Source organism: Tasmannia lanceolata, unplaced genomic scaffold (assembly GCF_043159265.1).
Source record: "Tasmannia lanceolata isolate RefF3 unplaced genomic scaffold, GAP_Taslan_0.1 ptg000002l, whole genome shotgun sequence".
NCBI lineage: Eukaryota > Viridiplantae > Streptophyta > Magnoliopsida > Canellales > Winteraceae > Tasmannia > Tasmannia lanceolata.
In genome coordinates this window covers 17,500,465-17,572,553 of record NW_027518679.1, presented here as the reverse complement: position 1 = coordinate 17,572,553, position 72,089 = coordinate 17,500,465, and the positions used below count along the sequence as shown (strand labels likewise).

General features: G+C 38.7%; 2 protein-coding genes and 2 long non-coding RNA genes across 6 annotated transcripts in view; all 4 read left to right on the top strand.

The window, feature by feature from the left end:
- The window catches only part of LOC143881659 (uncharacterized), a 6,177-nt gene extending 1,981 nt beyond the window's left edge, over window positions 1–4,196 (top strand). The window contains exons 4-5 of one of the 2 annotated variants that reach the window (XR_013251984.1): window positions 1,117–1,262; window positions 3,949–4,196. This is a non-coding gene — a long non-coding RNA (uncharacterized LOC143881659). The remainder of the gene's footprint in view (window positions 1–1,116; window positions 1,263–3,948) is intronic. The other variant, XR_013251998.1, reaches the window with a different exon arrangement.
- Window positions 4,197–13,516: 9,320 nt separating this feature from the next.
- On the top strand, window positions 13,517–27,403 carry LOC143881588 (uncharacterized). Of its 2 annotated transcripts, XR_013251976.1 has the most exons (4): window positions 13,517–13,647; window positions 15,528–15,596; window positions 25,267–25,415; window positions 25,560–27,403. It is a non-coding gene; the product is annotated as an uncharacterized LOC143881588 (long non-coding RNA). The 2 variants fall into 2 exon arrangements; XR_013251974.1 differs by lacking the exon at window positions 15,528–15,596 and having other exon boundaries at window positions 13,523–13,647.
- Window positions 27,404–61,577: 34,174 nt separating this feature from the next.
- Window positions 61,578–64,012, top strand: LOC143888718 (uncharacterized). Its single transcript, XM_077393141.1, has 3 exons — window positions 61,578–63,332; window positions 63,462–63,862; window positions 63,946–64,012. Exons 1-3 carry the CDS (start codon window positions 61,578–61,580, stop codon window positions 64,010–64,012), a joined length of 2,223 nt encoding a protein of 740 aa, XP_077249256.1.
- A 43-nt stretch (window positions 64,013–64,055) lies between these two features.
- LOC143882618 (uncharacterized) lies at window positions 64,056–64,877 on the top strand. The gene is made up of 2 exons (XM_077386086.1): window positions 64,056–64,670; window positions 64,783–64,877. Exons 1-2 carry the CDS (start codon window positions 64,062–64,064, stop codon window positions 64,789–64,791), a joined length of 618 nt encoding a protein of 205 aa, XP_077242201.1. The 5' UTR covers window positions 64,056–64,061; the 3' UTR covers window positions 64,792–64,877.
- Window positions 64,878–72,089: the final 7,212 nt, after the last annotated feature.

Here is a 72,089-nt window from a genome sequence, read left to right as displayed (position 1 = left end):
TTTAAATCTGAGGTTATTCCACTTTCAGTCGCTGGAAAAATCCACACATTTTATTTTGTTCACTTGATCTGGCCACCTTAAATCATCTATATGATATATGGCTAATTGAACACATCTAAAAAAATCTTACGTATAAAAACCTTTGTGCAAATGGAAGTTTTGTATTCATTTCTTATCTGTTATCACATCAGCTATGAACCCACCATTAATCTGGATTAAAGCTCTACATGTTAATTCTAGATTTTTTTTAAGACGTCACCATTAAGTGCATATTTTCTTGCATTTTCTTTGATTGATTCGGATATTCACCATTTTTTGCCAAAAATCTTAGAAATTCTTCTCACTATATTCTTTTTGCTGAAGGTTCCTAACGGATTTCAGAAAAAGATTTTCAAAAGTTCCTGAGGTCGCCTCCTCGAATTTTCAAATAAGAAAATAAAGGCCGACAGTTAACTTTGGAAGGAAACTCTCAAGATTTGATATCTGAAAATTTTTATGTTGGGTGCAGCACTAACTCCATGAGAATGTCAGAGATTAGTGGATTTCAATTTTCCATAAATCTCATGACGTACAATTTCAGCACCTAGACCTTCAGTTCCACCTTCCAGGTGTAAATTTTGAAAAGTACCTTACTGACAATAACAGGATCCCATGAAATGTTAGGGCTAAAAATTCAGAGCATAGACAGGGAAACAAACCTGAAACTGAGGAAGTTTATGAGAAAAGCTCAGTTCAGAATACTGTAGATATAGTGAAAAAACTAGGTTCTTGTACTAAAACCATTTCCTTGATCTCAAAGTGTTCAAAGTCCCTTCTGGTTTTTATTTTTTCTAAAGAAATGTTTGCAATCCATATTCTTCAATTTTATAAAGTGGGTTTCTTCATGTCAAGCCATTTCATTTACTTCAAAGATATGGTGAGATTGTAAACGAAATCACTTCAACTTTACAGATTTTCTGACTTTTTTTTTTAACAATGTGGTTCTTGATTTACTTCTAAGGAAATTATATTATCTCATACCATCCCAATGGAAATGCTTTAATAAATTGCCATTCATTGTAATTTGTAAATATGTGACATTTACGTTCTTCATAGATGAATATGCTGACCTTACAGGAGAAGGGAATATTTGATGCTATCTTTCTAGGCGATATTGACTTTGAAACTGGACCTTGGTCAGCTATATCGTATAGTGCAAAGACTTGGTTGCTTATTAGTATCTCTATTTAAATGTTTGTGTTCACATCCATAATTGTATCCAGGTAACATAACATCTCATTGCCTTGTCTTTTGGGTATACTGTGTGTTTAGATAACATTGTATTTTCTAGGTTCTTATGCTTTTGTTAATTTTTTTTTAAAAAAGGTTCTTATGCTTTTGAAATTTGATAAAGAAAATATATCCTGAATCCCACTACAGACAAGGACCAACATTAAGGCAATCCCAAATGTGAACATGGAAAGCGTCAATACATCCATAACATCTTAGTCCTACAAGCATGATAATATGTTATAAGTAGAAGTCACGCCAAGCACATTGAAGTTGTTTTTGAGTGCACAATTTTATGACTTCATCCATCATATGTCCTCATTTAACTCGCATAAATTAGATATCGAGTTTCAGATTGGTAAATTTTATTATGAATTAAAGTACTAAACAAAAAATTTATTCATTGTAAGTTGGTTTTTGAACAATCAAAATGTGTACTTTATATGATCCCTTATATTTTAGAAGGGATTTGCTAGGGACCATCGCAGAAGGCATTTCACAGTCCGACTATCGTGTGAGAGAACAGCCACATAGGCTCACTTTTCAACAGATTTTGTCTTATTCATATAATTCTGCTGAGGTGGCTTCACTCTCATGCAACAGCTGGCCTGCAAAATGGCTTCTGTGATGGTCCCTAGCAAATCCCATTTTATAATATGTTTCTTTGAAAAGTTGGATGCAGTTGTTGAATGCACCAATTAACTTAAGATCCTAACAGAATTGGTTGAAGTGTCCATATCAAAACTTATGTCATGGGTCTCCTATAACGAGGTCTTACCTTCACAACTTCAATTTCAAGCTCACCTATGAGTAGAACAGTTGGAAATTCATATAGTAACTCTTTAAAAGTTCTTTTTTCTTTTTATGCAAGCCTTGTTTGCCCGAGAATGTCTTGGTAATTCTATAGTCCTACTCCATACTCTGTTATTGCACACTGTTTCAATTTCTTTATGAAGGTAACTAACCTTCTACTCCGGGCATTAAGCATTCATTTCTTTGTGAAGGCAACTAATCTTCTACTTGGGGCATTAAAAATTCAACAAAAAAGGGAGGTGATGCTTGTATAATTGGTACATTCTTGTGATGAACTATAATTTTCTTGGTGGGAAGATTATAGCCATGCGGCAGTCCATGTGAACTTCATGAGGTTGAAATGAAGGGTGGTGCATTTTAGACCAAAGTTGACGAGCACTTATACCAGCTGCTGCTTGTACCAGTTGATGAGTGCTCTTCGTATATTTCTCATTTTCTTCCATTCGAACCATTTAATTTCGGCTGAAATTCTGTAAAGGAATAAAATTAGGGAAAATTACATTTACACCCCCTCTAGTTTCTGACATATCCACTTCTACCCCTATAGTTTAAAACGTGACAACTACATCCCCTGTAGTTTCAATTTGTATAAGGTAGCCCCCCCTCAGTTGACGGTTCGTCCACAGATTGAAGGGTTAGGATGATCCGATGGAGCTGATTTTTTGGGCACACCCTATCTATGTCAGGGCCCATCAAATGAATGCTCTGGATCATCCAAACAATGTGGGCCCATTCCCGAATCCAAACACTACCAAAAACACTGTGGGCCCACATTGTTTGGATGATCCAAAGCATTCATTTGATGGGCCCTGACATAGATAGGGTGTGCCTAAAAAATCAGCTCCATCGGATCATCCTAACCCTTCAATATATGGACGAACCCTCAACTGAGGGGGTCTACCTTACACAAATTGTGACCACATGGGGTGTAGTTGTCACGTTTTAAACTATAGGGGTAGAAATGGATGTGTCACAAACTAGAGGGGGTGTTAATGTAATTTTCCCTAAAAATTAATATTTTATGAAATATTTCGCCGAAATACCAGAAATTGAAATTTCGACCGAAATTTGGTAAATTTCCGCAATTTCAGTTTCGGAATGTTTCAATTTCGGTCCTCACCGAAATTTCAGTCTGAAATTTAAAACCTTGGTTGTAACATAGACATGAATGATGTACTGAGATTTTTGGTTGCAGCTGTTTGACGTTACATGTGACTTAACTGGAATCATCACTTGTTCTACTTCCTTCACACCTTTCTCTTTATTGTTTACTTGAACTTGCTTCAATCCTGCTTATTATATTTTGCAACCTGCAAGTATACAATTGGGAGCAATTCTTGTTTTACCCACTTTTTATGAGATGCGATCTGATTTAAGAACTACCAAGGTATTAGAAAATGATCATTGTGATTTAGAAAGTGGAGTCAATACCAAGTCATAGCTATTGGACCTATGTGAGAACAGAGTACATATCACAAAAAGGTTTTTGAAGTCTTGGCTTCTCTATTTTAGTGAACTTGATTTTGAATATCATTCCAATGAAAACAACAATGATTTGTTATGTGATTTGAGGTATTGCTTGTTGATTATATTTATAGGTTTATTGCATGTTAGAGACTTGTATTACTAAGAATCATCAGCTATGTGCACTTTCATAAAACCTGCCTAATGCTTGTTAAGGAGTTTGAGAGCCCTTTTCACATTTATGATGGTTTCACCTTTAGAATTTAGATCTGAAAAGTCTGTTTGTTTCATCTTTTCATATATTGTTTTCTTGAAATTGCTTCAGTTCATTCATCTTCTCAGTTTTATGTTAATCAAGTCTTTGCATAAAAAACTGGCTAAAACATGTTTGTTCATATGCAGGTTTTGAGAGCTGTTTCATTTGAAGTTTGACAAACTATTTATTCACAGTTAATGAAGATGTGTCAGAGAGGGTAAATAATATTCTAAAGCTAGAGAGAGAGAGAGGAAGAGAGAGAGAGAGAGAGAGAGAGAGAGGAATGGTGTCTTTTTTTACTATTTAATAGAAGAATGTTGTCTACATGTTGTGTGTTTGAAACACCCTTAAGCTCATGGATTAAGGCCCTTTCTCTCTTCTTTTTTTATGGTCATTTTTCTATCGGTCTTTTTCCTCTTTTTGTTATCCGAACATTGTTCTATAAGCATTTCTTGGATGAAACCTCATTAAAAAATTCTGATAAAAAGATTAATATGCAAGTTGAATTAATTTACATAGGGATTTGCTTGGGGCCATTGCAGAAGGCATTTTGCAGGCTTGCTGTTGCATGAGAAGCAACCTTAGATGAATTAAATGAATACTACAAAATATTAGGCAATGTGGCTGCTCTCATGCAACAGCTGATCTACGAAATGCCTTCTGCGGTGGTCCCTAGCAAATATCCCATTTACATATGGTAGCTTTTGTTTGGTTCAATGATGTGTTGGATAGAACTGTACTGATCTCATGGGTGTATGGGATGAGCTATGTATAGCTTGCTGTCATGTAGTCACGTTGTAGTGTTTTTGTTCTTTTAAATTAATATAATATGAGTTATGGCTACATTCCATACTTTATTCCTCAAGGCTTTAAATTTCAGTTTCGGAATGCGTTTCGGTCCTCACCAAAACTGAAATTTGAAAATTTCGGATTTCAATTTCGAAATTTCGGACGAAATCAAATAAAGTAATATTATATCCCGTACAAAATTTCGGTCCGAAATTTTGGGGTAAACGAAGTTTCAATCGAAATTTTGGTCGAAATGTTACAACATTTCGAGAGTTGACCCAATTTCGGTCTCCACCGAAACCCAAAATTTCAGATTTTAGTCGATATTTAAAACCTTGATTCCTCTATGGTGAGCCATGACTTTGGGAACTGCAACCTATTTTGACAAAACAGCTTTGTATCACTATATTATGACAAGATGGGGCGGATTGGATTTGTGACTATGTTTTGCCTGTATGAAGCTCTCATAGCCTTTGCCTACAGTAAAATGGAAGACCGATATGCTTAATAGTGAGAACAAAACCTTTATTAGTAAAACAGAGAGAAAACATTAAAGGGGCTGAGCTAACCCTCACAAAGCAAAATAAATGTTGCAGGATCTGAGAAAAGACTGAGCACATTCTAAATGCCACATATGACTGCTGTGGACACAATCAGCCACCTGATCAAGAACTCAATTCCCTAAACAAGAAAACTAATTAATTGATGCCAAAACATTTAGGCCCTGTCTGTTTGGGATTTTGAGTATAGATTGTGATGGAATATCCAGTATTAGATTATTAGATGACAGAAAAGTTTAGTTTTTTCCCTTCCTTCATTAACTTCCAAGTATTCAATTGGTAAAAGATCATCCACGGTGTAATAGTTACTCTTACAATTATTCCAATTTAGCTACGTGAGTATACAAATTGAGAATATAGTAGTTGTCATTTTAATTCATTGATGTTCTCAAAACCAGTTTTTCGCAGCTATACTGAACTATGTTGTAAAGTATCTTAGTCGCACGTGCATTTGCATGTGCTTTTTTACTAGTATAAAAAAATGGATCATCTGATTGGATTTCTAGGCCATAGCCCATATAACTGTCATATTATATCCCATTCTAGTTCTAATGAAGTGTATAGGGGTAAGGATTCAAATGAAGTTACAAAGCTATATTTACATAAGTGTTTTTTTGCTTGCTAAAACATCCACATTCCATCATGCAGAAAAACATGGTAGCACTCACGTTAGGATGAAGCTTGGGAAGTTTCAGCACCGGAATGAACCCTGCAGATGTTACTCCACCTTGGTTCAAAGAAAAATTCGATAGCTCATCAAACTTCATGACCTGTGACATTTGTGCAGCTACTAAGTGCGCATAATATACTAGTGCAACTGCAGGAAATCACGTATAAGTTTTGCATGGGTTCATAAAAATAGTCATAGTAATGAAGGAAAGTTAAAAGGATGTGGGTCTAAAATTTCAAACCCCTTATTTCTCTCTGACAACCGAAGTTTCATTATGAAGTCCAGCATTTACAATACTAAAAACTGTTGGGTTTTTCACCGAAGAAAACCCACTTAAATTACGAAGCAAATAAATATGTGAATTTAAAGAACAAAAAAATCAAGAGAGCAATCACACAAGAGAACACAAAGATTACGTGGAAAACCCTCCAACGAAGAGGGAAAAACCAAGGGGTGAATCCGACGAAATATTTACTAATCAAATAAGTAATACAACGTCTCTTTCTCTCAAGTTTTCACCCGAAACTTGAGCCAATACAAGAAATAAGAGAGATAAAGGGTTACTTCGTTGAGAACAACAAAACTCACTCTCTCACCAAAAATTACCCACTTCGATCTTCAAGTCGAAGAAACCCAAATCCTCGCGAAGTCTCCGTACAACGAGATGATTTAACAGTGCGTTGAAAATCTCTAAGAAAAACGCTCCAAATTCTAGGTTTTGATTCCACACAAAACCCCCAAGAGAGCTACCAAGAAAAAAGCTTAGCTTTTCTTCTTCTTCTTCTCCTTCCTCTCTACTCTTTCTTTTTTTTTTTCTTTTTCTTTCTTTCCTTGGTTTTTTAAGCGGATTCACGCTTTTGCGTTTTCCCTTCACGCACACCACACACACCATCTCACGGCTTGCTTTTCCTAATCGGAAACAAGCCCACGTGCTTCCTTTTTTCAATAGGAGACTTATGTTTCCTATTTTAATAGGTTTTGTGGTGTGGGGCCACAACATGGGGCTGGACCCACCAACAATCTCCCCCTCCAGGCCCATGAAGAGGAGACATGAACCTTGACTCTCACTTGGAGTCCAAATGAGCTATATCTACGCATAGCTCAAACTTTCCTTTGGAAACAACCTTCATATCAGATAGATTCCTATCGCTATGAATCTTATTCAACTGCGCTAACTGTGTCTCGATCACATCACGGATCCATTGGTTCTTGAAAATCCATTCCACTACTGCCAGATATTCTTTGCTTTTATGAGATTGTGTCTCCTGAAACCTTTTTGGCTCCCCCTCACTAAAAGCAATACATAATCTGAGGTATAGGATATCTCGTTGATGGCCGATGCTCTCTAGTAGATCTTGTAACCTGAGATTTCACTATCTCTGTCTGTGGGGACTGCTCCCCCTACTCATGATCTATCACAGTATCATGACCACCTGCATCTGATCCATGATCACTACCATCTTCTTGCACTTCTCCCCCATGTGTAACATGCTCAAATGGAGAACAAATAGATGTAAGATCAATAATACCACCAACCACACTCATACATTTTTCAACTCTCTCAAAATCTGCAAAAGTCTGGTCTTCATTGTACACAACATCTTTGCTTCTAACTATCTTCTTCTTTTCAAGATCCCATAGTATGTAGCCAAATTCTTCATTTGCATAGCCAACAAATATGCACGGAGTAGCTTTATCATCAAGCTTCAACCTTTGCTCTTTGGGCACATAAGCAAAAGCTTTACACCCAAACACCCTCAAATGAGAGTAGGAAACATCTTTTCATGTCCATACACTTTCTAGAATATCAAAATCCAATGCAGCCGAGGGAGACATGTTAGTTAGGGAGCAAGCAATGCGAACTGCTTCACCCCAAAATGACTTTGGCAACTTAGCCATCTTCACCATGCATCTGACTGTCTCACTAATAGTGCGGTTCATTTTCTTTGCCACCCATTATGCTGTGGAGTAGCAGGAATTGTCTTTTCATGTCTTATAACATGTTTAGAACAATAACGTTCAAACTCTGTTGATCTATACTCTCCCCCGTTACCAGTACAGAGGCACTTTAAAGGTTTTCCTGTCTCTCTTTCTACCAGGACATGAAATCTCTGAAAATATTGGAACACCTGGTCTTTTGTTTTCAAAAAATAAACCCATACTTTCCTTGATGCGTAATCAATAAAAGTGACAAAAAACCGATTGCCACCAAGGGATTCCACCTCAAAGGGACCACACACATCATAATAAACCATGTATGAATTATCAAATTTTCTTTCTGATGACATAACAAAAGAGACCATATGTTTCTCAAATAAACAATCATCACAAGGGTCAAGATGCGTACCTTTGGCAAATGGAATAAGTGCCTTCTTTGCCAAAATCTACAACTCACTCTCACTCATGTGAGCAAGCCGCTTATGCCACAAGCTAAGAGAACTGTCTTCAGTAACATTTGCCATATCCCTGCACACATTTGCATAAGTCTTATATAGTGTGCAACAAATCTTCCCCTTTGCAACGAGGAGTAGCCCTTTGGTAAGTTTCCAAATTCCTTTACCAAAGTAGCTTTCATAACCTTGCCTATCCATGGCTATCCCAGAAATAAGATTTACGCTCAAATCAGGAACATGTCGCACGTCTCTCAAAGTCAAAGTGCACCCAACATTGGTTTCTATGCACACATCACCAATACCAACAATCTTTGAGAGACTAGTGTTGCCCATCTTCACCATACCAAAGTCCTCTGCTTTATATGAAGTGAAGAACTCCCTGTTGGGAGTAGCATGTTAAGAAGAACCTGTATCAACAACCCACTCTATACCCTGATCTGTAACATATAAACACTCTTCTTCTCCAAAAGAGAGTGTTATCACATCTTCATCAGACACGGTAGCCATAGTGTCTTTATCATCATCCTTTTTCTGATTTTTACATTCTCTTTGTTCTCTTTTGTAAACCCAACAACTCTTCCTTATATGGCCTTCTTTGCCACAGTGGAAGCATTTTTTTCTTCTCTCTTGAATTCGACATTTTTCTGGATTTGTTAAAAAAATTTGGCCCTCTGCTCTTACTTCTACCCCTGTTCTCTTTGACGAGCTTGTGCATGGTCTGTACCCGTTGATTTCCTTCTAGTCTCTTCATTAAGCAAGCTACTTGTAACTTTGCTCATACTAAGTGAAACCATCAAAATTTCCCAACAGTCAGGTAACGAGCTCAAAAGTAACAATGGCCGCAACTCATCATCTAGCACAATCTTCAATGAAGATAATTGGTTCACTATGCTTTGAACTTCATTCAAATTCTCTGCAATTGAACCACCTTCTTTGAACTTTAGGTTCACAAGCTTTATAATAAGAAAGCTTTGTTACCAACAACCTTCTTCTCATAAAGACTCTCTAACTTTTTCCAAAGAAAATGTGCAGATGTTTCATTAGACACATCGTGGAATACATTGTCATCCAACCATTGTCTAATGTGTCCGATAGCCTTTTGATTCAATTTTTGCCAATCTCTATCAGACATGCCAGTCGGCTTGGCCTTATCACCTTCAATGGGTTCATACAAATCCTTACAATAAAGAATATCCTCCATCTTTGATTTCCAAATCATCCAATTTGATTTTGTAAGCTTGATCATGGTTCCCATAGAACTCTCCATCTCAATCCATACAAACAACTATGCTTCCAAACAACCTCAGCTCTGATACCACTTGTTGGATTTTTTGCCAAAGAAAACCCACTTAAATTACGAAGCAAATAAATATGTGAATTTAAAGAACCAAAAAATAAATAGACCAATCACACATCAGAACACAAAGATTTACGTGGAAAACCCTCCAACGAAGAGGGAAAAACCACGGGGCGAATCCGACGAAATATTTACTAGTCAAATAAGTAATACAACGTCTCTTTCTCTCAAGTTTTCACCCCAAACTTGAGCCAATACAAGAAATAAGAGAGATAAAGGGTTACTTCGTTGCGAACAACAAAACCCACTTTCTCACCAAAAATTACCCACTTCGATCTTCAAGTCGAAGAAACCCAAATCCTCGCGAAATCTCCGTGCAACGAGAGGATTCAACAGCGCGGTGAAAATATCCAAGAAGAACGCTCCAAATTCTAGGTTTTGATTCCACACAAAACCCCCAAGAGATCTACCAAGAAAAAACCCTTGCTTTTCTTCTTCTTCTTCTCCTTCCTCTCTACTCTTTCTTTTTTTCTTTTTCTTTCTTTTCTCAAATTTTTAAGAGGATTCACGCTTTTACGTTTTCCCTTCACGCACACCACACACACCATCTCACGGCTTGCTTTTCCTAATCGGAAACAAGCCCACGTGCTCCCTTTTTTCAATAGGAGACTTATGTTTCCTATTTTAATAGGTTTTGTGGTGTGGGTGTGGGGACAACAACATGGGGCTGGACCCACCAACAAAAACAAGAGAAAACATGAAAGACAGACAAGATACTCTTAATGTTTAAAGTCCAGTAGCTCAACTTTTTTTTGCTGAAGGTGAATACATTTAAAAACCTGACTTTGAATCTTCGTTTTTAAAAAATAAAAAATAGTAATACTTGTTGATGACGCCCAAAATCTGACTCCACAAACTAGCCTAGTAGAACCTGTAATCCTGCGCTCACAGAAAAAGCATCAACAGGCCCAGAGTTGTGGCTCCGGACGGCCACTTCGACACTCAAGTCATAGATAGGCAATCACAGACAATGGACGATAGATAGGGGGAGGGCCAAGACAAGTTACCAGACCAAAGGAGGAGGAGGAGAATTGGTTTTCGAATTATCTCTGCTTGAGCGTGTAGACCCCTATTTATAGGGGTGGAGGTCCACGATCTTGAAGGTATTCGTTTATCCTTTGATTTAGCCTACATGGGGCATGATGGACGGGGGATAAGATCGCGGAGATCTTATCTGCTGTGATTCTGGGCGGAGATCTTGGGTGATAGCCTTGGCGGGGGGTTTGAATTTAAATAGGGCGATATATTTGCAATCCGGACGGAGATCTCGGGCGATGGCCTCGGCGGGACGTTTCGAATTTAAACAGAGTGCCTTTTGTATAACGGTGGTCCGGATTGATCGCCTAATGGCGAGATTCTCGCGATTGGGCCTGATTCCCTGGAGGCCCGATATTGAGTAAAAGAGAAATGCCACGGGGATCGGGGCAACGTTCGTTAGTGAGTGTTGCTTGCGGTGACTGGGCAAGTTGGTGTTTAATGATGTTGTGGGTGGGGGATAGAGATAGGAAAGGTGAGGTTTGATGTTCGGGAGTTCAAATCCGAACAAGTGTTGGTCAGATTTGGTTTAAGCAATGTGGTAGTAGACTCGGAAGACGAGGTTCGGGATGATGGAGGGAAATAAGAGGAAGAGGAAGATGAATCGTGCATTGGCGAGAGTCGATCTGGTGACTCCCCTTTTTGACCTTTTTTCCCATGCTTCCAACTTTCTTATTTGATTTTCCATTATAGCATTGTGACTTGTTCCCTGTCTTATTGCAGAGATGGCAGTGCAAGGTTCGGGCGCTAATATTTTTGTCTCGGCGATGGAGGAGGCCCGGAGGTTAAATGCAGAAGAAATAGCCCGTCAGAAGGAGGAGAAGGCCTTGAAGCGCAAAGCGGACAAAGTTGGGAGAGGGGGGGTTCCGACCGTCAAACCCAAAGAGGTTGTGCCTGTTTCCCAACCTTTGGAGAAAGCTGTGCATGGTAAGCGATTGACAGATTTGCCGGAGAAGAGTCCCAGCAAAAAGGGCAAGTCTTTGGAGGGCCAGGGTTCTAAGGGGAAGGACCCTATTGATGCCGCGAAGTTTATTCCCATAGAGGGTTGTGAGGGGACTCGGGCCCTTTTTCAGCTGGTAACCCTCAAAAGGGAGCAGGCATTTCAGTAAGGACCCTTTTTCAATCCTGACTGGAAAGTCGGCTCCGAAGATTCGGCCCTCCACAATCCGAGGGTAGCGGTGGAGATGGCGATGGCGAGCATCTTGCCGAAGGATCTAGCAGAAATGGAAAAATGCTCACACTATGCCCTAGGCCGGGACGTGGTCTCCATATCTAAGAAGGTATGTACTTCCTCTTTGGTTTTTTGAATGTCTTCCAGGGATTGCAAACTCTTATCTTTCAGACATTTGCTCCTATTCTTGGGGGCACATGGATAGATATCATTCTCTCTATACTCAGGCGTCTAAAGATGCGAAGAACCTTGTGGAGATGCAGGCGAAGGATAGGAAAGTTTTTGAAGATACTTTGGAGCATCTTAAAAATCTTCATTCTACCACCCAAACCGAACTTTAGAAGGCCAGGGATGAGCTTAGCCAGGAAAGGGAGATTCGTGCTAATCTTGAGAAGAAGCTGAACAAGGTCGTGCAGCGGGAAGAAGTGGTCCGGTCCAAGGCGGTTGCGGGTTTTCGGAAGTTCCAGGAGTACCAGATGGACATGGCCCTTCACGTCCTGGAATTTGAAGCAAAGGGATTCGCTGATTGTCGGGCTCAGGTCAAGGCCATTGACTCTGAATTTCCTATTGGAAAACTGGAGGGGCCACCTGGAACCGAACTTTCCGAGGGAGAGGATTCAGAAGCGACCTAACTAGATGATGTGGAACCCAAGGTCGCATCTCCCAAGGAGCATTCCTCCATGCCGCCTGCTGCCGAGCCTCCTGTGGAAGAGAATTTGGAGAAGAATACTTGAGGACCGTGCCCTTTTTGATTTCTTGTCTTGTTGTGGTTTCTTATGAACTCATTTTGTTATAAACCTTATTACAATGGTGTGGATGGGGTGGTTTGGGCTTTGGGGCGAACCCTATTTATAATAGCATGGAAGGAATGTGTAGACACCCCATTTTGACCGAACCCTTATGCACTTGATTTGATTAAAAACCTTCCAAATTAATGATTTAGTGTCCCGAATTTCTTCCTATAATAGGTTAGGGTCCCATGTAGGTCTCCACAAAATTTTGTCGAAATCCGTGGACGTTTGCCTAGTGAGACGAGTGTGGGTTGTAGTATAGTATATATATCGTGGAGGAATAAGGGGAGTGGTTTATCCAGTTTAGGGTAGTCCAGTTAGGGGATATTGCAGCAAAGGGTTATCCCAGAGTAATTTAAAGGGGCACGAATTTTTCATAGTTTTCCATTAGACATTTTCTTGTGGACCACTTCATTTAGCCGAGCTAAGTTGAATATTTGCACGAGGGGGTGTCTTGTTAACTTGTGGGGCCTAAAAACTAAGTCCAACTCCTATAAATAGGAGGTAGCTCGGAAGAGAAGCTAAAAAGAGCTCTCATTTTTCGATTCAAAATTTTAGAAAGGGTTTTTCATTTTGGGCAAGAAAGAGAGGAATCCCTAATTTCTCAAAACCATAGCTACATCATCTTCCTCAATCAATCTCTTCTCATCGAAACCCTAGATCGGGATCTATAAACCTAAGAGCCAGTGGTAAAAACCTTAGATCTGCAAAAGAGTGTATGGGATTTTGAGTTTTTGAGAGAGAAAGTGATATAGAGATCTAAGCAAAGAGTGCATTCGGTTCCTTTTTTTCGTCAATTTTGCCGGAGATATGACTATTTTCACATGTTCTTCGTCAAGCATCATCAAGATCAGAGTTCTTCATCATCTTTCAAGAAGAGGAAAGAACTGAAAATCAGGTTTTGAGAGAAGAAGACATAATCTAAGAGTTTGAATGGACAAAGGAAAGTGAAATTACTCTTTACACTAGTAAAGCTGGTAAATTTGCACCTTGAAACGGTTCAGGAAGAGGAGATCGAAGTATCCACACGTCTTTTGGAGTATTCTCTCGTCAATTTTCATTCTCAGCTAAGAAAAGAGGTATTTAATCTGATCTTTTCTTTAAAGTGTATTAGAGTATATGATCTACCAGTTTTTTTTTTTTTTTTTTTATATACATAAGATAAAAAAAATTCTACACGATTTGTATTATTTGATGTCTGTTGGATAAAGTATTGTGATTTTTTTGTGATAATCTGTACTAATTTCTGTAGATCGAGTTAGTTTTAAGCTGCTAATGAGCTATCATAACTTTAATTAAGATTTTAAGCATAATGATACAAATTTTAAAATGAGAAAGGATCCTTGGAATTCATCTCTACAGGTATGATTCTTATGAGAAATAAATATTCCATTGGTTGTTGATCTTAGAATCAGAAAATAAAATATGATGAGATTTGTTGCAACTGAGTTTTTCTGTTTCTTCTAAGTATATTCACTTAGCAGGGGCGTAAATGCAAAATTTGGGGCTTGAATTTTGTGTTTTTCCTTGTCTGTGATCTTGCGATAAGATCATCTTCATTTTTGGCTTTTAGTATTTATGGTCGTGAATATGAAATATATGATGGTAATACATGAGAATTGGGTTTTCTGGTTTGTGACGGCTCTTCGTCCATTCTGTATATGAATTCAGGTGTTTTAGTACATTCATTTGGTCTATGGAATTCTGAAAAACAACACCTGAAGCATGTTTAGTTGACTTTATCATTGTCATTAATATTGTGGATATTTGCTCATTGATTAAATTTCCTCACTGATTCTCATAGTAAATGCACTGGTTCAGCTCTTAACTGGTTTGACTTCTCACTGATTCTCATAGTATATGCACTGGTTCAGCTCTTAACTGGTTTGATTTCTCATTGATTTTCGTAGCATACGCACCTGTTTCAATGTTGTTTACATCACAAATAAAATAAAATAATAATAATATATATTTGACAAAAAATCTATATGCAGTATTTCTATTTTGAATATGGCTGCTTCAAAGAAAGTGTGTATATGAAATATACTACTTATGAAATGCTTTATTTAAGATTCAAAGTTATAGATGGGAGTTGATTTTACGTTTTCTAGCTGGAAGAGATAGAGAATAAGTTAGGTGTTTAGGTGCAATGCTTTTGGTGCCTCTAAACTGGGCAATATATTATTGAGATGTGTGTGTTCCTATGACAAAAAAAAAAGGGCAGCAATAGAATTTTATATGTGCATATTTCGGTGCCCTGAAGTAGGGTAGCAACGTAGTGTTCTCCTTGAGCCCAAACTGGGCAGTAACATAGTGTGTGTCTGTGAGTATGTATATCCATATATGTGTGTGTCTTTGTAAGTATGTGTGAGTATATGTGTGTATATGTGTGTTTGTGTGTATGTGAATGAATGTGTGTATGTATGAGTGTATATGTGTGTATGTGCTTATGTGAGTGAGTGTGTGAGTGTGTATTGTGTGTGAGTGTGTGAATGTATATCTATATATGTGTATGTGAGTGTGTGTATATATATCTATATATGTGTATGTGAGTAGGTGTGTATCTTTGTCTGTATGTGTATGCCATAGTGAGGTGGTGGTTGTTACTTGCATGTATCCAAACTAGTCAACCATCATTAGGTCCATAAGAGGAAGAAAATAACAAAGACATTTTAGCTACAGGTTTTAAAAGTTGCTCATTTCCCCATTTTATTTGACCCTATTTTCATTCAATGGTCCTCTTTATAGTCTCACAAATAACTTATGTTCTTCTTTGATTAAATGCTTTTATATGCTATTGTTGTGTGGCTCTTTATCTCAATGCATGTTTTTGTTGTTTAAGATGATTACCTTCATTTTATATGTGAAATTCTACATTCTTGAAATCACATTTTTTTTTAATTATTAATCAAATGTTTAGATGAGCTTCATATTAACACATTATGTCCTTTCACTTCAGGTTACATTTTAGGATCAGTTGTTTCGCACTGTTGCCTTAAAAGAGTGCAAATGAAATGGAGTTGATAAGGTTGGTTGGGATCACTTGGTCATCTTTGATTTTTTTTTAAACATAGTTGACTTTTTGTATGATAGCGAATGTCTAAGATAGAAAGTACTTTGGGAATTTAGCTGTGTGTGGCTATATGTGTCAAATATGAGGTTATATGATTAGTTTTCCCTTTTTGGAAAATCACTTACTCATTGTTTTGAAAAGCCTGAGAATTTCTAGCCATGTAACATAATTTTCTTGGAGATAGAACTTAAGTAATTGGGTCGTAACAGCCTTAATTCACAGGATGTATATGCACAGGAGTATGCTAAAGTTATAGAATAGAGCATTATATTTGTTTTCAGTACGTTGTAACATAGGCATTTGGGCTAAAACATGAAGGTTACTGATCTTATCACTTTGTAGCTATGATTTGTGTTGATTTAAAAATACATAGTTGCTGCCCTACACTTTTCTACACTTGGTAACTATGATTTGTGTTGATTTAAAAGTACATAGTTGCTGCCCTACACCTTTCTACACTTGGTAACCATGATTTGTGTTGATTTAAAAGTACATAGTTGCTGCCCTACAGTTTTCTACACTTTGTAGTTATGGCTTGTATTGGTTCAAGAGTACATTGCTGCTGTTCAACAGTTTTCCTTACTTTACAGATCTGACTAGTATTGATGTAAAAGCCTATAACTATTGTCCTATAGATTTCTATAATCTACATTTCAATTTGTACTTGATTCCTTAAACCTTTTTAATGCTCATTCATGCCAATCTAGGGGTTGTTGTTGATTAATTCCAAAGGGTTTAATTTGATATGCACAGGGTTTATGTCTCTATCAGATTTTATACATTCAAACCTCATAGCTGTTAGTTTTGGTTATTGTCTGCATAAAATGAGGCTGATAGTGTTCAGTAGCCGCCCCTCATTTTGTCACAACCAGGTTTGTTTAGCATATAACCTGAAATCAGTAGTGTATAATATGAACTAGTAACTTATAATCTGAACTGGTTAGCATATAACTTGATTTAGTAAAGATGTAGTTTTAAACTAGTTAGTACAAAACTTGATTCGGTTAGCAGGTAATCTGAAATCAGTTAGTGCACAAGCTGAAACAAAAAGCATAGAATCACTTTGTAAATATGCTATGATGACAGTAGAGGTCAATGGATAGGAGCCTTCACATATTTGGTATGCTAGGTAATGCCTTGTCTCTTCTTTTATTTGATATTTGATGTTTGCGTTACCATGTTCATTAGAATTGCATATAGTTGATTTACCCGCCTTGACTGATTCTTTAGGATAGTTTCCTTTTAAAGTTGTAATAGCTTTTGATTTTTAATTCTCATTTGCCCTTATCAAAATGATTGTTGTCGATGTTGGCATTAATACCATGGGTTAAATTAACATATTCACATTGTTTTCATTACCTTATAATAAACTCTTTGCTTTGAATTATAGCCATGACTCCTTTTTCTTCCTGAAATGGTAAAAAGGTTTTAGATTTTAGTTTCCTTGTGGTGTATCCCCTGTTTGATAAGAAATTAAAGGATTTCTTTTAAATTGGATTTTTGTAAGTTAATTTCTTTACTCTATGTCGTTTGTAAAAGGATCTTCCAATTTAGAAATTCGCATTATTCCCATTGTGGATCAAGCAGGACATGTATTGCATAGTAAGCTAAAGTTTATAGTGAGGTTTATCATCTTGTGTGGCTTTGAGTTAGTAGGACCCATTTCATCAAGTGGTTTATATTGTGCCTGCTTATTAAGTGATTTCCATTGTGGCTTTCTTCGTGTCAAGTGATTGCAAGTCCATCAAGTGACTTTTATTAGAAATTTTAAGATCTATTTATCAAAGAATTTTTGATATATCATTTGTCTAAGGTAAAAAAAAAAGACTCACGGTGTTTGGGCAGTGAAAGAGTCATTTAGAGCCTCCACTAAGAGACACACTCTATCTCATTAAGGCTATTCTACTTTGGAGACAAGCCTTGCCGTTTAGAGCCTATCCCTTAGGGAGTTTACTTTGGTGACATTAGAAAGCTACTCATAGGAGGCATGCCTGGCCTCATTTATAGAACCCTCTCTAAGTTGTACCCCAACTTATACCCCCTACTAGTTGGAGATTAACTTGGTCTGTTAGTGTGGACCCCGATCCGAGAGAGGCGGGGAACGAGCCCCCGAAAGTCTCTAGATCATCCACGTGAAAGAGAGCTCTACCAAGGAACTCTCAAAAGAGTACCTCTCACAGCATGAGTGGCGTTGTAAAATGAGACACCTCTCGATTCGGGGACTAGCCCGGATTCGAGATGTACCTTAAACAAAGAAGAGTCGCCATCCAAGGAAGTCCGCCCAGGATCCCATACTATGCTCTGTTGTAATGGATAACCAGAGATACAGAAGGTTCGTGCCTAGTTACGAATTTGGAAGGTCCGAAGAGCACCTCATCTGCCCAAGTGCAAGCACCTGGTCTCTTATGCCATTTATTTATTGATTTTGAAGAGTTTTGAGCGAAAATCATATAAAATAGGAACAAATATCCTCGAGTGGACGTCTACCTAAACATGCATGACCCGTGGATAAAATGATAAGCATGCACAAAATAAATGGAAGAAGTGTCACCTAACACAGCTTGGTTATGAGTGACATGCCTAACTGGTGTCTAAGTTCTGGTGGAAAAACACATGCATGCTACAGCTAAAGGTATAAGGTCTGTACAGGAAAGTAAGAAAACACAACAAAACATATTACACACCTCGACATCACATACGACTCGACACGACAAACCCTAGACTCTAATGTGATGCTTGACTCGGACCAAGATGGCCATCCATCCCGGTTGCTCTACGTATCCCGGCCTCAGGAAGAATCAAAGTCGACGTAGTTCGGTGACCTATTCTAAACTACGATGCCTAACCATCTAAGACCGCTATCATAGACTGGATCAACTAGACCCGACTAGTTTTTAAAGCTTTTTGCACGATGGCTTAAGTTCAAGTGAATTGTAACTTTTTAGGAGTCCCTACATGCCCTAACTAATGCAAATTTGTTAGCCTTAAGCTAATGCAGGAGGTTCCTACATCCTATGTGTAACTAGGCTGTATGTCCTAAGGAAAGCAATGAGCTAACTAAGTGAATCCTAATCTAGCCATCGGCTCGACTAAGTGTCTAACCGACCACGACTTGAGGCCTCCTGACTCTAGGGACACTCACACACAAAACATGCAAAGCATCAACATAACCAGGACCGACTCCTAACTCTAAGACACCCAAAATATCTAGGACAGACTCCTAACTCTAGGGGAAGATCTTTTTGAAAACTAGTGTAAAAACATTTGTTTGAAGAATTTTTATATTTTTGGAAGGTTTTGAAATGTTTATTTTTTAAGGTTAGAATGATTTATTTACAAAGTTTGGCTGCACCTGGGATAAAGATTCTAAGCTGCACTACGTACCTCGTGGAAGAGGATCAAGCCAATGTAGTTCAGAAACGTAACTTCCCTAACTACTACTCTAATGACTCAAGAATTTCAGATGCTTTGCAGTTTCAAATGTTTTTGATGTTTTGAAGTTTTGGATTTCTGTTGTTTTTAAATTTTCAAGGTTTCCAAGTATTTTTGAGTTTTGAATTTCTGAAATTTTTACAGGATTCTCCCTTCTAGCCAAAGAGGAAACAAGGAGACAATCAGAAGGAGAAGAACACTCCTATGATCCATAGCCTGAAGAAGTGTCAGATGAAAAGTTCCCTCTCGATGCTGGGCTGGGAAAGGATCTCGGTGTAGACATTTCCTGGTTCGACTATTCCGGATGACGCCATTTTAGAGAGTGCGTCGGCATGGGCATTCATGGTTCGGGGGATCTGTACTATTTGGAATTCTTCGAAGGCGGAGATCTCTTTTCGCACCTTTTCTAGGTACTTGAGCATTGTTTCTTCTTTAGCCTTAGTGAAACCATTGACTTGGCTTACAACCAGTTGCGAGTCACTATGGGCTCTGATTCGGTTGGCGCGTAATTCGGTGGCAAGTGCTATTCCGGCGATTAGGGCTTCATATTCTGCCTCGTTGTTAGAGGCTTTGAAATCTAACTTCAGGGCATATTCTGCGAGGAAATTATCTGGTCCTGCTATGACCAAGCCAGCACCACTCCCCCCAGCATTGGAGGAACCATCGACATACAACATCCAAAGTGGGTCGTGGGTTGGTAGGTCTAGAGCTGGTTCCTTGTTCGGATTGATTGGTCCTTCAGGCTCGTCCATCGATATCGTGCGTTTAGCTACGAAGTCTGGGAGCACTTGAGATTTAATTGCAGGTCGGGGCTTTATCTGAATGTCAAACTCGCCCAACTCAACTGCCCAGTTGATCAGTCGTCCTGAGGTATCGGGTTTCTGCAGAATTTTTCGGGGGGGTTGGTCGGTGAGGACCGTGATGGGGTGAGCCTGGAAATACGAGCGGAGTTTTCTCGCAGAAGTGACAACTGCGAAGGCGAACTTCTCAATTTCTTAATACCAAGTCTCGGCGTCATGGAGTACATGGCTGTCATAATAAACGGGTTGTTCTATCTTTCCTTCTCGCCATAGGAGTAGCGGCAGATCCAACAGCTAGGTACAGGTACAGATCTTCACCCAGTACCAGCTTGGAGAGTAACAGAGGGGTTTGAAGATACACCTTCAGTTGGTCGAAGGCCGTTTGACATTCATCTGTCCATTGAAAGTCTTTAACATTTCTCAGGGTCTTGAAGAAAGGTAAGCACCGCTCAATAGATTTTGACATAAATCGGTTGAGGGCCGCGATTCGTCCTGTAAGCCTCTAAACTTCCCGAACTTCCTTTGGCGGAGTCATTTCGAGGAGCGCTTTTATCTTCTCGGGGTTGGCTTCAATTCCTCGTTGGCTGACCGTGAAGCCTAGGAATTTACTGGACGTTACCCCAAAAGCGCACTTAGCAGGGTTTAACTTCATTCAGTTGCGACGGAGAATAGCGAAGGCTTCTTTAAGGTCGGCTATGTGGTTCCGAGCTTCAAGGCTCTTGACGAGCATGTCGTCGATCTATACTTCCATGTTTCTTCCGATTTGTTCGACGAAAATCTTGTTGACGAAACACTGGTATGTGGCGCCAGCGTTCTTGAGGCCAAAGGGCATGACCTCGTAACAGAACAATCCTTGATCGGTGACGAATGAGGTTTCTGGAATGTTGGGTCCATACATCTGGATCTAGTTGTAGCCAGAGAACATGTCTATACAGATCCGCCATTTTTCGTTAGACTTCTTGACCATCACCACATTCGCGAGCCACTCTGGGTAACAAATCTCCCTTATCAACTTGGCTTCAAGGAGCTTGTCCACTTCTTCCTTGATATGCTTTTGTCTCTCGGCGGTGAAGTTACGTTTTTTCTGCTTAACTGGTTTGGAGCTTGGGTCCACGTTCAGCTTGTGAACTGCTACATCACAGGGGATTCCCTGCATGTCGAAGGCGGAGCAAGCGAAGATATCCGAGTTAGTATTTAGGAAATCGATAACGTCGGTTTTGAACTTACCCGAAAAGAGAGAACCTATCTGGACAGTCTGTTCGTCAGTCCCGGGAAAAAGAGGGACTTTTCTGAGCTCCTCGACCGGCTCTCCCCACTTTACCTCAACTTGCGGGTCGGGACCTCCAATGGAAAATGCTTCCTTGGCGGCTTTCTTCTTTTTCAGCAGAGTAGCGTAGCATTCACGGGCTTTCTCTTGGTCGCCTTTGACTTCCTCAATGTCGTGTCTCGTGGAGAACTTTAACTTTAAGTGGGCAGTGGAAACCACTGCCCCCAGTTCGTTCAATGCTGGTCTTCCGATGATCCCATTAGAAGCAGAAGGAAAGCGAACTATCACGAAGGTTTCCATGATGGTTCGCTGGGCGGGGTGAGTTCTGAACGTCACGGGGAATTTGATTTTCCCTCGCACCTTGATCTCACTTCCAGAAAATCCAAAGATGGACCTATCAACCTGCTCCAGTCTATCTTTGTTGATGTGCATCTCGGTAAAGGCATCTTGGTGGAGAACGTTGACAGAACTTCCAGTATCCACTAGGATTCGGCTCACGTTGAAGTTGGCGATGGTGAGTTTGATGACTATGGCATCCCCATTCTGTCGATCTATCTTCTTGTAGTCTGCCTCGTAAAGACAATGGGCTCATTGTTGCTCGGGTCCGACCTTGGTTTCTTCGAGGGGGTTTCCACAGAGTTGATCTGTCCTGCATAAAGGGCGCACCCTTCTTCGGTTGGTCCTCCAGAGGTAGGACTGCCATATATCGTGTCAATGTTTCCAGCTATCCTGGGTGCTTCTTCCTGGTCTGATGCTCTTTGGTGGTTGCTTTTCGCTTGGTGGCCAGGCGAGCATCGGCGTTCATCTGTCGGCCGATGAATTTCCGACCTGGCTCGTTGCTGGTTTCTCGGAGGTTTCTGAAGATAACAATCAATCCGACCAGGTCCAGCAAGCCTTTCAATTTCGTTCTTGAGGCGGTAGCAATTGTCGGTGGTGTGCCCATGATCTTGGTGGAAATGACAGTATTTACCGGAACTTTTCTTTTTCCCCATATTACTCATCCTTTCGGGCCATTGTATGGGCTCTCTATCACGAATCTCGTATAGGATGTTGGACACGGTGGTGTTTAACGGAGTGTACTTGGCTCTTTCAAATTGGGGATTTGGGGCGCGACGACTCTGCCGGTCGTTGTGTCATGCCTGTTTGTGACTCGGTCCTGCTCTAGAGTCATCTTTCCATTTTTCGCTTCCTCGACGTTTTCCAGTTCTCTCTCCATGGCGAATGATTCTTCATTATTGATATATCGATCTGTGGTGGCCATGAGTTCTTGGAGGTCTCAAGGAGGGTTAACATTCAGGGCTACTTTCATGTCCCGATCCCGAATGGCGTGGCGAAGTGCTGCGCGGACCATATCGAAGTTTGGTTCGTTGATCTGGTGAAGTTCAGTGTGGAATCGGCAGATGAACTTCTGGAGCGTTTCGTCCTTTCCCCGTCGTAGAGTCAAGAGAGTGTCGGCTGGTTTCCTTCGAGGCCGACTGTTCACGAAGTAGGCGACAAACTCTTTTCCTAGTTCGTGGAACGACTCAATGGAGTTGGACCTCAATCTGTTGTACCAGTTGCTTGCGTCTTTCTTTAGGTAGGCGGAGAAGGCCTTACACATCGTGGCATCAGAAGCGTTCCTAATCATCATCGCATGGTGGTAAGCTTGGAGGAACTCTAGAGGGTCGGATGACCCGTCATAGAGGTCCAATCGGGGCATGTCAGAATTCGTAGCAACGACAGCATCAGCGATTCTTGGGACGAACGGGGAAGCAATTTCGCTATCCCATTCCGTCAGGAGGTCCGGGTCACAGGCGCCTTCATTTGTTGTTGGAGTTCTCTTATCTGGCGTTGGAGATTGGCCATGATAGTGGGGTTTTCTTGTGTTCGGTCGTTTCTCGGTGGAGGTATCTGATCGTCAATCTGATGAGTCAAATTTGCTAACGTTGGCTCCGCCATTGGGTCATTGCGTCTCCAATGGCGATTACCATGACGATGGTCGGGTGGTGGGCTGGCGATCGACGTGGACCCTTGTTGATGCTGGCGGGGTCTCCGACTCCGAGGGTTTCGTCCTCCTATGGACTCTTGTTCTTCAGAAATCTCGACGGGGGGGATTTCTTCAGCGGGCGGAATCACAGGTGGAGGTGGTGCTGCTGGTTGTGGAGGGAGTCTTTGGAGTACTTGTTGAAGGGCGCTTGACACATCCCCAAGTTGTTGCCTGAACTGGTTGAGGGCGTTCATAGTGACCGGAGCATCGCCAGAGATAACCATTTCTCCTATCTCCACGTGTTGTTCTTGGCCTCGTTGGCTCGCTTGGCTTCTCGTAACCATTCCACCGTTAAGTTGAGAGGGAGCTTTCGATTTTGGCATCGATGGGTCCCACGGATGGCGCCAATCTGATGACGCCCAAAATCTGACTACACGAGCTAGCATAGTAGAACCTGTAATCCTACGCTCACAGAAAAAGCTTTAGCGGGCTCGAAGTTGTGGCTCCAGACGACCACTTCAACACTCAAGTCAGAGATAGGCAATCACAGACAATGGATTGCCTATCTCTGCTTGAGTGTGTAGACCCCTATTTATAGGGGTGGAGGTCCACGATCTTGAAGATATTCGTTTATCCTTTTATTTAGCCTAGATTTAGCCTACGTGGGGCATGATGGACGGGGGATAAGATCGCGGAGATCTGATTTCCTGTGATTCCGGGCGGAGATCTTGGGTTTTGAATTTATATAGAGCGCTATATTTGCAATCCGGTAGGAGATCTCAGGTGATCCTCGGCGGGACGTTTCGAATTTAAATATAGTGCCTTTCGTATAACGGTGGTCCGGATTGATCACCTAATGGCGAGATTCTCGCGATTGGGCCTGATTCCGTGGAGGCCAAATATCAAGTAAAAGAGAAATGGCGCGGGGATCGTGGCAACATTCGTTAACGAGTGTTGCTTGCGGTGGTAGAATTGGTCTAGCTGAGTATTGGAAAATAGCTTTGAGGGTCGGTACCGTGTATACCGATTTTACCTCTAACACTTCTTAACATCAACAATTTAGAAATTTGCATTACCTAGTGAAACAGCAGTTGGTGCTCCTTTGATACTTGGACAATGCAAAGGGATTCCAAATTGTTATTTCAGTCCTCACTGTTGCTAGGCATGAGGTAAATCAATCATCTTAAAGGTAAATCAATTGTTGTAAACTACTTACACATAGGACAGAGAATGAACAAGCTGTTGTGTAAAATAAATGCCTTTACATAGCATATATTTATGTGGTATCATAGTATATATTCAATGAATCCAAGTCCAAAAAATAAAAACTTGGTGGACTTTCCAAACTTTACTCTGTACCCTACTGTTGTGAAGAAAAGTTAGCAAACTCAATACATGGAAGATATTATTTTTAACACAAACAAAATTTCTGCTCTAAGAGAACTTACAATCATTCCTGCCTGTACACACATGTAGAAATCATTGTTTCATGGATGGCAAACTTTGTTGTCGACCATCGCACCTGCACACGAGAAAATATAAAATAGACGCTAGTTATTTAAAAAATATTCAACCTGAAAGAGTTCACTTGCTCATTATTTTGAATTGAGATTGTTACGATTGTATTTGGAAAATCTAAGTGGGTTCCGTTTTTCATTGAGGAATTTATGAAGAGGCTGACTATTTGGAACATTATTTGGAGATCCATCCATAAAGAATCTTGTGTGTGTTGGAATAGCAATTCAAACGGTGAATAACTTGTGGGCCCCACCCGAGCTAGTGTTTATCTCTTAAGTCTTCTATTTGTGTTAAGATTGAATATTGGGCAAGTTTTAGAGTTAGAGTTGTGAAAGGAGTTGTTGACTTTATCCTTATCCTGTCTTTTTGTTATTTTATCTCATAGCAATTCCGTCCTATCAAGTAGGTACAAAGCTTACCTATTGAAGTCATGATTAGTAAGGAATCCGATGGTGAAGAAAACGTATGGTTTTTGGGGATGTTGAATGTGTGCAGTAGCAAAGTCTATTTAAAGGGCTGGTTGTTATTATTTTGTGCGTGGAATGAATGAAATAAAAACAGTGACGTTTTCTTTCTATAGAAAAAAAAAACCTCTTCTATTATTCTTGAGTATTATATTTTATTTTCTTGAATTCTACATAGTGGTATCAGAGCTGCAGGTCTTGGGATTTCACAATAAGTAGAGAGCAAAAAAGCCAGGGCGAATGATTTCTAAATCAAGTAGAGAGCAGAAAAGCCGAGCGAATTCAAATAAATACCGGCAATGGTTCGGTGAGTTCGCAATATGGCAGGTAATACCAATTCTTCAAAATTTTAGCAAAGTGTTCATTTATTTAAATGTGATAATTTTCAATTTTGGTCAATTAAGATGAAGACTTTATTTATGTCTTATGTATTATGGGAATTGATGGAGAATGGATATGAAAATTTTACAGAACATGAAAGATTGACGGTGGCACAGAAGAATGAATTGAAGGAAAGCAAAAAAGAAGAAGATGAAAGAGCACTTTTCCTCATCCAACAAGCCATCGATGAACCGATATTTTCAAGGATTATGGCTGCAACTACATCAAAGGAAGCATGGGATTTGCTTCAAGAAGAATATCAAGGTACTTCGAAGGTAATTTCTGTTAAGTTATGATGACGCCCAAAATCTGACTGCACGAACTAGCTTCGCAGAACTTGTAATCCTGCGCTTACAGAAAAAGCGTCAGCGGGCCCGGAGTAGTAGCTCCGGACGGCCACTTCGACACTCAAGTCAAAGATGGGCAATCACAGACAATGGACGGGGAATGGGAGAGGGTTCAGTCAAGTTACCAGACCAAAGGATGAGAGGGAGAATGGAATCCCTTTGCTTAAGTGTGTAGACCCCTTTTTATAGGGGAGGAGATTCATGATCTTGGAGATATCAATTAGGCCTTTAATTTAGCCCACGTGAGGTGCGACAGATGGAGAATGAAATCAGGGAGATATGATTTCCTGCGATTTCGGGCGGAGATCGTGGATGGTGATTTAGTCGGGATGTTTTGAATTCAAAAGCCGTGCCTTACGTATAACGGCCGTCCGAATTAGTCGTTTGGGGGCGAGATCCCCACGATTGTGTTTGATTTCTCTGGTAGCTCGGTACCAGTCAAGGGAGAAGTATCAAGGAGGTCGGAGGTCCAATCAATGTTCGTTACTGAGTGTTGATGCGGGAGTTGTATTGATCCAGTTGAGTGGTGGAGAAGGGGTTTGAGGGTCAGTACCGTGAATGCCGATTTTTACCCCCAACAAGTTACAAACCCTTCGTCGTGATTTTGAGAATTTGATTATGAAAAATTCTAAATCAATTCAAGTTTTTTTCTCAAGAGTTAGTTCTATTGTAAATCAAATAAGAACTTGTGGAAAAAATTAGATGATCAAAAAATTGTTGAAAAAGTGTTAAGGAGTCTTCTAAATAAATTTGATCATGTAGTTGCTGCCATAGATGAGTCTAAGGATTTATCTAAGTATTCTATGAATGAATTACTGGGTTCTTTGCAAGCACATGAGCAGAGATTGAATAGGGCTACAGAAAATCCACTAGAGCAAGCATTTCAATCAAAAGTGAATTTGAAGAAAATATCAGATGATTCAAATAAAGGTTTCGGAGGAGGAAGAGGCCGTGGACGTGGTGGATTCCGCGGTAGAGGAAGGGGTATAGGCCAATTCAGTGGTTATCAAAGAAATCAAAGTGGAGGTAACTATGAATCTACTTCATTATTTTGTTCCTTTTTCAAAAAATCATCTCATACTGGTAAGGATTGTTGGTGTAAGCCCAATGCTTTCCATGGGTTCAATCATTCAGCTTTTTCTTCTTGTTTTGATTCTAGCAAATCCAAATTGATTAGTCTTTATGGACTAATGTGTTGTCTCTGAGTGTTGTACCTTAGACATGAACTTGACATGTCATATCGCCATTACACAACTCAACACAACACATGGCTTGTGGATCAACATGCACAATGGACCAAAGAGCTTGTACACACATGGAAGAGATCATCTTTGGAAGATGTCTAAGCATAGAGCTCAAGTTGAGAATCCCACAAGCATGCCTAGCATATGTGGCCTTCTCATGCCTCAAAAGTGAAGATTCATTCAAGAAGAGAAGTCACATGTATCAAAGCATTTTCAAGTGTTCACTTACAAGCCAAAATCCTAAGGAAGACCTTTGAAGCCAATACGATCAATGTGCTAAGTAGTTTAACGTTATAGATTGTATTGGAGATCTTTTTCAAGTGGTTTTGCATCTTAAAGTATTTTTCAAAACCAACCTTAAAACCTATTTGTATTTCTTGTAAAATTATTTTTAAAGGTCCTAAATGTTATTAAACCAAAAGTCCATAGCCCAAGAACGAAAGTATAAGTGCTAACCAAAGTTTACAAATGAAAATGAATGACATTAGCACTTGAATGATGAAAACAACAGCTTAAACCTGATTTAATGGGTCCAAAACATTTTCAAATATTTATGAAAATATTTTTAACAAATAGCTCTCATTTTTCTCATATCCGTAGTGTATAAGAACTTTAAAATCCGACAAGAAACGAGTGAGATATGTCGCGGCCAGAAACTGTTCTTGTAGTCGCGGTCGACCAGCCCGGTAGACCGCCGCACCCCCGGTCGACCGGGGCAGTCAATTTTTGGTTTTTTAAAATTTCAGATGACCCTCGAGGTCGACCGCCCTACCTCGGTTGACGGCTGGTCGACCGCCGCACCCCCGGTCGACCGGGGCAGTCAATTTTCGGTTTTTTAAAATTTCAGATGACCCTCGAGGTCGACCGCCCTACCTCGGTTGACCGCCACGGCGCGAGAAACTAGCCGTTGGGGCATAACGGCTACTTGCTTTTTTTGACCCATTTTTTGTCTTTTCTTGTCCAAACCACCCCAAACGGTCATGAATCATTGTGGGCTATAAATATGTTGTTCTATAATGGATTAAAAGGACTATTGAAAACCTTACTTGAGCTTTAAACCTTCAAATCCATTAATTTCTTCAAAGAGCTTTGAACTTGCTTATTTTATTTTGAAGAAGATCTCCATAGGGCATTCATTTGTGTTATCTTTGGAGAGTTTTGAGAGCTATTATCTTTGTATCAAGCCTATCAAGAGGCTAAAAAGAGTTTTTCTTTATTTGTTGTTCTTTGTATTGAGGGTCTCCGATTCAGTCCAATAAGGAAGGTGAATCTAGGAGTTGTGAGAGGGGTTTCCGCTTCGGTCTTAAGGAGAAGCTTGATTATAAGAGGGTCTTTGATTCGGCCCAATTAAGAAAGGTGAATCCGGAACTAGAGGGTTTGTCCCCTTGGAGGTGAAGAAGGTGTGTGTAAAGCTTTCAACATTAGTGGATAAATCCCAAGGAAAGACCAAGTACTTGAGTAGTGGAGTAGGTCCGTTAGTGACTGAACCACTATAAATCTTTGTGTGGTCTCCTTCCTCTTCTCTTACCTCTTTGTGGTGATTGGTAAATTCTAACATTTCTTGTGTTTATGTTTTTATTGAACAAGGGTCAGAAAATATAAATGATAAGAAATATCTAAACCCTAATTGTATTATCTTGATTACTTGAACTAGGGTCTGATATAAATAGCTTAAAATTGGCAAATTGATTTTAACCTTCACACCTAATTAAGCCAAAATTTCTAATTGACCAATTCACCCCCCCTCTTGGGTTGCCACACTTGCATTTCAGTTGGTATAAGGATAGTGAAAATCAAAATAGAAATTTACCACAATATTTTTATTGCAAAAGGTATGGTCATATTGAAAAAAATTATCATCAAAAGGCTAGGGAATAAGCAAATTATCATGAAGAAAGAAATGATGACAAAAGTGAGAAAAAATATAACTTGTTTTTATTATGTCTTACTGCTAATGTTGAATTGAATGATGAAATATTGTATTTAGATAGTGGATGTAGTAACCACATGACCGGGAAAAAGGATTATTTTCTCTAAATAGATGAAACTGTCAAACAACGAGTAAGGATGGGTGATAACAATCATGTTGATGACCATAGAATTGGTCCCATCGTGGTTTCTACAATGGTTAGCAGGAAATAAATTCATAATGTTATGTATATTCCTGGGTTGGCTCAAAATTTGCTAAGTTTGGGCCAGTTGACAAAAAAGGGGTACCGTGCTATCTTTTATGAAGGATAATGTAAACTATATGATAAGAAGACTGTGAAATTAGTGTTTTTTATTAAGAAGACAGAAAATAAGATGTTTCCACTAGTGTTTTCAAAACCAGTATTCAATGTATGTTATGTCATAGAAGATATGGGCATTTGAATTTTGGTGGATTGTCTTTATTGTAAAAATTGATTCCTTCTTTCAAATATGATGGAAAAATGTACGTGAAGCTTGCGTTTTGGAAAAACATCACCATGAGTAATTTTCAAGTGGTAAGTCTTGGAGGGCATATAAACATTTATGCTTATACATGCCGATATATGTGGCCCTATGCAAACCTTATTCTTGAGCGGAAATAAATATTTCATCTTATTTGTTGATGATTACACAGGATGATATGGGTTTATTATCTGTAACAAAACGATGAGGCTTTCTATATCTTCAAACAGTTCAAGACACTTATTGAAAACCAAAGTGATCATTCTATTATTACTCTTTGTACTGGCCGCGGTGGTGAATTTATTTTCAGGATTTCAGCAAAGATAGCGGAGTCATTTGGACAACTGATGGTGGGCCCCAAGGCCAATAATCGTTTGGGGCTCACCATCGGTTGTCACAATCTGAAATGAACAGGGCCTTAGTCTAGATAGAATATTCTAAAATTTTCAAAAATGCTAATTGTCGATAATGTACCAACTCAAAACCCCATGGGTTGCATGTGCCGTGGGTACGGCCAGCCCAAAAAAAAAGAGGACCCACACGTGAGGGGTGTTGAGGTATAAATGACTAAATAACACATCTCTGATAGATTAAGCTTTTGGAGCAAATGGTTGTTTCACAGGACCTAAAATAACACTTCGAAATATAATTTGATTTGCTATGGATCGCACTGAAAGTAAGAACGAAAGAACAATTTGAACATAGGATCCGACTATAAAGGATTCAAGACAGATCATGACCGAAACATAAGTAGATCCTATCAGACTTGGACCTTGTGGCTTCATTAGCTTTTACTATTCCCTTATCTCATAACATTCCATCACCAAAACGATTAATTAACATCATCAAAGCAAGAGACAGATTTTATAAGATTCATGGGCATTTATTTCAACTTAAGAACTCTGCCCTTGAATTAATAATATTGGGGCCACCTATTTGGTAAGCGATGTATGTGCTTCCCATGGCTACCCCCATCTCGTGAATTTAGGACTCTTTCTACACTACAAAGGGGTGGCCCGGGAATAAAAGGGATAAATATATCTTAAACTTAGATGGCCATTTTGTTGTCCCCAATTCTAAATATGTTGTGCCCCAAAAATCATTTCTATGGCGAGGACAAATAATTGAACAATTAGATCATTTAAGTAAGTGAGATGACCTCAAGAGTAATAGAGATTAAGGGAGAAAGAGATGATTTTTTTCATTCATGCTCTAATAGAAGATTACAAGTTATTTTTAATCAAAGTGGTAACAACTAAAAAAACTACTAGATATCTTGGGTAGGATAAATCCTAAAAATACTACCAATATCTCCTACTCCTACTAAATATATAGAGAAATTATATGGTGGCCGACCGTGAAGTCCTGTCAAGGTGGCACGTCAGAGGTACCACCCTTGATATTTGATCCAACAACAGCCTCCTAAAATGTGGTCTGCTGTTGGATCAAATATCAAGGTTGGTACTGCTTTGACGGTACTTCACGGTCGGGCACCATATAAAAACTCGAATATATAATACTATATCTACCAAAAATACTACCAATATCTCCTACTAAATATACAAGGATCTGCTAGGGCCATCACAGAAGGAATTTCTGCTGACCAGCTATTGCATGAGAGAGCAGCCACATATGCTTACTTTACAACAGATTTTGCCTTGTTCATTTAATTTGGCTGCTCTCTCATGCAACAGCAGGTCCGTGAATGGTCCCTAGCAAATCCCAAATATAGAATATGATAACTAATATTTGAGCAGTGATAAATCGACCCCCATATATCTTAAATCTACCCCACATAAGGCAGTGCTTAAAGAGAGAGATAGAGAGAGAGAGATACGGGGAGAGAGAGAGAGAGTGATATAGAGAGGAGAGAGAGATATGAAGGGGTAGATTAATCACTGCCCTAAAATTACTACAAATGTCTCTTACTCAGTATAGAATAGACTAACTACTAAAAATACCACCAACTGCCTTGTTCCCTTCAAAAGACCCATTCTACCTTTCAATCCCACCCCGTGGAGCTTGAGGAATGAAAGGAGAGGGAGGAGCCCCTTGAAATAAAGGGAATGGGTGATATAGGAAAATTCTCCTTCCTTCTTACTAACTGCTATACTGATATCTGAGAAGAAGAAAGAGTTTTCCTACCACCCCATTCCCTTGACTTCAAAGAGATCTTTCACCCTCTCCATACACCTCATGTACTCTATTTCTTCTTCCCCTGTCCTTTCTTAGCTCTCTTTTTATAGGCAGTTTGTGGCTTTACAAGGAAAGTACAGTGACAAAATCATAGCGCGGCAGATGTGGTTGCAGCCAATGATACGTTGATACGTGGTTTCGTATCACACCAGAGAAAAGTGAGGTGGAATGCTATTCCCGCACGTGATTTGTTTTGATTTTCCATGGATTTTGTTTCCTAAATGGGGACTACAAAAGCTTTCGCTAATTGCAAGGACGTCTGTTACTTTTCATGGTTCAAGGGATGGACATGGGTGAGCTTGTTATCACATAGTGGGCTTATCTTTAATTGATCCAAACTGTCCATTTGGTGGGCCCTATTGTTAATGTTAGATCTCCAGTGGCCTACTCATCAAGACCATTGATCTTGCAATCCTAACCTAATAGGGATTTGCTAGGCAATTTCAGCCGAAATTGCCTAGCAAATCCTAACCCAATAATAGATTTTTTTCTCGTTAGTTCGGAAACCATTCTCATTCTTTCCCAGAGAATAGGATGGAAACGGATACATGAGAATCTAGGGAGGCGACTCCATGTCGCTCCCTAGAATGTCATTAATTAAGGGCTAAAAATAGGACAAGATAGAAACGGGTTTGGCGGGCCGAGTTTGTCGAACGAGATTTCTTCTTTTTTATTGCGCATCTCATTTTCCGAGCCTAAAAAACTAGGAAAAACCACTTTAATAATGGTGGCCGAACATGCCATAAATGTAAAATCGTTGCTTCATTTCATTTTGAATAAGGGTGTCAATTTTGGCTCGGGCTCGGAAGCTCGCTCGAGCTCGGCTCGTTAGGCCAGGCTCGGCTCGGCTCGGCTCGTCTCGTTAAGGCTCATTAAGAATTTAATATATTTAAATATATTTATTATATTAATATATACACTAAAAGAGTTGTCCAGAGAGTGAAAGGCGGAGGCAAAATATGTCACTTCTTTTTTGGAACCCCATTTATTACTTGGACCACCCCTCGTAGTGTAAAAAGAGTAGTCAAATTACACTAGATAGGGCTGTCCAGAGAAGATGACGGGTGTGAACTTAATATAACCCGAGCTCGATAAGGCTAGCGAGCCTGGCCGAGCCTGACAGAGCCGAGCCGAGCTCGAGCCTGGTTCGAGCCCAAGCCGAGCCTGAGCCGAGCTTTTGAGCTTGACGAGCCGAGCCGAGCCGAGCCTGGCCAAGCTCGGCTCGGCTCGTTTACACCCCTAATTTTGACCCTGTATTAAACAAAGGGAAGCGATATATTTGCCCCTTTTTAAAACTTGTTACTACCGCCTCTAGTGTATTTACGACAGCTCTCATACACTAGATGGGGCCGTCCCAAGTAAAAAAAGGGCTACCTAATATATCATTTCCCTAAACAACACCCAAAATAGATGCATGCTACCGTGTTATGATAATGGGACTAAATCACCTTGTACTTTATTATTTAACTTAGAGCTTGTTGGCGTTAAAATCTGATCGCATCACGTGGACAAGATTCGGTCGGCAGCATGTGTAGTGCAAGGCCAGATCTGTAGCAAGGACGAAGGCATGGCACCACTGCCCACTTCGAGTAATCCGGCCGTCTCTGTGTCCAAGTCCGGCTCCGACTGACATCCGCTCCTCTCTCTCGAGTAGCACAGTGTCTTCCACAAGAAGAAAGCTCTCCTCCATCATAAATTGATATTGCCAAGATCTGCCCCAGATCTTTGTTTCGCCGTACTCGGTTTCAGCCAGCCGCCAATGTGTCACCACCCCCTCCATTCTAGATCTCTTATCCCGACAAATCATCTTCTAGGATCGTACACGCATGCACCGCCACGCCAACATTTCTAGCGATATACATGGTCCACATCACCGTAACATCTCACTCAGGACATCGGAACTCCTGCCTATATGGAGGGGGGAACCCCTCCATTCATAAACATTGCATGAAAAAAGAGGAAAACAAAGGAGAACTTCATATCACACAAAAAACGCTTGGTATTCCAAGGTGAAGGTAAGAAACCCCACCAGGTGCGCCACCATCCACTCCATTCCGGTTCTCCTTAAACTCTTGGTGCACCCCTTAGAAAAAGGATAGCCGATCTAGACAGCTCACACTCGTTTACAAATTTGAGTAGCATTCGAGCTTTTTGGGAATTGTAATAGCATTTGACAACTTATTAAATTAGTTCGTACTCCTGTTGGGCTCATCTCTAAGGTAATTAGATGAGAACCAAAGTAAGAACTCAACTGCACCTTGCTAATATTTATCTGATTCGAGGGGTAGGGTCCTCGTTAAATCAAATGTAACCTATTGTGTTTCTTACCTATGGAATTGAAATCCCAAAGGGCAACAACCAAGCGGGGGCTGAATTGGTATTTTAAAATTTTTCTATTTGAAAAGCTAGGGCAAGTGAGATTAGCCTAATTAGTTATAACCCTTGTTCAAGTTATATTCAAAATAAAAGAGAAAGAGATTACCAATACCACAAGAGATAGGAGAAAGAGTAAGGAGATCACACAATGATTTATAGTGGTTCGGTCACAACTTGACCTACTCCACTACCCAAGTACTTCGCCTTTCCTTGGGATTTTCTCCACTAATGTTGAAAGCTTTACACACGCCTTCTCCACCTCCGAGGGGACAAACCCTCTAGCTTCGGATTCACCTTTCTTAATGGGCCGAATCGAAGACCCTTTTACAATCAAGCTTCTCTTTAAGGCCGAAGCGGAAACCCCTCTCACAACTCCTAGATTCACCTTTCTTATCGGGCCGATTCGGAGACCCTCAATACAAAGAAGAACAAATAAAGAAAAACTCTCTTTAGCCTCTTGATAGGCTTGATATAAAGATAATAGCTCACAAAACTCTCCAAAAGATTAAGCAAATAAAAGCCCTATGGAGATCTTCTTCAAGTATGGAAAATGCAAGTTCAAAGCTCTTGAAGAAAACTAATGAATTTGAAAGTTTAATCTCAAATGAGGTTTTCAATAAGTCCAAAAGTCTCTTAATCCATGATAGAACAACATATTTATAGCCCACAATGATTCATGACCGTTTGGGGGTAGTTTGGGCAAGAAAAGACAAAAAACGGGTAAAAAAAGCAACTAGCCGTTATGCCCCAACGGCTAGTTTCTCGCGCCGTGGCGGTCGACCGGGGTAGGGCGGTCGACCTTGAGATAGCTCCTGGAATTTAAAAAAACAGAATTTTAAGTGTCCCGGTCTACCGGGCTTCCGCGGTCGACCGCGGCTGCAAAAAACAGTTTTTTGCTGCGATCTTGTAAAATTCGTATCTCACTCGTTTCTCGTCGGATTTTAAAGTTGTTGTACTCTACGGACATGAGAAAAATGAGAGCTATCCATTAAAAATATTTTCAAAAATATTTGAAAATGTTTTGGACCTATTAACTCAGGTTTAAGTTGTTATTTTCATAGTTCAAGTGCTAATGCCATTCCTTTTCATTTGTAAACTTTGGTTAGCACTTGGGCTTTTGTTCTTGGGCTATGGACTTTTATTTTAATAATATTTAGGATATTTGAAAATGATTTTACATTAAATAAAAATAGATTTCAATGTTGGTTTTGAAAGAGGATTGAAAACCACTTTAAAGTGCAAAACCACTTGAAAAAGATCTCCAATACAATCTATAAAGTTAAACTATTTAGCACCTTGATCGTATTGGCTTCAAAGGTCTTTCTTGGGCTTTTGGCTTGTAAGTGAACACTTGAGAATGATTTGGTAAATGTGACTTCTCTTCTTGAATGAATCTTCACTTTTGAGGCATGAGAAGGTCACCAACAATTTGTTCAACTTCAAGCTCCTCTTGGCATATGCTAGGCATGCTTGTGGGATCCTCAACTTGAGCTCTCTGCTTGGACATCTTCCAAATATGGTTCCTCCAATGTGTGCAAGCTCTTTGGTCCATTGTGCATGTTGATCCGCAAGCCATGTGTTGTGTTGAGTTGTGTAATGGCGATATGACATGTCAAGTTCCTGTCTAAGGCACAACACTCAAAGACAACACATTAGTGCATAAAGACTAATCAATTTGAGTTTGCTAGTATCAAAACAAGAAGGAAAATATGAATGATTAAACCCATGGGAGCTATTGGGCTTACATTCTCCCCCTTTTTCATGATGGCAAACAAAAATTAATTAGGAAACAGGAGATATCAAAATGATAGATAAATAGACATCAATTGATATAACAAGAGAGCATAGGTCCCCCTCACTATATGCACAAGTGTAATATATAAATGTAAAGCAAGTGATGCATATAAGTTATGGACTACCTAATCAATTCTAAAAATTCTCCCCCTTTTGGCAGCAGCAAAAAGGTAGGTTTCAATAGTGAAAGCTCAAACTAATATGAAAGATGTGCAATAAGCACTCTCCCTATCTACTTATCATGAATATGATGTGCTCAAAGTGAATAATGCATGATAAGAACAAAGAGTCATAGGTAAGTAAGATATCCACCCCCCTTTTTTTTTTGAGGTATGCAAGTATAGACAGCTTAAGCACAACTAAAGGGTGTTGAGTAATATAACCATTCTAAACACAACCCTATGAAGTATATGAACACAATAGATTTGACAATTAAGGACTCTCCCTAAATTTTGCTGTGCATGAACATAGATCAATCAAGGCATGGCATAACAAGTGAAGTGATTGGGAAGATATGACATTTGAAGGTTCTATTAAGAAACTATCATGATTATAAGATAATCAACTTGAATACACATGATAGGGATATGGACAAGCAAAAAACATAGAGATATGATTGGAATTTGCAAGATAGTTCTATGTTTGGTCCTATGTAGAGCTATGCAGGATGTGCATAAGAAAATTGTAACAACAAAGTAACCTTGTAGCCCATGAAATATGAATGATGTAACATTTTAAGCTCTCCTAATGCTTATCATAAAAGATTTAGCAAGAAGCATTAAGTACAGTGCATGACAAGCAGTTTTTTTTTTTTTTTTTTTTGAATTCAATCTAAAAGATTTACATTTTAGCACATCAAATGGGGCAATGGACATTGTGAGCACATCATTATGGTCCATATAAAGATAAGAATAAGACAATTTAGCTCTCCCCCTTAGTATTTGTCATTGGCCTTAGATGAAACGTATAAGGCAAGGCATGAAAATTCAAAATTGCTAAAGATATGACAATGCGGACATAGCCAAAGAAACTTATCATGAAGATTGGATACAAATGACTTATAATGCACATGATAAGTAAGAATTCATAGGAAATAAGATGATCAATTTGAGCACAATCCTATGAAGAAGAGTTCTAGAGAGTTTTCAAACTCTAGAACAAGGTACTTATCATTGGAAGTGATGATACCATATGAGTTCATCCACGATAAGTCTAAAGCCTAAAAGGATATGACATTGATGCTTAGGCTAAGGTTCTTGTTATAACTGAAAGATGATCTCAGAATGAAAACATAAGACAAGACCCAACTACACCACAAATGGAGCAATAAGGCTCCAAATGAGTGCTCTTATTATATGAAATGTAATAACCATATCAACTCACATATGATAAGATGGAAGAAGGACAGATATGACATGTAAAGCTCCCCTTTTGTTAAAGACTTATATAGTGTATGAATCTAAAGGGCTGTCCAAACTGAGTCACCAAGGGATTTGAAAGTGAGTGATTGAAAAATAACCCTTGGGCTACTAATGCATGCTTGCTAGGGGTAATCAGGTGATACCAAATGAGATGACAACCTAGCAGACCATGCTCCCCCTAACTATGTGCATATATGGTATATATATATATATATATATATATATATATATATACAAATAACACATCAAAGCACATATGGCTAATCATGGTTAAGATGTTGGCTGGAAGTAAAAAAGATTAGGTGTTTTAATTAAAAGGTGAGGGTACACTCTCCAACTTACTAAGTAAGAGGACTAAGAGTACCAATTGAGTAGCTTTTAACTTTAGGGTTTAACATCTTACTATGTAGCTAATACCACACAAGGGGATATATATATATATATATATAGTGCTATAAATAAGCCAATATAAGCATACCAGGGATATCAAATGATGACAAGTGATTAAAAGTCTATCATAGGATAAGCAACTCTATTCTATTGTGAAGAAAACTAGTTCTTTGAAATTTCCTATAAAGGCAAACTAGTTTTCAACTATTTAGCGAATGTACATTTTTATTTTTATTTTCATGTTCCCTATTAGCTTATAAGATATGTTTTGATGGATTAAATTTAAGTAAGTAATTAAGTGTGATTATCAAAACACATTTCGTTTTTATTTTTCCTTTCAAAGCCAATTATGCACATAATTCAATTTTAAGCATACTTTTGGCTTTTTAGGCATAATCTCCTGATTTTATGATTTTCACAATTTGAAATGAACTCATGAGATATAAATTTGAGTGACTTACGATTTCTCATATTATTGAATCACTCAAACTTTATAGATCACATATAATAGGCAAAACATTTATCAATTCTAATCATATGCCTTTCATTGAGTGGATTTTAATGATCATAATATTTTAATGATTCCACTTTAGTTTTGAAGTTCACATAACTAAAATGTTTTAAGTTTAGTCACTTTTGTGAACTTACCAAAGTCATGTGGATAAAATAGATGATCAAACATCAAATACACTCCATAATGACAATGTGATTTAATGTGCACAGTTATGGGATTTTAACTAGATTTTTATTTTTCTAGTGCACATAGGTTTGATTTGAAGGGTTTAAGATAATCAAAATTTCTTAAAACTTCCTTCAATCAAATTTCACTTGTTTGTTTTTGTGAGGTTCAACTTAGAGTTCATTTCAACAAGTGATTTTCTCATATGGATTGCATGTCAAAGATAAATGACAAGTCAAGGTTATGGACATGTTACATATGACTTAGTTTAATTAGGATGAATCATGATTCCTTCATTGAACTAAGTTGCACTTGCAACTTCCTTTATCAAGAATGAGACACGTTCTTAACGGCCAAGGATTTTCATGAATAATCATGGAAGAGAGATTCTTTGGGCAAATGCAATCCCTTTCACTTATGAACTCCTTAAGATTTTAACAAAATGTATGGAGATTCATTAAGTTTTATGTTTAGACCCATTTTGTTCATTTCACCATACATTTGACCTAAGTTTCATTATATCTAAATTTAGAAATTTTTCTTAAATCACCTAAGCTAATCTTATGGGCCACTTAAGGTACTAAGTGCATAAAAGAGTTTCAATTGAGGTACCAAAGAACACTTAGACCAAACTATATGATCATACCAAAACAAGAGTGTGTAATCAATTGTGCATAATAACATGAGCTTTTATATATCAAGATAATATATCATGTTATCAATGGTATGAACACACAATTATAGATACTTATAGATAAAGCAAGACAAGTACATATGTATCTGTAATACACTTTCAATATGATGTGATCTTTAAGCACCAACTAACTAGATACAAAATTTTATATCAAAATAGAGAACAAGGTATCTAGAGATCAAAATTTTGAAATGATCTACACAATGAAGCACAATATAAACTACATGCCAATGTGGGACATCTAGGAAATCTTTTTCAATAAATATAACAATTGAGAAAAAAACAACTAGATGCAAAAAGAATCAATCTAACTTAGGAATATAGCATCTAGCATGCTCACACAAGATATAACTTTTAAGCACAATATGGATACAAGAGAATAATCAAGAATGTGCACATGTATCTCATATCTTAATATTCAAATGATTTTACAATTTAAGCATATACCCCTAAATCTACTAAGCATATAAAATACCTCAAGTAGGGGGTTTTGGAACCCAAACCATCTTGGGCCCAACCAAGTTTGTGTGATGTAATAAATCTTTTCTAACCAACACAAACTTAAAGTTCTTTACAAATCTAAACTTACATCTAGATTTGTAATGTCCATTTCCACCACAATAATCACAAGATACAAATGAATAGGTAGATGAACATGATGAACCACAAGAGTGCTCACATGAATGTTGTCATTTTTCTTCTAGTAGCTTGTGGTTATTTTGGGAGAGTTTTTCATTTTTAATTTTCATCTCATTAATTTCTTCTCGTAGAACATTTAGCTCATGAGATGAGTTTAGTTTTAGTTCTTCTTTTTTTAATTTCAATTCCTCTATTTCCTTCTCCAATTTCTTATTGTTTTCAATTAATTCTTTTTCTTCATCTAATAAATCTTGATAATATTTTTTCGATTCTAAGAATTCATTAGAGATAGAGGCCAAGGGAGCGTTTGAGTTTTTCATTTTTATAAACTTCAAGATTAAGATTATTTTTCAATTTTTCACATAATTCTAGAAGTTCATTAATATTTTGAGATTCAAACACGTTTTCACCTTTATCTTCAAAAGCCATAAGACATGTAGTTTTAAAATTATTTTCAAGTAAGTCACAAATTTCTTTTGCATTCTTACAAGATGATATTTTATCAAATAAATTGGAAGGTAAAGCACAACATAATGCATTCATGGCTTTAGAGTTTAGAGCAAAATATTTTTTGTCATGTTCATTAATAATTTTAGATTTGCATAAGGTGAATCCATTTTCAATAAGGTTTATCAAGTCATTATCTAGACCCTTTAGATAAGATCTCATTTGGATCGACCAAGATCCAAAGTTGGTTCCATCAAAGCTAGGGAGTCTAGATGCCATTAGGTTGCCAAAATAGATATTTTCTCTTGTAGATTTCAAATTAAAACCTTTTTAAGAGTCTAAGCTTTGATACCATATGAAATCACAAAGGGCAACAACCAAGAGGTTGGTGAATTGGTATTTTCAAAATTTTTTATTTGAAAAGCTATGGCAAGTGAGATTAGCCTAATTATTTCTAACCCTTGTTCAAGTTATATTCAAAATAAAAGAGAAAGAGATTACCAATACCACAAGAGAGAGGAGAAAGAGTAAGGAGACCACATAATGATTTATAGTGGTTCGGTCATAACTTGACCTACTCCACTACCCAAGTACTTCGCCTTTCCTTGGGATTTTCTCCACTAATATTGAAAGCTTTACACACGCCTTCTCCACCTCCGAGAGGACAAACCCTCTAGCTCCGGAATCACCTTTCCTAATGGGCCGAATCGAAGACCCTCTTACAATCAAGCTTCTCCTTAAGGCCAAAGCGGAAACCCCTCTCACAACTCCTAGATTCACCTTTCTTATCGGACCGAATCGGAGACCCTGAATACAAAGAAGAACAAATAAAGAAAAACTCTCTTTAGCCTCTTGATAGGCTTGATACAAAGATTAGCTCACAAAACTCTCCAAAAGATTAAGCAAATAAAAGTCCTATGGAAATCTACTTCAAGTATGAAAAATACAAGTTCAAAGCTCTTGAAGAAAACTAATGGATTTGAAAGTTTAATCTCAAATGAGGTTTTCAATAAGTCCAAAAGTCTCTTAATCCATGATAGAACAACATATTTATAGCCCACAATAACTCATGACCGTTTGGGGGTAGTTTGGGCAAGAAAAGATAAAAAACGGGTTAAAAAAGCAACTAGCCATTATGCCCCAACGGCTAGTTTCTCGCGCCGTGGCGGTCGACCTCGGGATAGCTGCTGGAATTTTAAAAAATGGAATTTTAAATGTCCCGGTCGACCTCGGCTGCAAAAAATAGTTTTTTGCCGCGATCTTGTAAAATTCATATCTCACTCGTTTCTCGTCGGATTTTAAAGTTGTTGTACTCTACGGACATGAGAAAAATGAGAGCTATCCATTAAAAATATTTTTAAAAATATTTGAAAATGTTTTGGACCTATTAACTCAGGTTTAAGTTGTTATTTTCATAATTCAAGTGCTAATGCCATTCCTTTTCATTTGTAAACTTTGGTTAGCACTTGGGCTTTCGTTCTTGGGCTATGGACTTTTATTTTAATAATATTTAGGATATTTGAAAATAATTTTACATTAAATAAAAATAGATTTCAATGTTGGTTTTGAAAGAGGATTGAAAACCACTTTAAAGTGCAAAACCACTTGAAAAAGATCTCCAATACAATCTATAAAGTTAAATTATTTAGCACCTTGATCATATTGGCTTCAAAGGTCTTTCTTGGGCTTTTGGCTTGTAAGTAAACACTTGAGAATGATTTGGTACATGTGACTTCTCTTCTTGAATGAATCTTTACTTTTGAGGCATGAGAAGGTCACCAACACTTTGTTCAACTTCAAGCTCCTCTTGGCATATGCTAGGCATGCTTGTGGGATCCTCAACTTGAGCTCTCTGCTTGGACATCTTCCAAAAATGGTTCCTCCAATGTGTTCAAGCTCTTTGGTCCATTGTGCATGTTGATCCGCAAGCCATGTGTTGTGTTGAGTTGTGTAATGGCGATATGACATGTCAAGTTCCTGTCTAAGGCACAACACTCAAAGACAACACATTAGTCCATAAAGACTAATCAATTTGGCTTTGCTAGCATCAAAACAAGAAGGAAAAAGTGAATGATTGAACCCATGGGAACCATTGGGCTTACAGGAATGCTAGACTCAACGCTCTTTAAAAAAAAAAGAATAAAAGGTCAAACGGCGCCCCCCCCCCCTTTGTCAAATTCCATTTAAGATTGCACAGAAAGTAGATCTTAACAGTCTTTAATGGAATTTGACAGATAGGGGCGCCCCTTGCCCCTTTTTCTTTACAAGGGCACCTGTGAATCCATCATTCCTCTTCTTACATATGTGCTATGGTATGGTAATTCATTGTTTATCAATTTATTCATTGTCACGTACTGGGGACCCCCAATCCCGAGAAGGCGGCGAAGAACGAGTCCCCCGTCGGTCCTTTGGATCTCTACATAAAGGAGAGCTCTACTAAAGAACTCTCAAAACGGTGCCACTCTCATACCATAGCACGAGTGGCGATATAAATGAATGAGATACCTCTTGATCCGGAGCCAGGGCTCGAAATCAAGACGTACCTAAAATAACTCAGAGTTGCCATCCTTAGATAGGCCATGGAACCTAAAAATAAATCCTCTATGCAATGGATAACTAGTAATATATATGGGTCCGTGCCTGATTACGAATGAGAAAACTCCAAAAAGCACCCCGTTCGTCCGAGTGCAAAGACTTGGTCTCTTATGCCATTTATTATTAACTTTGAAGAGTTTTACGCGAAAATAATGTAAAATGAGATCAAATATCCCCGTGAAAAACGTCTACATAAACATGCATGACCCGAGAATAATAAACACATACAAAATAAATAGAAGAAGTGTCACCTAAGCATAGCTAAGTTATGAGTGTCATGCCTTATGGGTGTTTAAATTCTGGTGGGTAAAAACATGCATGCTACAGCTAAAGGTATAAGGTAAATAAAGGAACAAGTATAATAATATATGATAAGCGAGAAAAACAGTAAAGCAACTAACAACTATGCATGTGATCAATATAACATGAACAAGTGCTACAGCTAAACATGTGAACAAACAATAAACTAGATAAGATAGGCATGCCAATGCTACAACTAAGCATGTGAATAATCAAATAGGAAAATAATCTCAATCTGAAAAGAAAACACTCAAGAAACCACGGTAACATTAAATACAAACTCTTAAATAGTAACAACAAACCCTAAGACTCTAAATGTTGTCGCTCGATTCTTCGGATGGTCTGATGTTCATCCGAAGCCGCCTACGTATCCCCGCCTCCATGAGAATCAAGGCAATGTAGTTCTGAAACAAACTTTCTTAGTACCCTCCTAAAACTTTTAAACTTTTCCAGCTTTCAATATTTTTTAGTTTCAAGCTTTCAAATATTTTTTGATGTTTTACAATGTATTTTCAAATGTTTTCACCCTTATGGTCAAAGGCCAAAGGGAACACACAATGCAACACCCTTGGGTAAAAGCCTAGGATAAAGGGAAAACCCCAAACAAAACAAACTCGCTAAAAATGTAATGATCCCAAAACAAATAAGCTAGTGTCCCACTATGAAAGCTAAGATCCCAAATAGGCAAGTTCTAATAAGACTAAGCTAGTCTTTAAAAGGGAAAGAAATATCTATGACAAAGGATAAATTCCTAAACAAGTGACACTAAAGAGGGGGTGCAAAGAAGCTAAAGCATATCTCACAACTCCATAAAAGAAGGGGCAAATAACTCAAAGGCTCGCTAATAACGCTACCAAAATGAGGGTGAATAAGTCAAAGTATGACTCTCACAGAAGAAAAAATAAACAAGAGAAATAAGACAAAGCCTGTCTCCAATGGGGGAATCATTTAACTCTAATGAGACAAGGCATGTCTCCTATGGAGCTCTAAGTATCCTTATCATTGGTCTTGCAATGAATAAGTAGGGCTAAGGCAACTAACAGACCAAGTTGGTCTCCAACTAGTAGGGGGTACAAGTTGGGGCACAACTTAGAAATGATTCCATGAATGAGGCAAGGTATGCCCCCTATGGGCTAACTCTATGCCAAGGTCATGGTTTACTCCCTAAGGGATAGGCTCTAAACAACAAGGCTTGTCTCCAAATGAGAACTGCCTTAATGAGACATTGTGTCTCCTAAAATGGAGGGCTCTAGATGACTCTTTCATTGCCCTTGCAATGAAAAGAGAACTAATGGACTAAGGGTACCTAGAAACTAAGAAGGTCTCTGCATAAAGAAGAATAGAAAGATGGTACTAATATAACTAGGTAAGTCCCTCTAAGAAGGAAAGCATGACATTGAAACATCTCTACAAGAAAGAACTCAAGTAGAAGCAATAAGGGGACATGACTAAGGAGGGGTATAACTAAAAGCAAATGAGAGATAATGCATCTCTCCAAGAGAGGCCACAAGAGGAAATGAGACATAGCTTGTCTCCTAAAAGATGCAAACATGAAAAGGAATATGAGACATCACTTGTCTCATGGAGAGAAACTCATTGAATTTTAGAAAACCAAATCATACATCAAGAGGTAATCTCATGGAACCTAGGAGTCTAAGTATAGAGCAAGATATGACATCTAGTAGCTTCAAGAAGAGACATAACATCATAGCATCAGTTTTCCAACATTCTTTTAAATTTTCAGCATAATGCATTCATTTTTAAACTATAACATGTGAACAACATTATGAACCAAAGTATGAAAATCACATCATATGAAGCAAAATATGGAAATTACATAACACATGATTAACAGCATGGATCAAGGTTCCTAACATCTAAACATCCAGCAATATTGATCATAATCTAGTTTAAGAATACAGAACACCTAGATCAAATAAAAAAAGCACAATTATGCAAAATTCACAAAAACTGAGATTTTCTACTGATAAATGTACCATCCAAACATCCAAATCAGCAAAATCACTAAACATAAATCTTTTGGATCATGAATAGAAGAACACTTTCTTAGTTCATCACTCCGGCCAATACTCGCTGGAGATGGCTGAAAAATTAACATTTCCGATCTGATTCCAAGAAAACAGAGTTTCTGGAAACTGAAACTCTATATTGCTAATTTCATCATTTAATCATCAAAACTAGTAAAAACTCAAAAAATAAAACTTCTTAAAAATGAATAGAATAACACTTTCTTAGTTCATCACTCAGGCCAATTCTCGCTGGAGATGGGCTGCAAATTGACATTTTCGATCTGATTCCAAAAAACAGAGTTTCAGGAAACCGAAACTTGTTTTCACTATAGCTCTTCACACACTTCAAATCGGAAATAAAATTGTTCTAAACATCATGCTTAATAACTTTCATGTTCAAAGCTTTTACTAATTCCTATTGGATCAGAACAGAAATCACGAAAATCCTCATTTAAACTCATTTTTTGAGCTGAAATCTTAAAATCAATGTAACTTGCTCAATTCTTTACCAATTTTAACGGATTTTATATTGAAATATATCTAATCAAGATGATCTACAACTCCTATGTTAAAAGCTTTTGCTGATTCACACCAGAAAAGCTCAAAAAAACTTAATTTCTACAATCAATAGCATATATGAGCAGTTTTACATGATCAACAACATATAGCAGTCTAAAACAATGTAGCAACCAACCTATTTTAGCAACTTATAATGGAGATGGTGGCAGATGATGATAGGGGGTGGAAATGGTGGCTCTCTTCTTCCTCTCTCGAGCCTTCTGCAAATCTACTCTCCCTTTCCCTGCTACTTCTCTCTATTAAGGCTTTGTCGGAGGAGTGAATGTGGTGGCTGAAAGTTTAGATGGTGAGGAAAATGAAGAGGGTTTGGGTTGAAATTGAATGGGCTGTTGTAGATGGAGATGGAAATAATGATACAAATGGAGGGGAAGATGAATAAGGTAAGTGGGTTGGTCGGATTCTGGCAAGATTGCCGGAATTAATGAAAATGAACTTAGTGGTTGGAGAAGAGGAGATGAGGTAGGATTTGATGATGAGGTGGCTGTGAAGTGGAGGTTGAAGAGGAAGATGATAGGATTATGGTGGATGGTGGAAACGATGGTGAGTGGAAGAAGGAGATGATGGTGGTTGTAATGGATGGCCAATGGAGATAGGGGTTCTGTTAATGGAGGTGGGATTAAGATGGGGACGGTGATGGTGGCTTGGGGAAGAAAATGGAGGTGAAGATGGTCGTCACCGGTGAGATTGCCGGAGAAGAGACCCACGATCCCTTCAATATGCGCTCTCTCTCTATCTCTTTCTATGCTCTCTGTGTGGCTGCCAAACTGTGACTCCCTGTTGGAAGAGGAAAAATGAAGAAGACCCCCTCTCTTTTGAGCCATAATTCAATCCTTAGGAGGAAAATGCAATGATATTTTTGCCCCTTTTGTTTACTTGGACAGCCCCCTTTAAAATGTATTCCTTTCATTATTTTACCATTACGGGGGGTCTCGGGTAATAATAGGGGTAGACATATCATATGCAAATTTCTTTCTTTGATTTTTCTAAAACAGTGCCCCCTCATAGCACAACCCATTTCAAGGTAGAGTGCCCAAAGTAAATGCACAGGGGGAAAATTTGTAAAAAATATCTTCTCTTCTTTTGATCCCAACCCTTCAAATCATCTTTATGAATAAAGGGTTGGGATTAAAAGCTTTTAAACTACCTAGGAAGCTTCGTAGGATTCTCCCCAACTAATCCTAGCCCTAAACTCTTATTAACCTAGATTAGGCCTAATTATGACTTGAAAAGGAAGAAAAGAATCTTTCCTTTTTACAAAACTACCCTGCTCCCAGATAATGCACCCCCCACTTATGCTACACATTAATCTACATACCCGCATATCTCCTGGACAACCCACTACAGTAAACTTGAGCTGGCTTTCCAGGTTCAAGCGCACCCCCTTTCTGGCTAAATCGCCACCCTTCTGCCATTACACTACAAATTTTGCCCGATTTACCTGGCAATTCTATTAAGATTTTTCTAAAATTTTGAAGGGGACCTACTAGGGATCTAAACTATCTTGAGACACAATTTGGGACTCTAAGACACTGGTTTACTAGGGTTTTTAATCAAAACAAGGTATAAAGGTATTCAGTCAAAATGGCAGAGCGTGCTTGACACGAGAGCGTCAAAGCTGATAGACAACACATTTTGAGCAACTCGAAAGAAAAGCAAAGCAAATTTTTAGATTTTTTTAATAGTATTCACAAGGCACACAGGCAAAAAGACTGTAAAAGAAATAGCCTCTCACTGACTCCTAACATAGCAACTATGATATCTCAAAGAGATAGCATCTCTCTAACGCCCATGACTCAACTATCTAACTCTAATTAATGCAAGGAAACACAAACACAAACACACTCTTTTATTTCTAAATCAAGATTTTTTAATAGCAAACACAATTCAATCACTCAAAGAGTACAAATCATATCGTTCACACAAGTTCAAACCAATCATTCAAATAGATACCAATCAACTAATCAAAAAGTCTCCAATCAATCACTCAAAGAGTCTCAAATCAATCACTCAAAGAATCTGTAAAACTCAAAGAGTTTCAAATCAATTACTCAAAGAGTCTGTAACACTCAAAGAGTTTCAAATCAATCACTCGAAGAGTCTGTAACACTCAAAGAGTCTCAAATCAATCACTCAAAGAGTCTGTAACACTCAAAGAGTCTCAAACCAATCACTCAAAGTGCCTGCAACACTCCAAGAGTCTCAAATCAATCACTCAAAGAGTCTCAAAAAATAATCACTCAAAAAAGCTCTTCTTTTTCTTTGTTTAGCCAGAATTTATTCTGTTCATAATTGCGGTACTCTAATATTTGATGCAAAATTTAAATTTCTAATACCAAGATGGAACAAAGTTCCACCGGGCAATAGCTATACAGACCATTGCTGCAAATTCATCCGGATAACTCTAACTCCTCTCTTTCAAGGTAGCGAGTCACCCCAGATTCATATAGCACTGCTAAATTGTCCCATATAAATCCAGATTTGTATGCCCGTCATGCAACACAGATCCATACAAACCTCTTCGCAGATATGCCTAACTCCTAACCCATTAGGTAGCGACACTTTGTGGAAGATTCATATTGCACTGCTAAATTGTCCTATATAGATCCAGATTTGTATGCCCGTCATGCAACACAGATTCATACAAACCTCTTCGCAGATATGCCTGACTCCTAATCCGTTAGGTAGCGACACATTGAGGAAGATTCATATGGCACTACTAAATTGTCCCATATAAATCAAGATTTGTATGCCCGTCATGCAACACGGATCCATACAAACCTCTTCGTAGATATGCCTGACTCCTAACCCGTTAGGTAGCGACACATTACGGAAGATTCATATGGCACAGCTAAATTGTCCCATATAAATTCAGATTTGTATGCCCGTCATGCAACACGGATCCATACAAACCTCTTCGCAGATATGCTTGACTCCTAACCCGGTAGGTAGTGACACATTGCGGAAGATTCATATGGCACCTAAATTGTTCCATATAAATCCAGATTTGTATGCCCGTCATGCAAAACGGATCCATACAAACCTCCTCGCAGATATGCCTGACTCCTAACCCGTTAGGTAGTAACACATTACGGATCATCCTCTCAACTTGGTACTTTAGGGCATTGCAACATTTAAGCTAACCTAACATGTAACACTTGTAGACACCCCATTTTGACTGTGCCCTAAACCTTCCATATTTTAGCAAAGCTCCATAAAATCGTTGAATAAGAACCTCAGATTCCACCCTAGGGTAGCCTAGGGTCCCAGCTAGCTCCATGCATAATTTCGTCAAGATCCGAGCACGTTTGCCTAGCGAACGAGCCAAGACGATGTCCGTAGTGTAAACCAGAAAGGGGGTGAATGTATCCTGAGAGGGGGCAAATTTTTCCTGGAGAGGGCCGAACCTGGGCCGAAAAAAGACATGGATTCCGCGCGTGTTTATTAAACCACGCGCCCATCAATAATGGTGGTGCCAATATCAGTACCTCATTTTCCCTATAAATAGGAGTTTAAGCCTCATTTGTCATTTAATCAAGGGTTTTCCTTGCAATTAGAGAGAGAGAGGAGAGAAAATCCCCAAATCTTTAAACCCTAATCCCTTCCTCATCATCTTCTCCGGCCATTCTTACCGGAGCACCGGCGAAACTTCGGCCGGCACATTTTCTTCTCTGTTTCAGTCATAGATTTCCTCTTGCTTCCTTCTTTAGAAACCCTAGATCGGAGCTTTCTACAAACCCTTAGATTCATTCTATAAAATCCTAGATCTGAAAAGAGGGAAAACACTAGAAAATTGCAGAGGATAGAAAGGGAGATCAAGCTTCATTTTCATCCTCTCCATCCATGGCCCTCATCTCAATTGATTCCGTCCATTTTTGTCATGATGTATACTTTGCCTTTGCAAATCTGACCTCTAAAACCCTAGATCTGCAATTTTTGGTCCTGATTTAGCAAGAATCACAAGCTATGATTCCATCTTTGGAGCAAGAGATCCGAGGAGAAGAAGAAGCTATGACTATCATCTCAATTTGATTATGACTACGCTTAGCTCTTGCTCCCTGCAATCAGCTATGTGCACTGTCCTAAATGGCATTACTCTCTTTGGTACTCCATTCAACTCTTGTTGCTAGAAGACTTAGCCGCTATTTTGGATTTTAAATGGAGGCAAAATTGAAAAGGACCAAAGACATCAGAGGAGTTGTTACTGGAATCTGAAGAGAAGAAGGAGAACAGAGTTGTGATGGTTTTAGTTTTATTTTCACGCAATTTGAGCAATCCCAGCCAATCAATTTAAGGAGTTCCAAAGGTTCTTTCCTTCAATGGTCCAGATTTGACCATTTAGCATCTTATCTGACCTTTCATCCTAAGCTAAGGATATGAGTATTTTGGATGGTCTTCTACATCAATAATCTCGTGAGGGCAGGTTTTATACTCTTGAGGTTTCTTCCTGACGAATCTCCATTATCGGCATCTCCAGGTAACATTTACATTAAAATAATGATATACATAATTATGGATATGTAGATCTTCAGAAAAATAGATGTTTTCTGTTTACAAAGTTAGTATGTTTATCTTTTGATGCCAGTAATTCTTTATTTAACATGTTTAATTGTGTTGAATCTAGAGTCATTCTTACTATTAAAAAAATCCGTTCATGAATCATTCCTTGCTATTTTTTGTTTTGGAGGTATATGGATTGAGATTTTCATAAACTCTGACATTTTGTTTTCAATTGGTACGAGTGACAACTGAGTTTGGGCGGCCAAAGGTGTATGTGAACTGGTGCTTATCTGAAATTATTTGTTAACTGTTATGGATGGTTTATGTTGAACATGGGGGCCTTAATGCTTAGATATTGTAGCTTGTTTAGTATTGAAAATATATGGAAGAGAGTAATTTGTTAGACATTAATATATCGTTTGGGTATTATTCTTTACTAGATTTGTGAGAATTTTCCAGGGAATTATAATTGCATTTGATAGTCCTTTGAATACTATAATACAAAATATATTGATGTAAGTTTCAAAACATGGAAGTGCTATTAAATTTTTCCTAATCAATCTAACCATCTTATGATAGTTGTACGACCCCAGCTTATCTCTTCCTTTTATTTTGGCTATTAAAAAGCCTTTTGGAATCTATAACAACATTTCAACAGTCCTTGGAATATTAAAAGACAAAATCCGTTTGTGCAATTTTGTTAACATGGATGTGTTGACCCCATCCCTAGGACATTCTTAGATTACTTTTTACATAGCAATCTTCAGTTCATGATTCCAAAAGTAAATTTGAACACTTTAATGCTTTCTATTTGATTTCAGTGTCTTTACGTCCAAAAGTGTATATTAAGTTTTGAGCTATATTGGTTTTTTTCCTTGAACCTGTTGTGTACGAAAAGTTTAGGTGTGGAATTGCGGTTCTGATTTTTTGTCCTTATAGGTCCAATGTTCATTTTAGAGTCTTCATAAGGGCGATGAAGGTGTTAGCCCAAGCCCATCCTTTAGGGAGACTTAGTTAGTCTCAATAACATTTCCCCTCTCTTTAGAGACTTTTTTTTAGTCCTTTAAGTATCAACCCTTGCCCTTATCATTGCTAGGGCGATGAAGGCGTTAGCCCAAGCCCATCATTAGGGTACTTGCTCATGTCGAAGTAGCACTCCCCTCTTCTATTCAAAAGACTTGCCTAGTCTTTTAAATGTGTATTTCCTAGACATTAGATCCCCTCTGTCATTGCAAGGGCAATGAAAGAGTCATCTAGAGCCCACCATCTAGAAAGACAAGCTATGTCTCAACAGAAAGATCAAACCATTTTAGGAGACAAGCTATATCTCATGTAGAAATGCCACACCCTTTAGAGAGACATGCTTTGTCTCATAGAAAGCTTACCTTTTAGGGAGACAAGCTATGTCTCAGCGGAAAAGTTGAACATTTTGGAGACAGGTGTAGACACCCCATTTTGACCGTACCCTAAACCTCTCATGATTGTGCGAAACCTCATCAATTCAGCTAGTTAGGATCCCAAACTTCATTCTAAGCTAGATTAGAGTCTCACCGAGGTCCTCTCAAAATTTCGTCGAAATCCGAATTGATTTGCCTTGCGAACGAGCCTTGAGAGTATCGTAGTATGAGTGTATAGGGGGTTGAATTAATCAAGATAGGGGGTGTCCATGGCGGAAAAGGAGATAAAATATCATTTTCGTATAGCCGAGGGGTGAATTAGCTCGTCTGAGACAGAGCCAATTCGTGCGCCTATCAAAGTGTTTGTGCGCTTATTAATTGTGTGTGCTTATCAATTTGGATGGTGCTGATATCAACAGCAGTATGTTTATATATAAGAAAAATCAGCAAGAGAGAGAGGGGAGGATTCATTTTATTTTTTTTCGTAGAAATTCTCAGAGAGAAAGGCAAATCCCAAAATCTCCCAAACCCTAGTTTTCTTTATTTTCTTCTTCCCCGATCCATTTTCTCCGGCCGATCTCCGGCATAGCTCCGGCTGAGTAGTTCTCTTTGATCTCTAGCAAACTCCGGCCGGCATACTTCTTCCATTTTCTTCCTTATTTTCCTCTGTAACTATTGATTTCCAGTTCTTTCTCTTCATAAAACCTTAGAAATCTTAGATCAAAAGCACAAAACCCTAAGATCCTTGCTTGTTTTCAGATCTAGAGTTCCTCGTATTCTTGAAAGAGCAAAATCCCCAAATCCTCATAGTTGAAACTCTAAGGTCTCTTCCTGCTCCGATCGTTTTCCGGTCAAAATCCGGTGACCTTCCGGCCAAACCTTGCTCTTTCTTTTCTTGTTAGTTACTAGTGTTCTAGTTTCTTCTTTCATCCATGGAAATTTCGTATTGTTTCTTCAAAACCCTAGATTTCTCTTCTGAGCTTTGAAACTTTGATTTAAGCTAGGAACCCTAGCTTGAACTCTTAAACTTTTGGATTCCAAAATCAGCTCTTGAAGATCTTAGATCTATCCTACATTTCGGTAATCTTTGCTCGAATTTTTGTAATCTGTACAAGATTTTGAAGCAAAAGAAGAAGGAAAGGATCTATAGCAGAAAATTGAAGATTATCAGTTTTTCTTGAAGGATACAGGAACATACTTTACAAGAGGAATTTGCTTCTCATTTTGTCTTTGGCAGTCACAATAACATTGAGCATTTTAGAGTTCGATCTATATTTTTCTCGGTTAGGAATTTAGCTCAACAACCTAGAGAAGAGAAGAAAAGGGCTTAGATCGAGGACTATAATCATTAATCGGACAAGATCTTGTCATTTACCTTCTTCTAGCAAGCATATTGATATCTTTTTCAGGTAAGTATCATAGCAAAGAATGTAATAAGTTTTTTTTTTATTATTATTATATTTGATCGTTTTCATGTCTTTGAATATTTAATGTTTTTTTTCTCTCGCTTGATTGTTGGTTGAGATAGTTTATACATTTAGAATATGTTTTTTTTTTAGAGTATTATTTTCTGTAAATTTTTCAAAGGTTTCATGTGATCATTACATGAGTGTTTATAGAGAGTGTGATGATATTTTTCTTTATTAAAGGTTCTTTATGTAAAGGATCCGTATGTGGATTGAAGAAATGGAGGAAAAACTTGATATTCCGTAGGAACAGGGATGAACGTTAAGATATGATACCTTACAACAAAACTCTAAGGGCTTCATAAATATATTGATTGAAATCATATGAATTGTGTTCAAGATCATATTTTTGTAGTTTATGTACTTACAGATCACTGAAGGTTTCTGCTGATTATGCAAAAAGAATTAGAATAAATAAATAAATTCAGCTTTAGGACATTTTAGTTGAAATTCTTTGTGCTTTATGCCTACTCCAATTCTAGTAACTTCTCTTTCATACTATTCTTTTTTTTTTTTTTTGGCTTGAGAATCATACCAATTATGGTTTAGAACTGAACTTATTGAGGCTGCAGTGCATTAGTTCATGGCCGTTTATACATAAGCATGCCTTGATGATTGCATTTCATTTGTCAATGTTCTATTCTTCATGTTGATTGATTAGTAATAGTAGATAAATAGGGTAAATAAGTAAAATGATTTATATGGTTGGAGATGGTTTAATCATTTAGCTATATTGGTTCAATTTTGTCATGATGACTGCACAATTTAGTTAATGCTAAGGCATGAGAAAATGTTTTAATTTGTAGGTCATTTTGTTTAGTTAAGCTTCTCTTTGAATTATGACAACTGTATGAGTTAGAAAAGTCATTTTGATATTTTCAGCCCTTATTTTGCTTTGATATATGTGGCCCTCCTTGGCCTTGAAAATGTTCATAGCAGCCCTCACCATGGTAAGTCCTCACCAACCAGCCAGTGCCTAACAAGTGCCTACCCAGTGCCTAACCAGTGCACAAGCTGACCAGTGCCTAACCAGTGCAGAAGCAGTCTAGTGCCTAACCAGTGCCTAACCAGTGCACAATCAGTCCAGTGCCTACCCAGTGCCTTAACCAGTCCAGTTCTCATCCAGTCCTATGCCTAACCAGTCCTTAGCAGCCATGAGTTAATTCTTCATGTTCTATCAACAGGTCACTAAGGCTAGTGATATATTTCTCTCCCTATTTCATCACACACACACACACACACACACAAGCCTTATTTATTAATTCTGGTTGCAATTATTTGTTGGATGTTTCGCTTCCTTGTTTTCATCAAAGCTGTCAATGATTAAGGATTCGTTGAATTGTTTTGTTAGAAGTGTTGTTTGGTATATCAAGGAGTTCAGAGTGAGTTGTCTATTGAATGCTAAAACCATCTATGATACTCTGAGTTTCATTCTATACGTTTTTTTTAACGAAGGAGGTTATAGGCTCTTGGTATTAGTACTGCTTTATGGTAAGGAATACTGTCATATTGTTTAGTATATTCCAGTAGTAATGGATGGTTTTATACATGCATGGCTGATGCATATGGTCAACATTTTTTTTTTTTACATACAGGGATATGGTAAGGCTAATAGTAGCTTTGTCAAATGTGTTAGTGTAGATAAGCATGTGACACGCCTATATAGGAGTTGTTTGGATGCAATGCATTTGTGTCTGTGTTATTAATTCATTAGTGTTGATACTATTCTAATTCTGCCATTATCTTTAGTTCGTTTGTGTTGGGAATAAGCCCAAGCTTGAACAGAGGCATGTCTCCATATTTCACCATTGTATATCTTTATACTTTTAGTTTTAGAGTTGTATAAATTTTTTTTTTATTATTTGTATAGCTCTTTTAGGTTGCTTATATCCGAAGATTTTATGGCCTTCAAAATGGAGTGCATAGAAAATAGATTTTCATTATAAAAGTCAATACAGTGTGACACCATTTTTTTTATACATAGCTGCTGAGTGATTTTCTTTATGTTTGAAGATACACATTTAGTGGTCAGCTTAAAAAAATAGATTTTTTTTTTATTTATTAATTATTTGAGTTAATTTGGACATTTGTTTACATAGGACTTTATTTATATGTGACATTCACATTCTTATTTATTGAGATAAAGATGTAATAACTGATGTATATTCTTTCTGAACTAATTAACTCATAGCTCATAAAATTTAGTTAAGAAAAATGACAGATAAGGCATTTTCCATAAACTTTGCATATTGAATGATTCAATATGGCTCTGTTTGTTTTGGATAAATGGTTGTATGTTTTAGGTAGTTTACACATATAGAATTTTATCTCATTATAATGCATGTACCCTGTCATGATAAGTATACATTGAATAAGCTATGTCTACCCCGAAAAGCTTTGTCTCCTTAATGAGTCAATCCATAGGAGGCTATCCTAGCCTTTTAGGTTAGAGACCACCTCAGTCTATTAGTTGTCTTTTCTTTTCATCATTTCAAAGGCGATGAAGGCGCTAGCCCAAGCCCATCTTTAGGGGACTCGCTCAATCTAAGTAGCGCTCTCCTCTTTTATTTAGTAGGCCTACTCAACCTTTCAGATACGCCCCCCTGTTATGCATTAAAATTTGTATAAATTAGAATTATCATAATCTTTTGATCTTTTTAATACTCTTCTCTTATATTAAGCATTTGAGTTAGGTTTGAAAATGGTTATGAATGGATTATTCAGGTGAGACTATCTTGAAAGCTTATTTTACTTAGGCTACCCAGCGGCTGGTCTGGGCTAATTAATTTTATTTCAATAAATTGTTTAATTGAAGGAGGAAATCAGATGACTACTCTATTCGATATTATCGACATGAGTACTGTCTGATTTCAAGGCGGTTTGTAGGAATATTATCCTGTGTATTTGTGATATCAGATGATTACTTTAGCATCATCTGATTTCACCCCCATATCGGGGCAGTGGTACTTGTGGTTGGGCATAGAAGTGTTTAATGTTGTTTCTTGCTTTATTAGGCTATCCAGCGGCTGGTCTGGATTAATTAATGTTGTTTATCATTGTATGATTACTATTATTACAGATTGTGCACTATTTAGTTGTAGATCATATTTTGCTGATATTTGATTTGTTTTTATAATAATTGATTGGAATTTGCGATTATCTGGTAGTATTTTCCTCTCTCTTTGATTAGACTAGCACAGTCTTTTATATTCCTGTTAGATTTCTTTAGATACTATAACCTGTGCTAGGAGACATGCTCTGTCTCGTTAGGCAATCCTCCTTTGGAGGCAAGCCTCAGTTGTAGAATCCTCTCTGAGATTGCACCTCAGTTTGTTCTTTTGTTAATTAGAGACCAATTTGGTCAATTAGTTGTCTTAGCCTCGCTTCCCCCTTCGCCAGGGCAATGATAAGGTTACTTGGAGCCCATCTTTGTGTGTGTTCAGGAGACCCGCCCGGTCTCATTCTCTCGTTAGATCTCCTCTTTGTGTGTTGTTTGGTTTTTGGGAGAACACCCTACTCGGCTTGGCTTCATACCCCTATCCTATATGGGTATCTGGTTGCACATTTGTTGCATCCTAGGGCTAGGTAGCTGTCCAGCCCTGCTGGGTGTTTTACCTTTGCCAAATATCCACAAGGTTGTGTGTTTAGGAGACCCACCCGGTCTCATTCTCTCGTTAGATCTCCTCTTTGTGTGTTGTTGGTTTTTGGGAGAACACCCTACTCGGCTTGGCTTCATACCCCTATCCTATATGGGTATCTGGTTGCACATTTGTTGCATCCTAGGGCTAGGTAGCTGTCCAGCCCTGCTGGGTGTTTTACCTTTGCCAAATATGCACAGGGTCTCTTATTCCTTTTTACGTCATTTGTGTCTCGGAGACAAGCATTGTCTCATATAGAGAGTTTCCCCTTTAGGAGGCTTACCTAGCCTCATGTTAGAGTGGCCTCCTCTTTTAGAGTGAGTCTTTGACTCGGTAGTGTTATTAGAGAGTCTCTGACTCATTTGTTCCCCCCTCTTTAGTGTTGTTAGTTCGGAGTTTCTCCTTTAGAGTGGTTGATTACTTCGCTCTTATTAGAGACTAACTCAGTCTTATTAGAGTTTTGCTTGCTTGGGATCTTGGATCGTTTTTCTCTCTTCTTGGGACGCTATCTTTCTTGTTGTGGTTCGTCTCTTTGAGGCGTTAGTTGCTTATTCGGGGTTTCCCCTTTTTGATTTAGGGCTTTGCCCTAGTTTATGGTTGTTCTTGCGTGTTCCCTTTAAGATTGAAAATATTTTAAGGTCCTGAGCATTGGAAAAGCTTTAAAATCCAAAAACATTAGAAATTTAAAACTCAAAAAAAAAAAAAAACATTTGAAAACATCAAAAGCCTTAAAAATCTAACGTGTTGAGTGTTTCTTTTAGAAGCGTATTAGGCGAGTTCGATTTTTCGAACTACGTTGGCTTGATCCTCTTCCACGAGGTACGTAGTGCAGCTTGAGATTCTTATCTCAGGTTCAGCCAAACCTTTGTAAATAAATCATTTACCCATTTTAAGAAAAAATACCAAAAATCTTCAAATCCTTGTTTTCAACAAGATCTTCCTCTAGAGTTAGTAGTTTGTCCTAGATAAAGAGTTTTAGAGTTTTGAGTTTGTCTTTGATGTATTGTGTGGTTTGTTTGTGTTTGTGTTAGAGTTAGGAGTTTGTCCTAGAGTTATAGGAGCGCCTCCGTCCGGTCAGTTGGCGATCCACATCGCCAATTGATGACTAGGTCTAAGATGCGATAGATCCTACTGTTTTCCTTAGGATATACAGCCTAGCTACACATAGATTATAGGAACCACCTGCATTAGCTTAGGGCTAACCTGCATTTAGTTAGGGCATATAGGGTGTCCTAAAATCTACAATCCATTGGAATTTAAATAATCACACAAGAAGTTTTAAAAACTAGTCTGGTCTTTTAGATCAAGTCTAGGATAGAGGTCTAGATGTCTTAGGCATCATAGCTTAGAATAGGTGCGAAGAACTACGTTGCCTTGATTCTCGTGGAGGCGGGGATACGTAGGCTTCATTGGATGAACATCAGATCATCTAAAGACTCGGGCCTAGGTATAGATTAGAGTCTTAGGGTCGTATGGTATCGAGTCATTTTCTATGTTTTGCAGTGTTTTCTTACTTTATTGCGCAGACCTTATACTTTTTTGGTATGTCATGCATGTGTTTGCACACCAGAACTTAGACACCCATTAGGTATGTCACTTATAACCTAGTTATTCTCAGGTGACACTTTTATTTCTTTTATGTGTGTTTATTATTCCTCCGAGACATGCATGATTAGATAGACGTCTTCTCGGAGATTTGTGTTCCCATTTCATATGATTCTCGTCCAAAACTCTTCAAAATTATTAAGTAAATGGCATAAGAGACCAGGTGTTTGCACTTGGGCGGATGAGGTGCTCTTTAGACCTTCCGAATTCGTAACCAGGCACGGACCCATATATATTTTTGGTTATCCATGGTATACAGAGCATATTTTTGTTTAAAGGATCCATGGCCGTATACCGTGGATGGCGACTCTGAGTTTGTTTAGGTACGTTTCGAATCCGGATCAGGGTCCACAGGCTGGCGACTCTGCTGGGGATGTTCTTGAAACGTTGCCTAACTCTGTTAAAATGCCATTTGTTACTAACTTTGAGGAATTTTTAGCTAAAAATCATTGTAAATGAGAATTTAATCGCTTAGAATCCAGGGGCACCAAATAGGTGTTTAAAACAAGGGATTCACACACTGCACGGCATACATCATTTTGTTTTTATTTTTTGCTCTTATTTGATTTTATTATTATTGGCTCCACGGGATAGATACAGTACATGCCAGATGGGATGTCATTACCCTGCTGGGATTGTTGTATCTATTACCAAGCTATGCGCCGGTGCTGCAGACGTAAACACTAGGCGTACTTGTGTTTACAGCAGCCGATGAGCAATGAAGCATACTATGTATAACACTAGGCGTACTTGTGTTATACATGTTAAGTATGGATCATAAGCATAGTACCCGATATATTGAGTTCGGAGCTCTACTTTCATTTTACATATATTATGTACATGAATATATTTGCTGGCTTAGTGAAACCCAATTAGGATCTGCATGTGTTTATATATATTGTATCCATATAAGGACGAACATGTGTTTCTCACACATGTTGGAGCCTAGATTTAGGAGCCATGTCCTATTCATAGACTATTGTAGTTCACTTTATGTGACTACAGCGCGGTCCTAGTACACTCACATGTTTGTCTGGAGTCAAGTGTCTTGACTCTATGGGATCATATTTTAGGGCTGGTGCCCCTGGTTAGGATATATATGTATATATCTTATATATTGATTATCAGATTAGGGCCTACTCTTTAGTGAGGTTTCCTTGTCTAATCTAATTAGTCATATCAATCCATTTTTCAAATTTAGACCCGACCAGTGGCCTTACTTGCCCCTCTCATGGTCGTGGCCTATCTTTTGCTCTTCTCATTGAGATTTTGTCCATATATCTCTTGATTATAAGATCAGGACCTACTTTCTAGTAGAGATCCCTGGCTTGAATCAGTCTGTCTTGTTTATCCATCTCTCAGATCTAAACCTGGCTGGTGACTTATACTTGTCACACTTATAGCTACGGTTTATTCTTTGGCCCAGTGATGATAAATTTCACCTATTTTATTCTTCAAATTCAAACCTCATTTATCCATTCTTTTGTTGTGTCATTCATATTTCGTATATATTAATCAAATTTTTGCTTGTTTTGTCTTTAGATATGGTCGACAGTTTGTCTACTGTCTCTATGGCCATAGTCTATCATTGTTGATCTCCTTGATCATACATTTTTGACATCCATCTTCCAGATTTAGATCCGGTCTATGATCTACTTTTGTCATTTTGTGACCGCGGTCTTGTTTCTGAGTTTCTGATCATCTTTGATCATCATTGGAATATTCGATGTCACCAATTGTATCCTTCTTATGTTTGATCATTAAGTTTATCTCTAATCTTTGATTATTCTAAGTTTTCTTCATTCCCTCATTATCCCTTCCATCTTTGTGTCAGGTCTGATTATGGCGAACATTTTGTTGGATAATTGGATAGCCGATGCAATTAAAGCTCTTCCGCGTGAACAGTCACAGAGAAATATGGCTGATCATTTCATCAATTCGTTCACTCATTTGAACAGTCGGGATATAAATTGGAAGTTTCTCCAAGCAGCCGCTGGACTTTGGGATCCTGTTCTTCATGTATTCAAATTTGGTCGTTTTGAACTCTGTCCCATATTTGAGGATTGGTGTGCCCTGCTAGAGCTCCCATCTGAGGGACTCTGGATCAAACCTTCAAGGATAGAATCTCCTCATAATCTGTTTTGCAAACTATTCAAAAATGAAACTGTGGATGCTCTGCCATGTCTAACGGATAAGTGCGTAAAAATTCAAGACTTGATTAAGCTCTTTTCCAAAAACGTCGATCCTACTAATTCTCGTTTTCAAGATTGTCGACGTAGCGCTTTAATCTTTATGGTCTTCGCACGACACGTCCTTCGCGGAAACTCCCACGTTGCATCTTTGACCCTATTAAGAGTGGTAGATCAGATTAATGAGGGGAGGAATCCTATACCCACCATGTTAGCAGAGACCTTCTTGGGACTAGATCTTATTGCTTCCCAAGAGATCAAAGACAATTTTTGTGGGTGTGTAAAGTTGTTGTATGTCTGGCTTGGTGAAAAACTTCAATTTCTTCAGCGGCAAAACCAAAATCCGTATACCCTGAAAAATTTCCGTACATGGAAACCAATCGCCAATCAACCTCAGTCTATTGATGAATGGCACAATTGGTTACAACATGTAGAGTGGAGCCAGTTTCGTTGGGTGAGTCATTCGTGCTTCCAAATTTTCACTAGCACTTACCCACATCCATTTGTTTACCTCATGGGTCTTGAGAAATCATCTTTTTATGCACCCATGAGATTTCTCCATCAGGTTACGGGAATTTTATGTCCTCCCGGAGCTGTAGTCCCTCCTCTTTGTGAGGATCTCACTCCTGATCTTATCAGATCCATTGTGGCTGCTTGGGGAAACAAAAATATGGAAAGGAGGTTCAGTTTATCATCCCAAGCCCGACGTGATGAAATATTGGAAGAGCCTGCAAGCAGGAGAGCTCGGATTGAAGAGTCTTGAAATTTCATATCTGTTGGATTATCTTGATTTCTGTATTTCTTTTTTTATTTGTCAATCTTCTTATCCAAATTGTGATCAGAGATTCGTATTGTCATATGTTGTAATCACAATTCAAATTTTATCAATGAAAGTGTGTTTGTTTTTCTCTTATCTTTATTTGCTCAGAATGTCTTATTTCACTCATCATTCATTTAATCTAATATGTTAATTTCCATTCAGGATTCTGAAAGAGAGCAACCATCGCTCCATCAAAAGAAAACCAGTCCAAACCTACCTGGTCTAGATCTTCCTCTGTTTCTAGACTTGTCCGTCATTTTGACTCACCTATATCATCCAGAGAATCTTTATCCCCTACCTTTGAGTTATCAAACTCATCTGAGTCTGACCAAATGACTGATATAACTGATCCCATGATGGTCATTCAAGAAATGTTGAGAAACATGTCTCGAGATATCTCGGGATTGAAAGAAGAAATGGCTGTGCTGAAATCTCAGAATACTGACAAGACCTCTACTTCTAGAGCGCCTGTCATCCAGCCTACTCCTTCTGCATTTCCTGCTCCCAATAGACCTCACGTGCCTGCTGAGGAGACTGACCTCGACGAGGGCCAATATGCTGAAGAGTATTGTGCTCCGCAGACAAATAGGGAGAATGAGTTATTCAATATGTGTCAGAAGATGGCCAAGGACATTGAAAACATGAAGTTCCAGGGGCCGAAAAGATTCGACATTTCGGAGTACTTTGAAACTCCGAGTGTTACTTTGCCGCCAAAGTTCAAGGCGCCGGATTATGATAGGTATGATGGCACTGGATGCCCGAGGAACCATGTCAGATGGTTCATAACCCTCTCTCAGCAACACGGGTTGAGCCGTGAACAAATGGCTCAGCTATTTCCCATGTCTCTCATAGGAATAGCTAAGAAGTGGTTTCTGAGGTTAAAGCCGGAAGAAACAAGATCTTTGGATGATATATCGAACTTGTTTGTTGAACAATTTTCGATGGAGGAGGGGATCGAGATAACAAAGAGAGACCTGAAGCAGCTAAAGCAAGGTCCTCAGGAAACTTTCACGTTGTTTATCAGACGCTGGAGGCGCAAATCTGCACAATTGAGTCAGAGAATGCCAGAAGAAGATCAGATCAAGTTGGTGATCAAAAGCCTGTCTCCACAATACTTTCATTTCATAGCACCCCAACACTATCCCAGTTTTGATCATTTGATAAAAACTGGCACCCAGACAGAGGACGCTATAGCCAAAGGGCTTAGAGCGAAGGCATTGTCCGATGTGCGGGAAGGCAAGAGGCCTATGGCCCCACCTAAAGAAGTTCATGCAGTGAACTATTTCAAACCGGCTTTCAGACCAGAGGTCAAGGCTGTCGCTGAGGTGGCTAGACCAGTAAGAAAAAATGTTTTCAGGCAATTCGATCCCCTCCCTTATCCTTTGCCGATGATATTGAAAAAGCTGGTGAGGGACAAAAAGATAAAGCTTCCGGATCTGAAACCTGTGCCAAATCCATTACCACCATACTGGAGGCTAGATCAACATTGTGAGTATCACAGGAATTCGGGCCATTTGACTGAAAATTGTCTCGCTTTGAAGCATGCAATTCAAAATCTGATTGATAAAGATGAGCTCTCAGTTAAAGGGCCGAATATTACTCAGAATCCTCTCCCGAATCATCGTGCTGCTCCTCCTCCTACAGTAAATGCCATTTTTCGTGATGAGCCCATTCTTGATCCATCCACCCTTATATGTGCTATCATGACAGATAACACATATGTTTTGGAGTTTGACGAAGAAGAACTTCAAGATGTGAAAGGGAAGCAGCCCTATGTTTTGTCATTCAGTGACATAGAGATTGCGGAGTCCTCTTCATCTCAATCGTATCTTCCTCATAATGATGACATGGGGAAAGGAAAGAAGGTTGCATACGTTTTAGAGATGGATGACTTTGAGCAAGAAGACGTCAGAATTCCTTATGTCTTAAATATGGATGACGATGAATTGTTACTGTTAGATGATCAGTGTGACGAGATGCGTCACATGACCCGAGGAGGGCGAGTCTTTAAACCTCCTGAGTTGAGTGCTGACAATCCGGCTGAGATAGCAAGGGCTGCTGATGGCCAGAGGCAGAATCGGTTTGTGGTGAATGAAGAAGATGATAATCTTCTGAAACAGTTGAAGAAAACCCAAGCAAACATCTCTGTTTGGGGTCTTTTGATGTCATCTTCGAAACACCGAAAAGTGGTGTTGAAAGAGTTGAACTCTGCCCAGGTGTCTGTTGAGATAACTCCTGACGAGCTTGTCAGTGTAGTTTCCGTGGCTAAAGCAGCGAAGACTCTTTCGTTCGCAGACAGTGATTTGCCCCCAGAGGGGAAGGACCATACGAAGCCGCTACGAATTACTGTCGTTTGTAATAAGAAGAAAGTGCCCGAAGTCCTTATTGATAATGGGTCTGCACTGAATGTATGCCCTCTTAGTACAGCGACTACTCTTGGTTTCGGACCTGAGAGCTTTGTTCCTTCTGACCAGGGTATTCTGGCTTATGATGGGACCAGAAGAGATGTGATCGGGACTCTAGTCACAGAGGTATTGATAGGAGGAGAAGAATTTGATATTGAATTCCAAGTGTTAGATATTAAAGCCTCCTTTTTGTTGCTCTTGGGGCGTCCTTGGTTACATAAAGTTGGAGCTGTCCCATCCACCTTGCATCAAAAATTGAAATTCATTTTGAACCATAAGGTGGTCACTGTTAAAGGAGACCCGGATTTGGAAGTGGGTCAAATTTCGCAGGAATTGACCCTGGGAAAAGAAGGAGATATTAGTTTGAATGGTTTCTCCTTAGAAGTTGCGACTATAACCATTAAAGAAGCGATGAATGAAGAAATCTTTTTCCTAAGTAGTACCAATTCGAACGTCGTCAGAATGATCCGTCTACAAGGTTATATCCCAGGGGCAGGACTTGGCAGATACCATCAGGGTATGACTGAGTGGCCAGTGTTCAAGACCTTTAATGGTTTATTTGGACTTGGGTATGAACCAACCAAGGCAGAGATCAAAGAAATGAAACGATATATGATGAAATGGGCAGAGTGTCGCCGCAGAGGTGTAGACTTGCCGATGGGACCGTTTGATCTGACTATGAATGGGAGGTTCCGCAAAGAAGGATCTGATATCCCATTCTGTGGCTTTGCTGAAGCATGGAAAGATGAATCTACTGGGCAGTGGCTGCCAGGCTTTGAGATCTTCTTTGACTTAAAACTTGATGATGAGCTGATGAGTCTACAGGGCGCAAGAGCTGAAACGGATACTGAAACAGATTGGGCAGATACAGTAGGGCCAGATGCACTGAACTCCCTTTTTCATGAGAGGTCACAGACTGTGGCCGTGATCAGCAAGAGCCCGCTTGTACTAAATCCTACTCACCTTATCACCCCGGCTGATGGACCTTTGACTAATTGGACCTCTCAGGTCCTACCTCAGGTTACTTTTCAGTCCTGTCTTTCTCCTTCAAAAGAGTCAGTTGTTTATAAGTATGTGTCATTCTCTGAGTCTAATTCAGGGTCTTCCGTTTCTAATGATTCTTTTAATGCAGGTACTTTAGAGGTCAAGTCTATTTCTGAAGTCGGTGATGAGTCCATTTCACCTAGTGAAGTCGAGTTGGAGGCTGTTTCTGCTGATGAGCCTGGCGTTTCTTCTTTACATTTGTTTGAATCGGTTGATACTGATGTCAACCTATCATTTGAGTCTGTAAATACATTTCATGAGTCCATTGTAAAGCCTGATGTGGGCCATTCGTCATTGGATGTATTCAATTCCACTTTCAATGAAATAAAGGAGTTTTCTTCTGTGTACATTCCTGTTTCTGTTTCATCTACTGAATCTGCTTTAAAATCTGATAATAATAATGATAATCAAGATTCCCCCTCTGATGAGGATGCCGACGAAACTTCCCCTGAAATCAAACACATGATTCAACAGGAGGAGAGTCGCCGAGCAAAACCACTTGAAGAGGAGATTGAAATTGTGAATATTGGTGATGAAACCTTAATTCGGGAAATAAGGATTGGCAAAACTTTATCTCCTGAGGAACGCAAGGAATTAATCTCTTTACTTAAGGAGTTCAAGGAGGTCTTTGCTTGGTCTTATGATGACATGCCGGGATTGAGTGAGGAGATTGTTCAGCACAAATTACCCTTGATCCCTGGCATTAATCCAAAGAAGCAAAAACTCCGAAAACTCAAAACTGAATGGGAGTTGAAAGTTTATGAAGAAGTCAAGAAGCTCCTAGAGGTGAAATTCATCCAAGTGGTTGAATACCCTGAATGGCTCGCTAATGTAGTACCAGTGCCCAAGAAGGATGGGAAGGTTCGAATGTGTGTTGATTTTCGAGACCTGAACAAAGCAAGTCCAAAGGACGATTTTCCATTGCCGAACATTGATCTTCTAGTAGATAATACTGCTGGACATGCTTTGTTATCATTTATGGATGGGTTCTCGGGATACAACCAGATCAAGATGGCACCCGAAGACATGATGAAAACAGCGTTTATCACTCAGTGGGGTACTTACTGCTACAAAGTAATGCCGTTTGGTTTAAAGAATGCTGGTGCGACTTATCAGAGGGCTGCAACTACTCTTCTTCATGATATGATTCACAAAGAAGTCGAAGTCTATGTAGATGACATGATCGTTAAAGCAAAGACTAGACCGGAGCATACAGTTGCTTTGAGAAAATTCTTTGAGAGAATCAAGAAATATCAGCTTCGCCTGAATCCAAACAAATGTGTATTTGGAGTTACATCAGGGAAACTCCTTGGATTTATGGTCAGTGAAAGAGGAATTGAGGTAGATCCTCAAAAGATCAAGGCAATCCAAGAAATGGAACCGCCAAGAACAGAAAGGCAGATCAGAGGTTTCCTCGGGAAAGTTCAATACTTGAGAAGGTTCATATCTCATTTAACTATGACATGTGAACCAATTTTCAAGCTTTTAAAGAAGAGCTCCTCGAAGAAGTGGAATGATGAATGCCAGGAAGCGTTTGAAAAGGTTAAGCAATGTTTATCTTTGCCTCCTGTCTTATCACCCGTAATTCATGGCCAACCCTTGTTGATGTATTTGTCGATTACAAATACTGCAATGGGTTGTATGCTTGCTCAGAAAGATCCAGAGTCTAAGCGAGAAAAGCCTATCTATTATATCAGTAAGAAGATGCTAGAATATGAGTTAAAGTACACTATTTTGGAAAAGACTTGTCTAGCATTAGTTTGGGCTACCCAAAGGCTTAGGCACTACCTGTTATCGAACAAAGTATTCTTACTGTCACGGATGGATCCGTTGAAGTACTTGTTTGAAAAACCCGCTCTTACTGGAAGAACTGCAAGGTGGTTATTGTTATTGTCTGAGTTTGACATCACTTATGTCACTCAGAAGTCCATCAAAGGACGGGTCATAGCTGAGCAATTGGCTGATGCTCCTGTTGAGGAGAGTACTTTTCTGAAGGCTGAGTTTCCTGATGAAGAGATCATGGATATTGAAGAAGAAACTCCGAGTACCAGATGGTCGATGTATTTTGACGGAGCAGTCAATAACCGAGGTCAAGGAGTGGGTGCTGTTCTGATATCTCCAAAGAAAGAGTATATCCCTATATCCATCAAACTGCAGTTTGAGTGCACGAACAACATGGCAGAATATGAAGCTTGTATTGCAGGGCTTGAGGCAGCTTTAACTCTTCAAATTCAAGACATAGATGTGTTTGGGGACTCAATGCTCATTATTTGTCAGATCAATGGGAAATGGAAAACTCGAGAGGATAAATTGATTCCTTATAATACATATTTGGAATATTTGGTTAAAAAATTTAAGAATATCATTTTTACTCACCTGTCGAGAACCAGGAACCATTTTGCTGATGCTTTGGCTACTTTGGCTTCGATGCTTGACATCTCTGCAACTATGGAAGTCCAACCCTTAGCTGTGAGATTACAGTGGGCTCCTGCGCATGTGAATGCGATTGAAATATCAGCCAGGTGTCCAGATGGGAAGCCGTGGTTTATTGATATCAAGAATCTCATTTCTGGTAAAGGACATCCTCCTGAAGCTTCGAGCAAAGAGAGAAAGACTCTTCAGAGATTAGCTGCCAACTTCATCATTTGTGGTGAAGAGCTGTACAGGCGATCTTTTGATGGTATTCAACTCCTGTGTGTGGATGAAGACAAAGCTGCGGAGCTTATTGAGCAGACTCATGAAGGAGTCTGTGGCCCTCATATGAATGGGAAAATGTTATCCAGAAAGATTTTGAGACTTGGTTTTTATTGGCCCACAATGGAAGCAGACTGCTTTGCTTTTGTGAAGAAATGTCACAAGTGCCAGGTCTATGCAAATCTCATTCATATTCCTCCTTCAGAGTTGCATTCTTTGTCTTCGCCATGGCCATTCTCAGTATGGGGAATAGACATAATTGGGAAGATTTATCCGAAGTCCTCGAGCGGGCATGAGTACATTTTGGTAGCTATCGATTATTTTACAAAGTGGATCGAGGCTGCATCCTATGCTTCCATAACTTCGAACACAGTTGCGAAGTTCATTCGTGCGAATATTATTTGTAGATACGGAGTACCTCACGAGTTGATTTCAGATAATGGGTCACATTTCAAAAATGAGGTTTTACACCTGTGTGAGGAGTTCAAGATCAGACATCATAAGTCGTCTCCTTACAGACCTCAAACAAATGGGGCTGTAGAGGCAGCGAATAAGAATATCAAAGTCATTATCAGTAAGATGACTGAGACTTATAAAGACTGGTCGAACAAACTTCCATATGCTTTGTGGGCTTATCGGACATCGATCAGATCTTCGACAGGTATGACTCCGTATTCTTTGGTGTACGGAATGGAAGCGGTTTTGCCGGTTGAGCTGAGAATTCCCTCTTTGAGAGTGATGATAGAGGCTAGCTTACCAGAGTCTGAGTGGGCAAGAGCCAGACATGATGAGCTGCAGATGATAGATGAGAAGAGGCTGAGAGCTTTATATCACATTCAGGGATATCAAAGGCGGATTGAAAGAGCTTTCAACAAGAAAGTTCGCGTCCGAGACTTGAAGCCTGGAGACCTTGTTTTGAAGTCCAATAGGGCACCAATATTTGACCCGAGAGGGAAATTCAGGCCAAACTGGTCTGGTCCTTACATTATTGATGAAGTCTTGCCTGGAAAAGCCGTAAGACTCCTCAATGAAAGCGGAGAAAAATTAAATGAACCTACAAACCTGGATCAATTAAAAAAATATTACGCCTGATACACCAGGAGGCCATCTTTGATCGATTTGAGCTTTGAGCCAACAACCTATATTATTTAAAACCATTTTCAAACCCTTTGAGCCAATAAAAAAATATATTTCCTTTCTTTGACAAACTCAAAACCAGGGGCATCTTTTATGACTTGCGTCATAAAAGATATTGAACTTGAACTACGTTTTGACCTGATCCTTTTTTAAGGGTACGTAGGTAGCCTGGTTAATTCAGGTTCGGTCACATCTTTCATAATATTTTGAAAATAGAAATCCTTGAAACCCCAAATGGGCGAACTACGCAGACCTGATTCCCATTTTCTTCAGGGATACGTAGGCAGTCTGGAAGGTCCAGATTCGGTTTTAACACCATTCAAACACACCAATGTTTATCCTGCTCGAACCTAAGCCTACCTGAAAGTCCTTCTGGTGTATTTTAGGCCCAGGTTTGTAGAGAAGCAGAAAGAAAGAAAAAAATGATGGAGTCTTAGACCCGCTAGATCGAAAACCCGCAAGGGTGGTCTAGGCAAAAATTAGGGTGCAGAGCCTACTGGATGGAAAATCTGCAAGGGCAGACAGTCCAATCAAAAATTAAGGCATGCGGTCCGCTAAATCGAAAACCTGAAAAGGCAATTTGGTCTTGGCAATGACTTCATGCAGAAAGGGCAATTTCCAAGAGCCGGCTAAACTTTCTTTTTCTTTGGCATTACTTCAATGTCTGAGTAGGCGCCAGCAAGGTTTTCTTTGATACTTTTTTTGAGTTAGAGAGGTTGAGACTAAGCAATCCAAAAGGATAATAACCATAACTGAAATATCGAAAAGAGGGATGAAACGTCTTTAAACGCGATATTCAAAGGATTCTAAGAGTGGTTGACTTTTACCATTTTAAAACATTTATCATTCTAAGAAGCAGATTCAGTCTTTCTTAGTATAAAAGTCAAATGTTTGTCAGAGTCCTCGTCTTATTACTTGTCAAAGTCTTTCCTTTGTCGAGTCGAGTTCAAATTTCGAGGTCTTTTTAGTCAAAGTTCTCCCAAAACTGGGGTGATAAAAAACCCTCAGAAAAACAGAGAATTCATGGCTCCTGTGGATAATGTGAAACCTAGCAAAGTTCAGAAAGTGACGGACTCTTAAAATCCTTTGCGGTATTAGCAGATGGCAGAAATGAAGAGAATTTTGAGCAGAGCAAGTTTCTTGTACCCTATGAAAAGCCTTGTAAATTCAAGTGTTCGTAAGAAGAATCTTTTGTAAATCCCAAGTGTTTGATAATGAAAAACCTTTGACCTATTTTTCTTGTGTTGCTCTATGATGAATCTTGTTGTGGAAGTAATCATACTAGGGGCATTTTTTATAACTTACGTTATAAAAGATGTTAATCAAGTAATGATTTCTGAGATGGATATTTTCATCAGATAGCGACTAGAGAAGTTTGAGCATGCTCTTTTAAGTCAAATTCCTCAGTCCGGTTGTTCTTCTTTGAAGTCAAGTATTTTTTGAAAATTCTCTATCTCAGTGGAGTCTAGAATTCATTTTGACAATCTTCAATCCTTTGTTGAATTTTTTTTTATTTTTTTTTTTTTTTTGAAAAAGAGTGGATACTCGAGAATTTCTTCAAGTTACTTGAGCCTGATCTTTAACCGAGATCATGAATGTTTTAATCACTCTTTGTGAGAGATGGCTGGTCCATCAATGACATCTATAAGAGTCAATCTTTTGCTTCATTTGTTTTGAGATTTTTTTAAATAAGGTAAAAAGTTACCAAAGTCTGTATCTCGTGGCCTGGTCCTTTTCTTTCATCAATTTGAAAGTTTATAATGTCTTTTCTTTCAAATCATCCATTTGTTTTGAGTTTCTAATAAGATTAGAAATTGAATGCTCCGTGTTTCACGGTTTTTGGTTTTCATTTAGCGTTTTGAGAAGTTTCCAATGAAGTTGGAAATTACCGGAGTTTGTGCTATGCGGTTTGGTCTTTTCCTTTAATTTTTAAAATGAGACTCTTTGAGTGTTTGGTTTTATAATCGTTTTGGTGAAGTTTTTCTTACTCTTTGAGTGTTTGGTTTTGTATCTGCATGGAGCTGCTTTATGCGGCACCATGCATCCGTAATGTGTCGTTACCTAATTGGTTAGGAGTCAGGCATATCTGCGAAGAGGTTCGTATGGATCTGATTTTTGCAGAATCATATGAATCTGGATTTACATGGAGCTGGTTTGTGCGGCACCATATAAATCTTAGGTGATTCGCTACCTTGAAAGAGAGGAGTCAGAATTACCTGGATAACTAAACAGATGGATTTTCAGCAATGGTCTGTATAGTTATCGCCCTGGTTTTAAACTCTTTGAGTGTTTGGTTTTATGTTTATTATCGTATATCTGTGAAGGACTTGTATGGATCTGATTTTTGCAGAACCATAAGAGTCTGGATATATGAGAAGCTGGTTTATGCAGCATCGCGTAAAAAAAAAAAAAAATCTTTTAGTGTTTGGTTTTATGTTTGTTTTAGTATGTCTAAGAGGAGGTTCATATGGATCTGGTTTATGCAGAGCCATATGAATTTGGATTTTTATGGAGCAACTGGTTTATGTGGCACCATGAAAAACAAATTTTCTCTGAGTGTTTGGAATTTCAAGAAAATAAAAAAAAATAATAATGAAGGAGTGTTTGTGTTTTCTGTTTGTTGAGTTGAGTCATAAGCATTAGAAAAATGTTGTCTTTTTGAGATATCATGGTTACCTTTCTTTTTAAGGGTTAGTGAGAGATCAATTTCCTATTTGCTTTGAGTCTTGTTGTTGTTGTTTTACTTTTGTGAATATCATTTTTAAACCAAAAACCCAAAAATTACTTTGTTTTGTTTTCGGGTCGATCAAAATGAGTTGTCTGTTCGACTTTGGCATTCGCGTGACAAGCACGCTCTGCCAAAGAGGGGCATCTGTAGACACCCCATTTTGACCGTACCCTAAACCTCTCATGATTGTGCGAAACCTCATCAATTCAGCTAGTTAGGATCCCAAACTTCATTCTAAGCTAGATTAGAGTCTCACCGAGGTCCTCTCAAAATTTCGTCGAAATCCGAATTGATTTGCCTTGCGAACGAGCCTTGAGAGTATCGTAGTATGAGTGTATAGGGGGTTGAATTAATCAAGATAGGGGGTGTCCATGGCGGAAAAGGAGATAAAATATCATTTTCGTATAGCCGAGGGGTGAATTAGCTCGTCTGAGACAGAGCCAATTCGTGCGCCTATCAAAGTGTTTGTGCGCTTATTAATTGTGTGTGCTTATCAATTTGGATGGTGCTGATATCAACAGCAGTATGTTTATATATAAGAAAAATCAGCAAGAGAGAGAGGGGAGGATTCATTTTATTTTTTTTCGTAGAAATTCTCAGAGAGAAAGGCAAATCCCAAAATCTCCCAAACCCTAGTTTTCTTTATTTTCTTCTTCCCCGATCCATTTTCTCCGGCCGATCTCCGGCATAGCTCCGGCTGAGTAGTTCTCTTTGATCTCTAGCAAACTCCGGCCGGCATACTTCTTCCATTTTCTTCCTTATTTTCCTCTGTAACTATTGATTTCCAGTTCTTTCTCTTCATAAAACCTTAGAAATCTTAGATCAAAAGCACAAAA

Excerpts from the sequence above, each read along its gene's own strand:
- LOC143888718 (XM_077393141.1), top strand. The coding sequence starts at position 61,578 with ATGACTGATATAACTGATCCCATGATGGTCATTCAAGAAATGTTGAGA. Across the intron at positions 63,333-63,461 it reads AGAGGCAGAATCGGTTTGTG|GTGTCTGTTGAGATAACTCC; the intron begins GTGAATGAAGAA and ends AACTCTGCCCAG. Across the intron at positions 63,863-63,945 it reads TTGCTCTTGGGGCGTCCTTG|GAGACCCGGATTTGGAAGTG; the intron begins GTTACATAAAGT and ends TCACTGTTAAAG.
- LOC143882618 (XM_077386086.1), top strand. The coding sequence starts at position 64,062 with ATGAATGAAGAAATCTTTTTCCTAAGTAGTACCAATTCGAACGTCGTC.